Consider the following 58,429-nt stretch of genomic DNA (forward strand, 5'->3'; position numbering starts at 1 on the left):
GTTAGGAGGAGAGAGAGTTTGTAAGCATTGTGGCTCTTTAGTAAAAAAATTAAATGATGCAATATCACCATGCAATATGGTTTCATAATTTATTCAACACAAAGAAACATATTCACACTTTTTCATCATTCCAGCATGGCTAAAATCTAGAATTATGAACTATGGCCTGCTGTAACACATTCACACATTCAAGTCTTTTGTCACTCATTCGATACTGTCAGTGGATACATGCTGACTAGATTACTTCCCAGTCAGTATGTTTTTGAATTGCACATGTAAGTACAATCTGCATGATTATATGGAACTTCAGTTACATTAATAAGTTTGCAGTGTGATTGAATTCTTCAACTCAAGCTGTGCAGAGTTGGTACTGAATCTAATAAGCTTGTTAGTGCTGTAGCACATTTTTCTCTCTAAACTAACTCTTACCTTCCCAGCAGGAGAGAAACAGTAAAATAACTTAAGACAGCGTGTTAGAGCTCTGTGTAGAAGATTTAGGCTCTGTGACCCCATTTACCCATAACAGAAACATTCATTGTGCTTGTTAATTGTTCATTCCTGCATTGTCGTTGGTCATTTAGACAAAGCCAACCATTGGGTTAAATTAACTTATATGTTTAGCTATATGTTTTATATTTGATGCAACCTTTGGTTAAAACAACCCACATTTTGGACTAAAACAACCCAAGAGTTGGGTTCATCGCTTTTTGACCCAGCTGGGTTAAAATTAACCTAGCATTTGTAGTATTTCTATTCAAAGACAAATAACAGCAGGTTGTGTTTTACAGTACATAAAGTTCTTTACTTTACATAGAAATAAAGTCAGTCATTAGAATAAGATTAAATCATCAAAAACTGCTTGGTTTCATACAAAAGTAATGTGCATTCTGGCAGTATGAGCATCTCAATGACAATGGCAAAGTCTTATAAAAATAATTATAGATAGTTAGTTTTTGAGGTCAGTATTGACTTAATGGGAATGATGTGTATAGGATGAGTTTATGTAGAAAACCATAAATCACAAAAAGGACTTTAGCACAGTTTCCCATATACTGTACACAGTATAAATGGGCAACCAAAGGACACAGATCTACTAGAGAGCAAAAGTTCCTGTTCAGAGTCAGATCGTTGTCTAGCGTCACAGAGACCAAACGCTCTAACTTTACATCCAGATACAAGTCTGTAAATGACAAAGAGAGGAAACCCCAGAAGCTAACCTGTATTTAATGGGGGCCTCTGAACGTATGACCTTTCAAAGCCTTAGGGGAATTTCTCTAAGAGGACCTTAAGAGAAACTGTTACCCAGTAAATCTGGTGACAAGAAAGATCCAAAGGAACCACTAGGCTCCTAATATCGCTTTACAAACACTCACATTTATAAACATTTTTCTTGAACACTTAACAGATCACACATGCTCCAGTCTGACACAATGAATCGGTGGTTCAGATTTGTAGCTATTCACTGTATGTTTCCTTTAACTTTAAAAGAATGAAGGTAGGAGTCTGTGAGAGATGAAAGATTTGGTGGTTAGCAGTATCAAACGAGACCCTTACAAAGTGATGAACGATACAGGGACCAGACCTACTGCGGCAAGGAGTTCAGTTTCAATCAACAGGGCTCTCTTTCTCTCTCTCTCTCTCTCTCTCTCTCTCACACACACACACACACAGACACACACACACACACACACAAACACACAGCAGAATGCATAAATCTGTATATTTGTTGTAGATTCTGCAATATGTTAATACGATTTTATCAGATTCTTAAGCAGATGTTTTATAAAATAATGTAGGAGTTATATAAAATTTGTTATAAAAATGCTCTTTTATTTATCACCTCTAAATAAGTTGTTCCACACAACATAATCGTACATATACTATAAAAGACAATATATGAATTCATAGAAAAGGGCAGTAGATAGAATTTTAACATTTCATTATACATTTAAAAGTTTTTGCATAGTTTTATTTCTGTAGTAGCATAATACATGAAAATAGTTTAACATTTTGTATAAGCGTTTTGTACACCACACATCACAAGAATACTTTCATGCATCCAGCTGTCAAATGAACTGCAAGTCATAAAGCATAACGTGAATTATGTTGTCATATTAACAATTGTTCTAAAACTGTCATTACTTATCCTAATCAAGTAACATTAGGGATAAAAATCCTTAAGCAATGTTTGGTTTTTAAATCAAAATGTACAATAAACACAACATAAATGTTGCGTAGAGCATGTTTTCTTTATATTTTTGAAAAAATGACGAGTAATACAAAAATCACGAGTAATACAATCAACTTTTTAATGCCTTTTTTTGTGACGACGTGTGGACAAAAACGCTCTCTTGTGGGTGGCTACTAAGTTTTGAACACAGCCTATGCAGGAAACAGGGCAAATTCTAGCAGTGGACATCAGATCGCTCCCTTTCGCTCCGCCCAGGCTAGTGAGAACAGGTTTTGGCACAGAATAGAGTCCAGTTATCCATAACTGAGAGAATAACGCTGAGTGTTAAGCTGGCATTATTGGAAGTAACTTCTCCCTCTTTTGCCTCTGCTCAAGTGATATAAAGATGCGGGCATATCTGGCACTTCTGGTAGCTCTTACATTACCTGAATATCTGGATGCGTTTCACGGAATATACGCCTTCGGTCAGTCCGAGCTCTTCCAGAAAAAGAGTAACTGCAAACCAATTCCCGCAAACCTTCTCTTGTGCCACGATATCGAGTACACGGACATGCGTCTCCCCAACCTCCTCGGACACGAAACCATGAACGAAGTTGTGCAACAGGCTTCCTCATGGATTCCGTTGGTGCAGAAGCAGTGTCATTCGGACACCAGAAAGTTTCTCTGTTCGCTCTTCGCTCCGGTGTGTCTGGATGATCTAGATGAGCCGATTCAGCCGTGCAGGTCCCTGTGCGAAAGCGTGATGAACGGCTGCGCTCCGGTGATGGCTGCGTTTGGGTTTCCTTGGCCGGAGATGCTGAATTGCGAGCGCTTTCCTATGGATAATGACCTGTGCATACCACCTGGTGGTGGTGATGCTTTAGTGCCCGCCACCAATGAAGGTAGGAAGGCTTTGGTTTTATTTGTTTTTAAAAAAACGTTCACCCTTAACTTCTGTGTTGATCTTTCTTTGCATAGTGCCGAAGGTATGTGATGCATGCAAAGAAAAACCTGAGAATGACAATGGAATTGTGGACAGCTTTTGCAAGAATGACTTTGGTAAGTCCTTATTTTATGGTTCTTTTACACACATTGTTTAAACTTTGATATTTATGCATTTGGCATACGCTATTCTTATGGGAAGGTTCTTCTCTTGTACTAACTTGTACGTGTGACAAAATAAGGTGCTTTTAAAAACTATTTAATTAAAACCAAGAAAAATAATTGTGCACTAGAACATTACGTATACTAAAAAATAAAATTTTCAAAGAACCACAATAAAAAAGAAATGGAAAAGAGCAACATCTCCAACCTTAAACTCTGCTCATACATGTTAACCAGAAGTTATTTAAGGTGGTGCATTCCTAAATTTGGTTCACGCAGTTATTTTTCTCCTTTGTCCAAATTCTCACCCTAACACTATCTTCTATCTTGACGAAATACTAGCTTTAAAGATCAAGGTTAAGGAGATCTCCTACATGAATGGTGACACCAAGATCATTCCGGAAACCAAGAGCAAGACTGTCTACAAGCTGAACGGTGGCGTCACCGAGCGTGACCTCAGAAAAACCGTGCTTTGGCTGAAAGATGGCCTTCAGTGTGTGTGTGATGAAATGAATGACATCAATGCTGCCTATCTGGTGATGGGCCAGAAAATGGATGGGAATTTGGTTATAAAATCTTTGAAGCGCTGGCAGAAGGGTCAGCGTGAGTTTAAGAGAATTTCTCGTAGTATTCGCAAGCTTCAGTGCTAGGACTGAGCATTGATGGTCTGAGCGATCAAATAATATTTTGAAAGTAATAGCCTTTATTATTAATTAGTTACAGTATATACCTATTAAAAATGTCAATGCCATCTAGAGAGAACAGTTCAGTCAGGGGGACATTACAGTAACTGTAAGAAAGCATCTACCCTTTAAAATGTCATTAATCTCGGACAGATGCTGTACTGTCTGCTATCATAATTATGGAACAAAGCCGCGTGTCTGTTTTTTAATGCAGAGTTTTTGTAACTGGAGTGATGACAGCAGGTGAAGGTCCAAGATTCATGCTGTGCACACATTGAGATGAATGTTAATGAAGTATTAGATGAGATGTTGGCAGAAAAATGAAATTACTGCAAAATCTTTCCCTGATGTCCATTTTGATTTATTAATAACAGGCCACAAACAAATGTAGATTTTGTACAGAGCCGAATCATGACACAGATGCATAGCTTTCTTTTTGATGTAGTTCCTGGTGGTTAAAGTAAAGAAATTTGTTTTTCAGCAATGCAATGACTCATTCTACCAACAGTAGTGTGTTTGTGGGGGTGTTTTAACTATTGGGAGTTCTTTTTTTTTTCAGCACAATGAGATAGCTGGATCTATTCTCAATGTTTAATAAAATGTCCCATGTGAGACCAGCCTCTAAAATATGATAAAGTTATTGTGAATGATAAAACTTCTGATCAGACTAGATAAAGACAGTGTGGAACACAGACAAATGCATGATTTTTATAACCCGATTATTTTGTCTACTTTCTATTCACATGTAGCCTAAACATTGCACTTTTCCTATGTTAAACCGTTTGTTTGACTTTCAATTAGCAAAAATATATAGTGTAGGAGCAACCAGTATTTGTTTATTTCCTTTCATGTCAGTTATTATAATAATTTTCTCCGTTTCTTGTTATGGTCTCAAAGTCGATTGTATATTATTGTGTCAAAGTTGGTTAGTTGAAAAGGCACATGGCAATTTCAAGACATTTTGATCCTATGTAAATATCCAGATATTCAGATTTTTATTCTTGTACATATCAAAATTTGTAGTAGTTCATGTTTTAATCTCAGTAGTAGTATGTCATTATTTTGCAAGTGTTAAGAGTATTTGTGCATTTATTGATGTAATTTAATTTGATTATTGATGAGTTATACTGAATCACTAGTCTCCATTGATTCCACTATACAAAGAGCAAATACATTTGTAATGAAAATCACAATTGGTGTGTTCTTTTCTTTATAATAAATAAATAAAAGCTTATATTTGGTGGATGTTTTTGACAGTATGTACACAAAGTCCACTACAGGATATACTAAAATAAGACATATAATACTTAAAATTGCATTTGTAAACACATTATAAAGGAATAAAATCAAATGTATCATTTAATACATGTTAGAAGCTTTTTAGTTAAAATTCTGCCAGAAACTCTTCTTAAGGACATCACAACTAAAGTATGTTGCATAATAACATGAATCATAACACACCATTTACACCTATTGTTAAGTTGTTTTCTGGTTTTCTGATTAAAATTTGACAGTGCAAAAGATAGTTGTCAATATGTATAACACCTGTTTTACAAGATACAACCAGGCCACAATACACAGAAACAGATGAAAATGTGTATAATGGTTTTACACATGTAATTGCAACATTTCTTTTAAAATGAAGAAAAAAACTTTATGCCATGTTAGATTCCTTTCATCAGATTTTAGCTTTTTTTGTTACAAACATTTTCTGCAAAATAATGTCTACATTGCTGCTTAATTAAGAAGCTTTCAGGGTTTCTTTGTTTTACAGTTTTCGAAAATTGTGACTTTTGTGGGTGAGACATGGGATACTGAAATAATGCAGATGTTTCTTTTTGAAAACTGTATAAATCTGTGTATTTAAATAAACAATACCGCAACAGGCCACCGCTGTCTGTAGAACTTGTGGCCTTTAGTTCCCCCTGGTGTATATAAAATATTGATGCTTAAATTTACTTAGTTTCCTATAACAAAGATCTCAAAACAAATTACACGGCCATCTAAAAGCCATGAATGTCATTTGATGGTACAATTGTGAAGTGAAAATGGGGAAAAAGAAAAGAAAAGAAAATAACTTATATTCTCATGAAATTTCCTGTGTCTATTATATAACTTATTATCATCCTTCTGAATTTTTTTCCTCAGTGCGGTTTCTTGATATTATGATCCCCTTATATTGTTCTGTCGGTGTTTTGTTGCCATTGTTCATTTGACCACTAGGAGACAGACGTGCTGTGGATCTAGTATATGAACTGACACACTCGTCCTCTTCCGGGTGTTTTCGAAAAGACTTTCACTGAGCAGTGGAGGGACTCAGTATGCTCGAATGATACAAACATTAACTCCAACTCAATCAAGATCATTTATATGAAAAGATCCGTGCAGCGACAAAGAGAGCGGTTGTAAACGTAGTGCAGGTGAGTGCTGTTGAACAGGACCAACTGTTGCATTGGTGCTTATGAATAATGGCAGGGATGATGGCTACATTAACGCTTATACTCGTCAGGTTTAATCCTTCGGCACGAGGAAAAGTGAGTTGAGGAGGTTCAATCTACCGGACTATAGAATTTGATCATGTCACGTCTTCGATAAGAAGATCCAAATACATTAGCTTAATGTCAACTAGTTGTATTTATAAGATTCAAAGTGGGCATGATCGAGGAAATGCAGAGCATGTTGGTGGTACAGAGTGTAAAAGCACAGGAACATAGAGTTTTGAAACATAAGTCGACCGAAGTGTTTCTAGCATAGGAAGTACTGTAACTCAATCGCAACTTTATGACGTACTGGCGCAACAATGTTGCAACGTTCAAAGATGAAATCCCAAATTAAAGAAAAAGGAAGTGTAATCAACCAGCAAAACTTGAACTTTAGAAGCGGGTGTTTTATAGTTTTATATATATATATATATATATATATATATATATATGTTTTATATAGAGATTGTTTTGCGTTTGGGTGTGTAAATAAACAATTGCTCTACATTGTAAAGTAGAAAACGTTTACGTGTCCGTGACGCCGGTGAAAGTAAACTACTATGGAAAAGGTTGGTTCATGAATAGTAAATGATCACGTGACTGGACGCTCAAACGAAAGATAAAGAGCATGACCTGATTAAAATATTTGGGTTTGCCTGTGTTATAGTGGGGTTTGTAATTTCTTGTCTAGGACCGTCGTTTCCTCATTTTGCACTTAAAGGGACAGCGGACTTGTTCCTGCAATTGTCTATGACGTACCCTCCTTTAACATTCATTTTCTTCAGTTTTGTTAACAAAATACACCTTTTTCGAACTTTCTTTATAGGATATTTATATCACAGATTTGATAAAACCGTTAATGATAATCAATGCTGGGGCACTTTTAGATTCTGGAATTCACTTCTAGAAAATTTGATATATTTAATGACATTATTAAATTAAATAAGTAAGAACTAATTTTTAGAAAACCTCTTTGAGCTGATGGACGTTTTTAAGCACACATTATACCAAACCTAAATTTATTGGTACATAAGTGTTATGGGCATGTCCATGTGTGCACAGACCATAAACACAGTTTTTTGCTAAATAGATTTTGGATTATCATGAGCTGACTATGGTTTTGTTATGTTTACTTTATAATTAACGTGTTAAAACCTTTTCTAAACCATACTTTTGGTTCTGTATAGACTTGAGTATCGCTTGAGAGCGAAACCCTCTCGTCTCTGGGAAGACTTGGTCAGCTGCTCACATGTATGTTTACTTTCAGGAATGTCAGAAGCTAGTTTTGAGTCAGAGAAGAATGCCTCACAGGATAATGAGTTGGACCCGAAAGAACAGGGCCCTCAAAATACCGCTGACTCTCAGAGCCAGTCAGAGGCTAGTGAAAACAGCCTGGATGAAACACACATGACTGAAATTGACATCAATGAAAACAAGGAAGCTGGAAACCACAGCCATATTGTGAATGATGATGATGGTGATGAAGATGATAATGAGGATCAGGCCAAGACAAAATCTAGAGAAGTCCTTAAAGACGTAAAGGAAAATGCTGATGTTAAAAGTACCAGCAGTGTGGCATCTGTGAAGACAGAAGCTGATGTTAAGGTGACAATAATGATATCTATTTAGAACTTGTAGCTTGGGTAATAGTTGATCTCCTTCATATGTTGCTGTGATTTCAGGTATGAGATTATTTAAAAGTGGAAAATATTCTTTAAATTAACGAAATTGGCCCCAAATTAAGAAGAAATGCACCTCTGCCTGAATGCTACAACATAATAAATAATGTGACAGTGAAGATTTTTTCTCTTTCAATCTTTTTGCTAGGTGTTTCTTATATCTTTACTTATTCTAGTAAATCTGGTGTGGCTGTTGCTGCTTTTAAGCATTTTGGTGATGGGAATATCTTATTTGTAAAATAAGAATCATCTAAAATCATGCATGGTTAATTTAAACAGAAAGTTATAATTTATAATTTGAAGTTTGTATTTTTGTGCAGGTTGACATTAACGTGTAAAGGAACATTTAGGTTAAACAAAACTTTTATGAAGTGTGATTAAAGGGATAAAAATGCTCGCAAAAAAATCTGACATCCTTTCTCACCCTTGAGTTCTTCCAAATCTGTATAATTTTTTTGTTCTGATGAACACTGAGAAAATAATAGGAAGAAAGCTTGTAACCAAACAGTTCTTTGCAACCATTGACTAGGAAAAATTACACTGGTACTCCAAAGGGTCCTAGAACTGTTTGCTTTCCTACATTCTTTAAAATATCATCTGTTGTGTTATAAAATAAATGTATAAAGACATTTGTCCTATTATGGTAGTCAATGGTGGCTAAGAGCTGTTTGGTTACAAGCACTCTTCCAAATATCATCAGATCAAAGAAGTTAAACAGATTTGAAACTAGTTGAATGTGAATAAATGAACAGACAGAAACTGTTCCTTCAGGTGATATAACTGGTCACCATTTCTTCTAGTTCTTTTTTGTATGAGCTTCTTTACTTCAAGAACCTCAAGTTAGGCCCTTCCTCAAGATGTCACTGGGAAACACTTAAAGGGATAGTTCAGCCAAAATCTTGTTTATTTACTCACCTTCAAGGCCACCCGAGATGTAGGTGACATTTTTTCATGAGCAGAACCATAAAGAAGATTGTTTGGTAAATCCGCAGCCCTCTCTGCTTCATATAATGGGAGTCTATGGGGTCCACCTGTCTAAGAGTTCCTAAAGCACATAATTCCAAAAAGCGGCTCCTGGCGACATTTTGACGTTTCCTGAAGCGAATCGTTTGAAATTTTCATAAAACTGAACTTCATTTTTAATAATATTAGCCATAATGTGCAGCCCCTGCACACAATCGCAATCTTTTTCTTGTAGTATTTGGTGGCGGATGGCATACCAGCGTCTGGTACGTTTAGCGCCACCTGCAGAAAGGGAGTGTTGAGGCTGTACAGTATGGCTAATCTTATTAAAAGTGACGTTCAAATTTATGAAAATATTGAGCGAGTCACTTCATGAAACGTCAACATGTCACCAGGAGCCGCTTTTTGGAATTAGTTGCTTTAGGAACTCTTTGAACGGCCGACCCAACATACTCTCATTATATGAAGCAGAGAGGACTGCGGATTAACCAAACAAACTTCTTCATGGTTCTACTCAAGAAAAATTGTCACCTACATCTCGGATGGCATGAGGGTGAGTAAAAAAACGGCAAATTGGAGTTTTTGGCTGAACTATCCCTTTAACTGTGCATCAAATAGCATTTGTTCATCTTAATTAAAGGATTTGCTGCGAATCTTTGTCTGAGATGTATAGTAGCTGAACTATGCATTTTCTTTCCTCTTTATTTAATATTCATTAGACATACTGTATTTCGCTTAGCATTTATAAAGAGATCAAGATAACACCTGTCTTCAGTATGACTGATCAGATTGCTGATGTTTCTGTTGTTCTCTTTGTTTGTACGTATCTAAGCAACTCAACTCTGGGGGACTCTTATACTGGGCTTGACCGTGAGTGCTGCGATCATCAATGCTGCTTTAGAAGCAGATCTGCTGGTAGCAAACTGCTTGGAAAGAAGGGATTTTCATTTATGTAAGGGGTAGATTTGACCGTAAAAGACAACATTGGCAGTCATGGACAAATGAACCCTCTCACTTAAAACGTAATGATGATTCTTAATCTATTTAGATTTTTTTAAGAGTAACCTGCAAGATCTGCTCCGGTCAGTTGGTTCATTTGAGAGGGATTTTCAAGCCATTGACCTCCTGGCGGGATGGCATCAAGTGGCTTTGAAATATTCATGCTCTGTTATTGGACACTGTGTGCTGTTTTCACCAGCCAGACAAATAATAGACCTGTCGAGAAGATTCAAATCACTGAGACGTGAACCTTAGTAGATCTTTTTGTAGTTCTAAACTTCAACTTTCATTTTAGTTTGAAACACACAAAAAACAGAAGAGACTGAAAGCTCATTCATCATTTACTCTCATTGCATCTATTTGTAGTACTGTAAAGTTCTGTTTGTAGTAACCCAGCACTGAAGTAGTAACAGTACTGTCTGTTCAAAAGTTCAAGTGTAATTTCTCAAGACACATTTAATTGATATCTGTAACTATTTTACAGAACACTGTATGCTTGGATTACTTATTCACTTAAATGGTCATTGTTTCTTTAAACACTTCATGTGTTTTCCGACCTTAGACTGACCTATAAAGGTTTCTTGTTTTATTCAGCTTTTTTAGTAAAAAATAAATATCAATATATGTTTTACTTTGATTCTCAAGCTTTATTAATAGGACAGTGGCAGACACTTAATCACGGGACACCAGCCTTTTATTAGATACCTCTATTACAGACCTTGTTCAGTGCTGGAAGTCAGTAGGCCTTTTCACACTTGAAATGGTGAACCCCGGGTTATTCTTAATCCCAGGTAAACAGAATCCTGGGTTATCTGTTTCACAATTCACACTGTTTATGATTTTCCAGGGGTTTAGGTAACCTGATTTTTCAGACTGTACCTCACTAAACCCTGGGTTAACATTCTTATTTGCATATTTGCCGTGTCAACACAGTCATGATCGGATAAATACAGCAGTGTCAAATCGACTGAATAAAAATAGTGCGTGGTCCCTTTAAATAACCTCTTGCATCCGGGGGAAAATGACGCCTCGCAAATCCTTTTTGGCTGTTTTAAGCTTCCAAGGACGTTACTTACTCAAATAAATAAAAAATTCAAAGGATTGGTTACACAGTTTCTGTGACTGGCACAGCTTGTGAAATGAGGTAAGCACTGTTCAGTCTTCCACCATGAAGACTTGGAAGTAAACGCCCACTGCTATGATTGGATAGCAGTTTGCGTACTAAACTTAGTTGGAGACTTCTGTGAATTTGTTTAGAGACATAATGTCAGGTTACACGTTTGCCCTATTCGCACAGGATTAGGTTTATCTGGAGACCTCGTGTGATATATAAATTACCTCCCCACATTCGCACGGGATAAATGAAGCCTGTGATTTTGCGCAAATTTACTGACTTATTTTCCAGATGTGATGGCAAGGCTTTGCGTATAGTTTGTATAGCCTATAGTTGTACGGTGTTTAATGCTATCAGTACCTGTCAGCATTTGAGACCCGTGATTGCAAATCTCAAATGTTACGGGAGTTTCCACGATAAATAAACAATAACACCATAATACCAAAATAATACCAAAACACTTCAAATCAGCCTCCATTATTTGCAAACGGTGGATAAAACCTTAAAAAATGATATATGAGCACCCCAATCACAAGATGCCGATTTGCACTGGACTAATATTATCTAGTATATTAGTTCCGTGCAACTTCAGTTACTTCACTACTGTCATGCGCAATTTATTTGTCTTGTAGTATTGTGATACTATTGGGCAGGGCTAGAGAAGTGGTTGTTAAATTTTTCTGGGGAGGCAGTGTTCAACTTATCAATGACATCCTAGATACAGTTGAAAGAAAAAGTATGTGAACCCTTTGGGCTTACTTGGATTTCTTCATAAATTGGTCATAAAATGTGTTCTGATCTTCATCTAAGTCACAACAATAGAGAAACACAGTCTGCTTAAACTAATACCGCACAAACATTATACTTTTTCATGTTTTTATTGAACACAACATGAAAACATTCATAGTGCAGGGTGGAAAAAGTATGTGAACCTTTGGGTTTAATAACTGGTTGACCCTCCTTTGGCAGCAATAACCTCAACCAAACGTTTCCTATAGTTGCAGATCAGACCTGCACAACGGTCAGGAGAAATTTTGGACCATTCCTCTTTACAAAAGTGTTTCAGTTCAGCGATATTCTTGGGATGTCTGGTGTGAATCGCTCTCTTGAGGTCATGCCACAGCATCTCAATCGGGTTGAGGTCAGGACTCTGACTGGGCCACTCCAGAAGGCGTATTTTCTTCTGTTGAAGCCATTCTGTGGTTGATTTACTTCTATGCTTTGGGTCGTTGTCCTGTTGCATCGTCCATCCTCTGTTAAGATTCAGTTGGCGGACAGATGGTCTTAAGTTTTCCTGCAAAATGTCTTGATAAACTTTGTAATTCATTTTTCCATCGATGACAGTAATCCGTCCAGGGCCTGAGGCAGCAAAGCAGCCCCAAACCATGATGCCCCCTCCACCATATTTCACAGTTGGGATGAGGTTTTGATGTTGGTGTGCTGTGCCTTTTGTTCTCCACACATAGCGTTGTGTGTTCTTTCCAAACAACTCAATTTTGGTTTCATCTGTCCACAGAATGTTTTGCCAGTAGTGCTGTGGAACATCCAGGTGCTCTTTTGCAAACTTCAAACGTGCTGCAATGTTTTTTTTGGACAGCAGTGGCTTCCTCCGTGGTGTCCTCCCATGAAGTCCATTCTTGTTTAATGTTTTCCTTATTGTAGATTTGTCAACAAAAATGTTAGCATGTGCCAGAGATTTCTGTAAGTGTTAAGCTGACACTCTAGGATTCTTCTTCACCTCATTGAGCATTCTGCGCTGTGCTCTTGCAGTCATCTTTACAGGACGACCACGCCTAGGGAGTGTAGCAACAGTGCTGAACTTTCTCCATTTGTAGACATTCTGTCTTACCGTGGACACATGAACATCAAGGCTTTTAGATATACTTTTGTAGCCCTTTCCAGCTTTATGTAAGTCAACAATTCTTGATCGTAGGTCTTCTGAGAGCTCTTTTGTGCGAGGCATGGTTCACATCAGACAACGCTTCTTCAGAACAGCAAACTCAAAACTGGTGTGTGTTTTTTATTGGACAGGCCAGCTTTAATCAACACATCCAATCTCATCACATTGATTGGACCCCAGGTTGGCTGACTCCTGTCTCCAATTAGCTCTTGGAGAAGTCATTAGCCTAGGGTTTACATGTTGTGTTCAATAAAAACATGAAAATGTATAATGTTTGTGCGGTATTAGTTTAAGCAGACTGTGTTTCTCTATTGTTGTGACTTAGATGAAGATCAGAACACATTTTATGACCAATTTATGAAGAAATCCAAGTAAGCCCAAAGGGTTCACATACTTTTTCTTTCAACTGTTGGTGCTTTTCCAGAACCTGGTGTTCGCTGAGCTCAATAACAGTTGTAATTTCAGTAACAAGGGTGTTTTCTGTTCTGACACTTACATGATGTTCGTTTGAATACAATTAACTCTAATATAACAAAAGCTCGGGTTAAAATTGAGGTCTTAATTCACTTTAATAGTGGAATACCTTGGGGTATGTTGGTCAGTTAATTTGTGAAAAAGTTATTCTTTTGGTCTTGACTGGTCAATATTAAGTTTTCTCTAGTACCTAACACAATTGTAAATTTGTGCTTTTTCTCAAAAGCAGTAATGTTAAAAAAAGATGTACGTTGAATCATTTTGTGTGTTCTCTTGTAATTGAATTCATGAGTCATGACCTTGGCATTGCTATCTTCAAACGTGTTATTTAAAGTGATAGTGCAGAACAAAAATGTCTGTAATCAATCAAAGGCAGTGCACATTCACTTCTATTGTACGAGCAAAAACCAATGCAACTCAATGGGTACCACTGTTGTTTGATTGCCAACATTCTTCAAAAAATATTTCTTGAATGTTCTGTAGAAGAAAGAAACTGATATAGGCTAAATGTTGGAAATATCTAGAGGATGAGGTAATCATGACAGGTTTTTCATTTTTAGGTGAACAATCTTTTTCCAGATATTATAGATATTAACAGAATAGAACAGATTAAGATCTCTAGATTAAGAATGGGTAAAAGTACTTGGAGGCATTGCATATATGGCTACCTAGCAGGATGACTTCCCTTAAACTAGGTTACTTGGACTTATAACTCATAATTGCTTTAGTGTGACTTTCACTGCTTTACAGCATGTAAAACCAGCAGGAATTTCAGTCTGACCATTGTCAGTTTGTAGTTTTTATAATAATCACTTAGAGTGATCACTTCTAGGTCAGAATTATGCCTAATTATGTGTCTGTCTGAAAAGATTTACCTCATATTTGTTTATCTCTATTCTGTTCATATATACTTACTATTAGTATTCTGTTTAATGTGTGTAACTCCTCTTTAAAAGGGAGATATCAGTGTATCATTGATTGAAATGATCACCAGATGGCAGCAGTGTAGTTAAACTAATATGTTTTGTACCTGGTTAGCATCCTGTCATTGTTGAATCAATGTCACAAAGCAACTGCTTATCTGTATTCTGTAATACATTTTGTTCTTAACCATTCTATTTTTTATTGGCTGTCGTGCTTATTTGCAAAGCTTTCTGGTGGTGGTATTGCTCTGCTTTGAAGCGTCTCAATCTTCCAGCTTTTGTGTTGTTTTAATGTCTTAGTTATCATGTTTATGTGTGTGTGTGTACTAAAGGAGGCTATGGCAGATGAGGCCCACAGAAGCCCAGCTGCTCAAATCTCAGTCACCAGAAACGGAGAGTCCGACAGGAGTCATGAGGATGTGTTTCAGAGGGTAAGATACTCTACCCATAATGCAGTTGCACCAGCGCACACGAAGACACTCAATCTGATCTGAACTAGGATCTTATTCACTTCCAATGTTTCTCAACGGTTCTTGTCCTGAACAGAGGCCAATGAATTAACAATACTGTCCCTAGTGTGAATGTTGCCAGTGTACTACATACTGATGAAAAACAATGAAATACATTCTGTTTTGATTGCGCGTTCCTCGCATGACTGTAATTATGTTTTTAATTATTAAGGATGTGCAAACTATTATATAATTTACACAGTAAGTCACCAAACAGTATTATATGCTTAATACACTATGGCTATTGTATATCAACAGAGTTGCTTGTGTGTTACTTATTTTATTGTTAGTTGTCATTTGTGACAAACTATGAAAAAAGTAGAAAGGAAATGACACTAGTAAAAACAGTAATTTATTGAGGTAACTTACTTATTAACTATCCTCTTTATTTTCCTCTTAAGGATGTGCCATATGGTTTCTCCTCTGGACCAATGATGTCACACTCCCACAATTCACCTGAGAACTATGCAGTGAATGAGGGAGTGGTCGAGGTGGGGCCATACACAGGTACTGTAGAATTTACATTTAGTCATTTAGCAGACACTTTTATCCAAAGCGACTTACAAAGAGTTTAGGGAGCAATAAGCGATATGTCATACAGGAGCAATAATACAATAGGTGCCAACACAAAGTTATTGGTTTCAACCACTACCTATTGAGAGAATAAGAGGTTTAGTGTTCCCCCCCCCAATTTGTCTGTCAAGTATTCACAGAAGAGATTAAATGTTTTGAGAGATGTGGTTGACCTGACCGAGTTAGGAAGAATGTTCCACCAGGAAGGAGAGTATATTGTTTCCTTAAGCACGCTTTGTATATACATATCCTGTAAAACAAATTATTTTTCTCAAAGACTATTGAAATGTAAGGTTTTCATTAGGTTTGTATAGTGGAGAATGGTATCTTTACTATACTGTGCATCATAATATGAGCCAACAGTCTGTTATTTGTTTATCCATGTTGTAAGTGTGATGTGGAGAGGCAGGATTTGAATTTGAAAAGAAAGGTGTTCCTACCTCATTATGGATTCATCTGCTATCTTTTTATCTGCTTCCCCCTTTCATTTTTTTCTCATTCTCTGTGTGAATTAATTTGTTGGTTGGAAACCTGGCAACCTGTTGGATGCTATGGCTGTCCATCCCTTTTTATTATTCAGTCGACATTTCCCTGTCACTTTTTAGGTTGGGTGGCTATGGAGCTTGTTTCCTTTTGCCTCATATGAGCTACTGATAGTGAAACTGATTTTGTTTGCTATAGAAGAATAATTTTTGTTTGAATTGTTATTTTCTTTCTCTTGATAAAGTATTTTTGATGCTATGCTTTTAAGTACTGAAGACGCTAGGTGTCACCGGGCTGCAAAAGAAGAAAACACATGCAAACCATAAAAACACCAGGAAATTCACAAAGCCTCTTCATTAGTTTGGCGACACATGCCCTGCAAACCCTCACAACACAAATACAGAAATGCGTTGAATATTCTCGCAACACAAACAAATACAGAAATGCGCTGTAAAGTGGCAGAAACAACAAAGGAAGTGTTTCCGGGGGACTGAAAAAACTGATACACCATGGCTGGGAAGCGTTTCATTTCACTGTGGCCATACTCCTCGGTGGAGTTATCAACAAAGAACTTTTGTTCATCATGTCAAATATACTTAATAATTGATAAACAACATGAAACTTTTTCGACCTTCCACGTAAGTGACACTTATAAAAGCATGTAAGGCAGTACAATATGTTTCAAGGTTTGTAATTGTTAAATTGTTCAAATCGGCTGGCTAGAATAAAAAAAATGCATAAAACTGCGTTTAAACCATGGGGCAATCTTTCGGTCTCTCTCGTGAAACCAACGCAGAAGTGACGAAGACTGCAATTCATCGACTGGCCGCTAGCGGCTGGCTCCAAAACAGAGCAGAATCTCATTGAGCCCCATGTTAAAATGACCAACTTTACAGCACAAAAAAACATGTTTACAGCTGGCACAAAAAATTATTTTGTTCAATATAGGTAATTTTTCCCTTCATGACAACTTTGAGGGGGTGAATTTTTTTATAACTCATCCATTTAGATTATATTAAGCCTTAAGATTCTGCATAATAAAGGGTGTGGCCATAATGACAGCCAGTGGTATATGGTTTTCTTTAGTATTTTGTTTACATGTTCTTCATGAGAAACAAGCATTAATGCCTATTTTACTCTTTAAATTCTGTTCCTTAGCCTGTAATAGTAAAGCCAACAGCGGAGAAGACTAAATTTTTCAAATCGCCTGGCTAGAATAAATCAATATAATAAAAACAAATTATGCTTGTACTTATTTGACTGCTGCGTCTTTGCCTATTAGTATATGTGAAGCTCTACTGTAACTCTCTAGCAATATGAAAATGCATTTTAATTTGGTCAACCATGTGAAGATGTGCAGTGTGTAGGATTCAACTCGTGCGCTTTTTTAGATATGTCATGGTGCATCAGTTTTTTGAGTCCCCCGGAAACACTCCCTTTGTCCTGTGTGGCACTTGAATCGGGTTTCTGTATTTGTGTTGCTAGAATTTGAAGTGGTTTCTTTATTTGTTTTTGTTACGAGAATTTGCAGTGCCAAACAGGGCATGTTTTGCCAATCTAATTAAGATGCGCTTGTGAATTTTCTATGTGCATGTGTTTTCTTCCGTTACAGCACGGTGACACCTAGCAGATTCCGTATTTAAGACCTCCATATAACTGCAATTACTACTTTTTTAAAATGCATTTAAATGTATGTATTTATGTACTTTTTAAAACTTAAATGTTAAACATTTGTTATGATTACCAAACATTCACATCAAACATACAGGCAGTATCATTCAACAGGCTAAGCTGTGGTTATGTTCATACATGGCTGTATTTTACAAGAAGTCTTTCAGGCTTAGCGTATATAACATGAAATTCACCGTTGACCATTTTTAGGGGCGGCTGGCCAAGCCACCACAACTTCAGTTGTTCCCAGTAATGCGGCAGCCAGCCGGCTGGCTCGCAGCAACACCGATAGTCAGGTGGAGACACAGAAAGGTACCACAAAACAGAAGATACCTTCCTTATCTCCTTACTAACTGCACTGTCAGTTTTCTTTCAGTCTGTACCATCATAAAGACATTGTTTCTCTGTACCAGCTATTAGTGATGTGTGTTAAAGCGGAAGAAACACACACAGTTTCTGCCAATCTCATATTAATCATATTAATCTTGAGTACCTATAAATTAGTATTGCATACTTTGTATCTTCGAAGAGTCTTTAGTTTGATCACATTTATAAATGATAGACACAGCTGTATGATTATTTCAAGAAACAGTCGACCTCCTGAAGGCGTGCAGTGTGCATAACTAAAACATGCATACACAATACATCATTGCATTATTATTTAAAGGTGACATCATACGAAAACCCCACTTTTTCTGTGTGTAAGTGCTGTAAACGGGTCCCTGGTGCATCTAGCAACCCAGAAAACGTGAAAAATATAAACCCATAAGTTTGTTTTGGTGTGCCTTTTCCTGCAAGCATGTGAGAAATCGAGCCGTTCAGATTTCGTTCCGGTTGTGATGTCCAAGCGGATTTTATTATAATGTTATCGCCCCTTATTCTACACAGTTCCACCCACTGTGCTCCACCATTATTGTTTTCACAAGCGACAGCAGTGTACGTGACGCCATGGGTAAAGTTTGTGGACAACATGCAATGTAGGAAGAGTCCAAACCTAGGAGAAGACACTATTTTATTTTTAGTGGAAATGCCTCAGAAACCATAAGAAAAAACCTGCTTGTTTGCAAAAATCACTTCAAGCCCCAGTGCTTTTTCAACCTGGGACAGTACAAGCATGATTAGCTTCAAAGTTGTTCCTCAAGAGGGATCAAGACCGACTGAACGAGACAAAACTGCCGATGTGAGTAATATTTATCAACAGTCTAAATTGACGTAAGTTGACCATATATATAACATTAGGAGGATAATGTAGCATATCATAGCGAAGGGAGCTAAGTCAGTCACAGGCTAAATAGAACATTCAAAGCCAGTGTTAAACTTACTAAGTGCAGATGAATACTTGGGAGTTTAACTGTGTGAATGTTAATACATTATGTGCGTTAATATGTTTAGCTGCGGCAAGCTGTTTGTTTTGCTAATGAACAGGGGCGAACACTGCATGTTAGTTTCGTTTTAAACGTCTAAATCATTTGTGCTTAGGCTGAAAAGTAATTCACAGCTTTCTAGTTATGCTTTCACATTGTGTGAATAATGTTATAAGCCCTTAAATCCATGTTATTTCGCTTAAACGCTTAAAAGCTTAAACGGGTTGCTGTGAGCAGAGCTGTTTTTGATGAGCCAAGAAGGGTTTTGTTAACATAGCTGTTGATTGTTTTTAAGCAAAATATGTTCCAGACATTTTATGAAGACCCTATAAATCATACCAACTTGCTCGTGTGAGAAAACCTTTAATATCTTTTGATTCACTATAACTTTGTGTTGTTTACCTTAAGCACGTTTGCGCCGACTGGCAACAAAACACAGACATATGACTCTGGTTCACTTACCGCATGCAGTTCGTGCGCTGGGACAGCTCCATCTTTCAGTTTCAAACGATCTGCAAATTCAGCGTTATATTCTCAATTTATGTAACATTCGTCACCAAAATGCAGTGAACAAACATACATAGCTGCCCTTTAGTACAACATTGTATGTCCGTGCACTTTCTCTCTCCGGTTGACGTGTGGGCGTGCTATTTCTCTCGCTCACGCTGGTTGACGCGTGGACATGCTTATCCGGGAGAATTGTCAAATAAGGGACCAAGAAAAGTGGTTAACGGAATATCATGTTAAAAAAAAACTTCCTGAAACATATACTAACCTTTGGGGAGTGTATTGAGAACTTGTCAAGTTGACTATGTTAAGCATGAAAAGCCAGCATGTTTAAGCTTGTAAAGAAGTCAGAATGCATGAAACACTGTTGAACCCCCCAAACCCCTTCAAAAACAAGGTTTATCTTCAAAAGACATAAACTAGAAGATTATTAAAACTGAACTTTATAGCTTATATACATATGTGATTCTGTCAGGTCTGGTTAATTTATATAGCACTTTTCATAATGTGCATTGTTCCAAAGCCGCTTTACAGGAGAAAATAAGAAAAACACAGAAAAGGTTAAACACAGCACAGTGCATGGTGTTTATAGAACAAGCAAGCTCATTCTTGTAAATAATATCTAATAAATGCAGTCTCCCGGTGGTTTATTTAGCATATTATGCATTAAGTGAAAGCTTGGCTGAAAAGATGTGTCTTTAATCTAGATTTAAATTTGGAGAGTGTGTCTGACCCTCGAATAATATCGGGAAGGGTATTCCAGAGTTTAGGTGCTAAGTATGAGAAAGCTCGACCCCCTTTGGTGGATTTAGTTATTCTAGGTGTTATCAAAAGTTTTTGATCTTTTGAAGAGTTTTGAGATCTTAAAAGAGCGTGATGGGTTGTTATGTGAAAGAAGATCTGCTAAGTAGGTAGGGGCTAAACCGTTTAGAGCTTTATAAGTAATTAAAATAACTTAAAAGTCAATACGATACTTAATGGTTAGCCATCGAAGGGATAATAACATTGGGGTTATCTGATTGTGTTTTCTTGACCTGGTTACAAATTTGGCAACTGCATTCTGAACTAACTGTAGTTTGTTTATTGATGATGGAGGACAATGACTAAGTAGTGCATTACAGTAGTCAAGTCTTGAGGTCACAAGCTTCTCTGCCTCAGCAACACATAGAATATTTCGTAATTCGGCAACATTTCTAAGGTGGAAGAAGGCTGTTTTTGTGACTTTTGAGATGTGATTTCCAAATGACAGGTTGCTGTCTAATATAAGTCTTCAACTGTATTTGTTAGAGTAACAGTGTAGCCTTCAATTTGCAGGTTATAATCCGAAATATTCTCCTTACATGTCTTTGGGCCGATATTTAATATTTAAGTTATATTAGAATTTAAAACAAGGAAATTACTAGTCATTAAATTTTTTATATCTTCAATGCAAATTGCTACCAATTTGGATAGCTGGAAGGAATCATCTGGTCTTGATGACATATATAGCTGAGTGACATCTACTTAACAGTGGAAGCTAATTCCATGTTTTCTTATAATGTTGCCAAGGGGCAGCATGTATATGGAGAATAGCAAGGGATCTAAAACCGATCCCTGAGGTAATCCATAATTTACTTGCGTTAGATTTGATGATTCCCCATTTAAATGGACAAATGATATCTGTCTGATAAGTAAGATCTGAACCATTGCAGTGCCTTTCTCTGAATACCAGTATAATTATCTAAGCGATTTAAAAGTATGTTATGGTCTACAGTATCGAACGCAGGACTAGGACTGAGATGTCACTTTTATCTGATGATAACTTTATGATGCTTAACTTTTGCTCAACTTTTTGATGGTGTTTTTGTTTTTAAATCCTGCAGCGCTGTGATGTGATCTCTTCCCGTTTTTTTTACTTTCCTTTTTTATTAACTTTAGGTTGGCGCTCATTCTGCTTCATTCGCCCAACAACCTTATAACTTGATGATTGTCAGTCATGAATCATTTAGTCTTTTCCTGTAAGAGTTTACTAATGCAAAACAATGCACAGCTTTTCTATTTTCTGACTAAAGGGACTCATGCTTTCTTTTTTATATTTTCTGGGAAAATCATATTTTTGCTCAATACTAGAATCGGATTTGTTCCATGTTCTCGAATTGTTTATATGATTATGTAGAAGACTGTACTCTTTGTACGACATTTGATTTTGCCTAGTCACACTACATACTCATCACAAAACACTTATGCAAATTATTTTCGAAGCCTTACTCTGGGAATATGAGTAAAGTAAGATTTCATATTTTGATTTGCATGTCATTCTGTCATCAGGTGCTTTAAGAGAAGAGCAAAATGCTGGAGCTGTGGTCCTTGCTGATGACATGAAGAGTCCTGCCATTGAAAAACTGGAGCTGGTGAGGAAGTGGAGCATCAACACATACAAAGTGAGTAATCCATGTTGTGGTTATGATTGCATCCATATATATAGGTACAGTCTTAACAAGTCTATAAAATGGGGGTAAAGGATATTGTTTTGGTTAAAGTTATTGACTTTTAGCAGACATTTGGCACAATATTAAATGGATAGTTGGAGAGGTTAGACCTAAATGCTCTTTCCCCAATCTATTCACCATCATTAGATCTCCACCTTATATTATCATTGTCAAAAATTGTACAAAAAGCTTGTTTATTTATGTTCCATATGCACAGCTGCAGTAGTCTTTTGTTTTTATTTTTCTCATTTAGTTATGTTTTGTTATTCATAATACTGTATATATTATTTTCTATTTGTACTCTAAAAGACATGTATTATGTCACTCTCTACAGTGCACTAAACAGATCCTATCAGAGAAGTTAGGTCGTGGTTCCCGTACGGTAGATCTGGAGCTGGAGGCTCAGATCGAGATTCTTCGTGACAATAAACGCAAGTATGAACATGTGATCAAACTGGCCCAGACACTTGTCTCTCAGCTGGGACAGATGATGCTGACGCAGAGACAACTTGGAGACGCATTTGCTGATCTCAGTCTCAAGACACCAGAGCTACATGTAAGTATTAAAAAATATATATATAGTTTCATCTTAAGGCCATGTTATACTCACTATATATGTCCTCAAAGTATGTCTAGTATGTGGATACTTGTTATGACAGGTAAAAGGTGTTCATACCAAGTTTTTTGCCAAAGTGGATGCATTTTGCATTTCCTGTGATCGAACCCATGACCTTTGAACTGATGAACTTCCAGTTGGTCAATTCAAAATTCATAATTGGACAATGTGTGTTTGTATAATGTATAAATGTACTGATGGTAAGAACAATAAAAGCAATTTTGACGATACAGTACAACTGCCATCAGTGCAGAAATACTTAGTTTTCCACAACCACTATAAATACTTAATACTTTATGACCAGACTATAGCCAGTAAGTGACTTGATCCTTTAGGGAAAAGCATTAAATTGTTAAATGTTTAATTGTTTTATTAAATGTTTGCTGATAATTTTATTTTGTTTTTATTATTACCCAAATGCTGGCTGTCTGACTCATAAATACCCATTTAATCTTTATTTTCCTTTTGTGCTTCAGGAGGAATTTGGCTACAATGCCGACACCCAGAAACTTTTGGCAAAAAACGGAGATACTCTTTTAGGAGCTATTAACTTCTTCATCTCCAGTGTTAAAACTCTAGTGGACAAAACCATAGAGGACACCTTGATCAACATTAAGCAATATGAGACCGCAAGGTGGGATACTATTTATACTATAAAAAAATGTACTGTACTTTTGGGGGAAATATTTAGCAAACTTGCAAACAATCCCTGCTGATATAAGAGGTCTGTCCTCTTTCTGTAGGATTGAGTATGATGCGTATCGCACAGATTTAGAAGAGCTCAATCTGGGTCCACGGGACGCCAACACACTGCCCAAGATTGAGCTGTCTCAACAGCTGTTCCAGATTCACAGAGAAAAATATGAAAAGATGCGTAATGATGTCTCGGTCAAACTTAGGTTTCTAGAAGAGAACAAGGTAGGTGAATGTAGCTTTTCAAAACTGTAATACTGTAATGGGTATGTGTTGTTCTTCTATCATAACACTAGTTCATTAACATATTTTTTTTACTGAGTTGGTTTACTTGTTACACAGCATTACCTTATTACTTTTAAATAGCCACTAGTGTGACCAAATTAAATTGCATGTTTTACAAACACTCCTTTAGCCAAAGACGTATACCTTTAAATGGATAGTTCACACAAAAATGAAAAAAAATTGTACTTACTGTCAAGTTGTTCCACACCTTCATAAATATAATTCTTCTGTTGAATACAAAGAAAGATATTGCCTGAATGATTGTAAACAGAGACTTCTAGGGCACAATTGAGGGCCATAGTAGAAAAAACTACTACTAGGAAGGTAAATGGTGCCCCAGAACAGTTTGGTTTCAAACATTCTTCAAAATATCTTCTCTTGTGTTAAATAGAAAAAAGAAAGATATACAGATTTGATGGTAAGTACATTATCACAGAATTTTCATTTTTGGCTGAACTATACCTTTAAATCTAAACTGTGACCTAGCAAGACTTACTAGTTCAGAGGAACCTTTCTAAGTTCACCTTCTGTGAAGAATCCCGACAGTTCTATTTAAATTCATCTTGTGATTGTTTATGTATATTCATGTTTTTCTTCACAGATAGATTCTATGTAAAGGCTTCTGATTTAGCTAGTAGCTAGCTTAGTAAAGAGATTTTTTTGCTTCAGAGCGATAGCCATGTACAGTCATCTAAACAAACAGAGCATTGTTTTGACAGCACCATAGCCACTGTGTTTACAAAACGTGTTTCATTCCCATAAATTGAAACTCAAACATTTATTAGAACATATTTTGACTCGATACCAATTAACATTAGACTTTCCTGGTTATATTTCAAGTACATGTACTTAATGGACTGATGTGACATTGTGTGACAAAATAAAATACTGTATGAAACACTGTATCTGCTTATACAATATATATTCATACTTTTGAGTATTGCAGGTGATTTTGAATTAGTCATCGTGTTTTTATTCCCTTTTCCTCAGGTGAAGGTTTTACACAACCAGCTAATTCTCTTCCATAATGCTATCGCAGCATACTTCGCTGGCAACCAGCAGCAACTGGAACAGACCCTCAAACAGTTCAACATCAAACTAAAGTTACCAGGAGGAGATGCCCCCTCTTGGTTAGAAAGCAGCACCGACTGATCCCCCTTCCCCAAAGTAGTATCTGAGCGGATGGCAGAATGCTTGAAAGATGTACACTCCATAAGAAAACCAAAATGTTTTGCTATCATTCCTTTCCGTTTTTTACTCCGTTCAGGACACTAAACCTATCAGGAAAATGTTTAAGACAGGAAACCATTTTGATAAAGAAGAGCAATGTATTGCCCCTCTTTATGCTATGTCTGACTTGACACTTGACATTTAATTTTAAATAAATGCTTTTTGGCTTCACTGAGAGAGTTTACACTCTCTCTTGTGCAACATAAAATAATCTTGTTTCGCTATCAATTTGCCAGCACTTTATGCTATAGGAAAAACAAACAAATTAAAAGAAAGAAATGACAATTCAGAACCAAACTGGTATTTGGCTAAAAACTGCTATCAGCTCTTTTTAGTTGATAATATGAAACAATTATAGACTTAAGTCTAAAATGTTCCTATTTTCTCATTTGTAGACTTCAGTAGTGCCCACCTCTCCCTAATCTTTATTTTCTAATAAAACCACATAATTGGAAGTTTTGTAAATCTAAAAAGGAAGGTGGAACCGAATAGGGGATAAGGATAGTAATGTAGTACAGACTTGCAGCAGTTCCAGTATACTTTGTTAACTGTTGTATAAGAGGGAAAGAATGGGATAATCACAGGTTAAAAATGTCTAAGCTTTAATCTTTAATAGTTGCTGTACATTTTTAAAGTGAATTTATTTTAGAGTGCATGGGAAATTTATGAGGTTTAATTTCTGACTCAATGTGCCTTTCTCTGTAAAATCGAATTCGGTGTTGGCAGGTGTTCTGATTACTATTTTACAGACCACAGAATGGACCAAAACACACCTACTTGCAACCCTGGATAATCACACAAAGATATTTTATTTTCAATGCTTACCTATGTGCAAGATAAGCAACTTCTATTTAATCTGCACTTGAAACAATCTCTTTTATATGTTTTTAGAAGTAATCACTTTTTGCATTCCATTTCCTCAATCAGGACGCTGTTTTTTATTAAATATAAACCAAATTGACTTGACACATTGTACAGTACCTTGTCAGCTGCTTCTGTTGTTAATGTTTTTGTTTAGGATTTGTTTTTTAACCTTTCCTAAACCAAAAGAGCTCTTTAATTCACTACTCTCAGATTACTACATTGTCCAATCAAACTCATAAATCTAAAACTCTCTATTTATACTATATTAAACTAGTATCTGCACAGATATTAATTGCATGTTCACATAGTAGATTTTGGCATTCAAAGATTTCTAGCATGAACCACGGACCTGTTTTACCAACTTTTTATTTAATTTACTGTTGTTTGTAACTTAGTTCTGTTCCAGCAGCAAACACACACCAATGTACAGTAAATATGTAAGAGCTCACATGTATAGGCATAGAAACACATCTATATATTTGCAAAATATTGTATTTTACATTGGTATAAAATATTTCTTTTTTAATATTTGTTAAGTGATGAATTCAAGCGTTTGAAAGAAAAATCCTAAATGTTGTTTATGGGAGATTTTTTCCATTATTGAATCATTTATTCGATTTATTTATATTCATCCTATACTTGCATCTTGCACACCTTTAAAATTCAAACATGTTGTGGCAAATTACTATGATCATGATTTAGCATAAGCCTGAATATTTCCTACAGAGGGCACTGTTCCGTTTCATACAAGTTCGATTCACTTGATTCACATTGATCAAATGATGCTGTGAACGGGAAGTGTTTTTTAATAAAGGAAATGGTGCCTTAATGTTCTTGTCTAATTGTCTTTTCATGATGTACCTCAGATCATCTGTAACGCACCGACAAAATAACTTGTGTTCACTCTCTACGAAATTGTGTACAAAAGATAGCAAACATCCGCTATCCAGTCACAATCTTTCGTCTACTAATGTTGGTTTTAGGTTTCAATTCACAGGTTCGTTACAGACACGGAGTATAAGGTCCTGGAAAATGTCTGCCATCTGTTGTTTCCTAACAAGTCAAATTTATGCAAATAACTAGTGTTGAAATCATTGCTGGGTGTAGATTTAGCGTCAGAACTGAATTTAAAGTGCGGATTGGATTCGTAATTACGCCAAATTTGTGAATTATTTAATGCATTTCAGATAGTGGTTCTAAACTACCATCGAATATTAATAATATCGTTCCCAAATAAAGGGTTTCATCAACTCGTTGCAATGTCCTGTTTATGCTTAATAGATATTAACCGAAGTCAATCTATGCACTTCTGTCTGCACTACGATCAAATTTGGCACACATGGATCGAGGTCCCAAGAGTCGAGGGGATTGAGATTCACCTGAGAGTCGCAGCAGCACGGACTGCTCATGCGCGGGATCCCACCACATTGTGCGCATGCGGAGTTTGTCTGCTCGCTGTAATATACCGCAGCTTTGACCGTCGCTGCAGCGCTGGCCGCGCAGGATGTGTGTGATACAGACACACACCTTCCACTGAAAAAACACACCTGCCGCACTGGGAGGAAAAACACAACGCATCTCATCTTAAACGGTAAGGTGTTTTACGTTGTTTCCTTATGTATTTAGTTCTTTGGACCTGTTATGTATTATTTAGTTTCTAGTGATGCCCTTTTAACCATACCCCTTGTCTTTCCGAAAAGCATTTAAATATTTTTCCTGTGATACTCTCATGGTCGAACATTAGGCAAATGTTCCTGCTGACTCTTGGTAGTACTATATTGTAGTGCTAGATGTTAATATATAACTATATAATAGTTTTTAAAATATGATAATTAAGTGGTTATTTATAATGAGCAATTGGGTTGACAGACATTTTTATAAAATCGCCCGTCATTGATGTCTCTACAAATCGATCCCGTGATTCAGTCACATCGGTTTTATTTTGTAGCCTTTATTTCTGTCACATCATTGGACGCAAGATCACAACCTCGATGTTCCCATGAGTCAACACATCTGTAATACGAACTTGTTGTACAGACTTAAAAAAGAAAAATAAACCTCAGTGCCTGCCCAAAAGCCTTCAGTGCCTCCTTTATTTAGCTTGAGTTTGGATCATGGTCTGTAATCATTACATCATCAGAAATCCCTCACCTCTCAGTAGTTTATATATAATGCTGATTGAATGTAGACTGTTCTTTTCAGATATTTTGCATTTTCAGTGCATCTGAACGTGTTCAGCAGTGTTGTTTTGCCCTGTAGCTGTAGGGACCCAAGGGGCTTTTACTAGAAGTGCTTTTGTGCTGCTTTGTCACAGGTTGTGATGTGCTTCATTGTCATCCTCTGAAGCCAGCTTCTTTAGTATCCCTTCGCATTTCTCATGGTGAGATGAATTGAAGACAGTCCTTTCACAAGTTCTGAAACAAAGGTTTGGGAAAAGTTTTCTCTTGGGCTAAGGTCAACGGGGGAGGGTGGTTGTCTGTTGCCACATTGCCACGGTAACACACCCTAAAGTAGAGGAACTAGGTTGAAGCCCCCCCCTAACACCCAGCTAAGGTCTATATAGATACATGACTTGATTGATTACCGTGGAAACACCTGACTCACACCATGGCTGTTGATGGGGATTATACTTTGTGAAGTTGTAGATTGTGTAGGGTTCTGATTTTTGTTTAAAATTATTAATTAGGGTTTTTGTATCACTTTTGGATTTTAAAGCAATACACATGTATTCTGTTCTCTGTTCACACACATTTTATTTGTCACAAACACTGTGTCTAAACGGAAAGTCCTTATGACAATTCCAATTGTTGTTGTAATTACTCTGTAATAATAATTCTAATGGGCTCTAAAGGGACTCAATCCACCAGTAAGCTTCTAGCTCTTGTGTTTGCTCACACATAAACATCAGGTGTTTGGATTCCAGCTTCTAGCTCCACCTGCTCTCACCTTGGCAACCAAAGTGCGTCGTATTTGCCCGCTAGCTCATTCACTTCCTTTTTTTTTAAATGACACGATAAATGAAATCATATAAATCTCCTTTGTATTCCCTGTATCAGGCAAATAAATCTACAGTTGTTTAGCTGCATGATTTTCAAGTGATTGCTTTGGTATTCTGTGATGTTTGATTTGAATGAAGCACACACACGTTTATGTATTTCACTGTTTACTATGACTGTCTGCACCTGAATTTGTATTGACTGTGGGAGTAACCGTGTCTGTTTGTGGTTGAGAGAAGCCGGGCAGTGACTACTGTAATATGAGTGTATGTGTGTGCGTGTGACTGTGTGTGTGTTTTGTTAGCCCCTTAGCTATCAACACATTTCCACCATATTATTATGGTAAACAATCAAGTCATGTATCTATATAAAAGGGGCAGTCATGGCCTCATGGTTAGAGAGTCGGACTCTAACCAGAAGGTTGCCGGTTTGATTCTCAGGGCCGGCAGGTAACGACTGAGGTGCCCTTGAGCAAGGCACCTTACCCCGGGTGTACGTGTGTTCATGACTCGCTGTGTGTATGTTCGCTACTCACTGGGTTATATGCAGAGCTCACATTTTGGGTATGGGTCTCCATATCTGACAAATAGGTCAAGATGTGTGGGGTGTTTTTTGGAAGGAGAAAACTCTTAGGCAGACATTAAGTCAGCATCAATGCAACAATGATCTTATTGGCTCCTACAAGTTCATAAAGGGACACTTATGAAATACTAACAGATTTTTCCAGAGACTTAGAAGACACATTTTCAGAGTTATTCTTCTCTTTTTACTCACATATACTCTATAAAAATATGATGGTTTATTTCAAACTAACATTGGGTCAATATTGGACAAACCCAAATGTCGGATTGTAAATTAACCTACACCTGGTTCTTTAAACCCCAAAACTGGCTTATACGTTGATATAACCCACGATTATTAGATTGTACCTTGAAATCCATGCTTCTTCAAAACACTGTTGTTTTTACTCTGTTGGGTGTTAAAAATAAATTCTCATTGTGAAAGGAGATACTCTTTTATTCCTTAATGGAGAATAACATGGAACTTTGGTTTGATTGAGCTCTTACCGCTGTCTTCTGTGCGATTCCTGAAGTCCTCCCGTTACTATAGGTCGGACTATGTACTCTGTGATGGCCATTGCTAAGTTGTTAGATGTTCGTTGTTAATGGTTCATTTACCTTCTGTAATCACACTTTACAATCAATAGATATCACGAAAGCAATGAATCTGGTGCTGACTGCTCTCCACCTCACACTAGCACTGATTCAGTAATAATAAGAAGTATATTAGAAATATATCAGAAACCCTCCTCCTTCCCAAACATCACATGTTTAGATCTGCTTCAAGGTGATCATGTATGCTATATGAGGTTATTCATATATGTTTCGATTTATGCAGCAGTAGCATTCCTTACATACTCACAACAGCATGTTGTATATGTATTGGCAGTTGCAAGTCTTTGTACTTGCTCCGCCGGAGCAGCATTATAGCAGATCTATTCCGCCAATACCAAATACATTTATATGTCATGCATACTACCATGCTAAACCCAAAGAGAGTTGACATGACAAAACTGTCTTTATATACTGTAAAAGGAGCAGTCTTATTTTGTATGAATGAAAGGCAGGGTTAACTTTGCAAAGTGAAGTTGACATAGTAGTTTTTTATCAAGTCTTAGTTATAAATTATCTCTCAGAGTTCCCTTGTAGATCATAACCGTTTAGTCATAATGTGTGATTCCAATCATAACGAACCTCTTTCTATATATCTTCTCTCATCTCTTCATTATTTTTCTTCCTCTCATTCTCCATTTGGGTACCCACATTGCCTGCAGCTGTGGTTAATTTCAATTAGAAAATTCATAATAGCAATTAGTGAAAAATTGTGATTCTATTACACTACATAGAGAATCTATGTATAAATCATTCAACTTTTTTTCACCTGCACAATCAGACAAGATATTTCTAAATTAAACTTATTTATATATATAAACATATTTTCATGATAAAAGATTGTTGTAAATCTTTGTTATAGTGGTTGAGTGAAGTCAACCAAACACGGTTGAATTTTGATAGGTTTTTTCAAATTTATTTGAATATTTTCAATAGTGATAAAGAATTGTGTCTCAGCCACTGATAATAAACTGTAGTAAACTCCATGTACCTAACATATTTTTACATAGCTTACACTACATATATAGGCTACAGCTAAAAATGTACATGAGTATTTCACAGCAAACAGAGAGTAAAGTATATATATAAAATATATTAAAATAACACAAATGATTGTCCAAAAGTGTTTTCATGAAGCGTTTGCATAGCATCATTGCATGGCTCAGTATTGCTCCGTATCAAACAGAACAGTTGCTGTTTATTATTGTTCCTAAATTTTAGGCCTTTTAGTTTGTGCGTCTTTTCCTCGGATAGAAAAGCAGTTTACAGTAATTTCCTAAAAAACTGGTGTGTGTTTGGACTTTGACATATGGCTGATTTAGAGTGAAGACTGAATCCAAAGCACCATTGAGATTAACACTTGAATCTCCTGAAGTATTTCTTAATCGCTGTGTGTTTCCTCAAAGCTTCTTTGTTTTGGTGTTGTTCATCGCACCAAATGTTCTGCTGGAGGGATTATATGTCTGGTGTGTGTGTTAGTGCCGTTTGCCTCGTTTACCAGACACATTCAAGCCGAGTATGTCATACAGGTAGTATCAGTTGAATCAAGTAGCATGACAGGATTTTGCTAGAAGAGTTGTGATAGGGTTACATTTGTCTCGACCTGAGATGACCATGAAAGTATGATCCAGTTGCAGGTGAGGCTACTGTTATGTAAACTGAAAATGTCTTCTGGATGATCAATTGCTCTAAGCCTTTTAGAATAAAATGAGAATACTTCTTGGGGTGGATTTTAAGTAATTATTTAGTAAATGTCAATTACAATAAACAGTAAATAATACGCATTTCTATCTGGCATTTTTAATCACTAAGACTTTCCTCAAATGACTGTAACACTGTCTCATTCATTAAGAATGTTGTCAAAAATCCATCAAACATGCTTAACAATGTCTGTTGTACTCAGATTTGTGAATATAGTAGGCTAGGAGCATGTAGAATGCAGCTCTTATTTTGGAGTAAGATGTGCATGAATAATGTGTTTAAAGAAATTTAAATTCCAAAAGCAGAATTCAAAAAAAGGCATTCAAGATTGGTATTATGTTTTTATAGGCGTGTGTGACATACGAAGTGAGAACAACGTGAAAAACTATCAAAACTACTGAATTAAGTATTATATATTTCAATTAAATTTATTTATATTGTGCTTTTCAGAATGTGAAAATACTTCACCCAAAAATGAAAATTCTGTCATCATTTAGTCACCTTCGAGTTGTTCCAAAAATATAAATTTCTTTGTTCTGATGAACACAGAGAAAGATAATTGCAATATAGCTTATAACCAAACACATCTCAACACCCATTGACTACTATAGTAGGAAAAATTACTTTACCATTTGTATTTTGAACACAGAAGACATTTTGAAGAATGTAGGACAGCCAACAGTTCTGGGGCATTTTTGACTACCATTGTTCCTACTATCGTATTCAATGGGTGTTGATATCTGTTTGGTTATAAGCATTATACGACAGAATTTTTGGGTGAAGTATCCATTTTATCCGTTTAAAACTACAATAGGAATCTTCATCAGTATTTTCTTTTTTTGTGATTGACCAAACATTATATTTATTAAATGTTAAGCTTATAGAAGCATACCTTCAAAATGAATACTCTGTCATCATTTACACACTTTCTTGTCATGTCAAACCTGGATGACGTTCTTTCTTCTGCAGAGAACACAAAAGATGATATTTAGAAAAATGTTGGTAACAAACAGCACATTCTTCAAAATATCTTCTTTTATGCTTGCGGAAGAAAGAAAGTTATACAGGTTTGTTGTGAATCACTTAAATCTATTCTAGTGTGTGATTTCTTATTAAATGATTTAAAGGGTCACTAGCGTTGTATTATAGATTTGCAATTAATGTCTCAGTCCAAACACGACGGGGGCCACCACATTATAAAAAGATGTCTTCTGCTCCGACAGCGTGTCTTCTCATGTTGATGCAGGGAAGAGATCAAGCAGGCTTTAGAAACACTATAGTAAGAGTGATGTCTTATTTATTAAATAAAATAAAAGGTCTGTGGATTTTAAGTATAAAAAGAAGGATAAAAGTCAGGCAGGAGCTAGGACCTGCGTTAATATTATAAAGACTTTCCATCAGAGATGCGTTAGGACCCGCGGTACTAAGGCTTTTATCAGAGATACTCAGGTAAATAGCATATGCTAAGGTATTACAAACATAACGGTTCATTACTTAAGGTCTTTATACACCTTTGAAGAAATAGTTTTCTATATTATATTGCAATTCTGTCAATAGATCCTACTAAAAACCCTGTATTGTTCCTTTGAATGTAGGTGATGATAATGGACAGATTTGATACTGAGTATCTGGGTGTGTATTGTAGTATGCTATCACTGACATTGCAGCAGAGTCACCACTGAGGTGAAGGAGAATGTGTAGAGTTTGTTAACCCTTAACTCTCTTCTAGCATCAAGGAAGAAAGGAATCTTGCACTGGAAAGCTGAGACTGGAAAGATTTCATGTAGGATTGGGACTTTAGAGTTTGATAGGCTGGTCACATACCTAGATTTTGCATTTCATTGTGAAAAACTACTTGAGACATAAGTATTTGTGTCACATGACATGCATATTAGAACCACACCCGTCATTTCCTAAAGAAGATGACTCTAAATGGCAAGACATCCTTACTCTTACACATTAATTAATTATACATAGTAGGTTATGCTTAACTTAGCTCAGTTCAGCTAGCATGGAACCAGATTCTTCCTGTGACGTCAAATGTCTTTTAATAAGTAAAATACCTGGAGGATCGAATTAGACACTGTTCACAGGTTGTACTGTGGTGAGTTCTGGTTTGCAGGACTTGCTGTCTTTATTTTTTATCTTTTTTCCAGTCCCACTAATAACTGCATTAACATGCTGTTACAAACAACTCTGTCAAAAAAATAACAATATATGTTTTTTTTGCTTTTGTCCACTGGTCAGTCCCAGCATTAAGGTTACTTGGATACAAGAACATGGTTTATTGAAAGATTCAAATTTTTCATATACCACTTTCACCTAACGTGCACTGTTGCAAACCTGTAGGCCTACATGTTGTGTAAAATATGAGAAAATTGTATTGGAAATATAAAAGCACAATGCAAAAGATTATCCATTGAGCAAATGAAGAACAAATACAGTGATCATAAAGAAAGAATCGTGAGTTAGTGACCCTAGAGCATTTCCCAAAAGAGTGGTGTCAGTTTGAGATTGTCTGGTCCCGACAGACAGCAGTAGTATAGAGTACAGTAATGCAGAAACGCTTCCTCATTGTAGTACTAAACAATTTCAATGGTTGAAAAAGTGCTTATCCATTTAAACTGCTAACAAGTCTCTTGTAAATGAAACATATCTCAAATAAAAGAGAACTAAAATGATCTCTTGTTTGTTATTTTGTCGAATATAAATTCAGTAGAGCAGCAGCTTTTGATTGGTTGCTGGTCTCCCGGACAACCTCACTGTACTTTGAAGGTTCTGTGATGTTGGCTGATTTGCATATTCAAATAGCAGATGTGGTCATGACTGAATCACCAGTATGTAGACTCCTTTAATTATGGCATTCGGCCATGTGAGACTTAAATTCTCTGCTAACAAACAAATAAATAATAATATATAGGCAATGTACATCTTATGAAATATACCACCTTGATTAAATCTCAACACTTAAGGGTTGTCCTCAATCTGATGGGCATTTGGGCAGGGCATTCAAAATGATCTCTCTGATGGCTGAAGGGCTTAGGCATCAGGGATTTGGCAATTTGGAAAACCCCACATTAGTGCATATACTGTATCAATACCGCTTTGTTTGAATAGAAGTTGTAAAGTTGCCTTGATAAAACAGCACTAAATTCTTTCCTATAGTTAATGTTGTTGTGGCAATTAAAACATATATTGCCTTCTATGTCTTAAATTCATATTTATTTCAACTTCACACGTGTTATTTGGTAACATACAAGAATGTAAAAATTATTTTTCTGTTGATGTATTTTGTAAGGTGTATGAGAGCAACTGATGGTTTAACCACTAATCAGAAGTAAAGAACTGGATTGCACATTATCATAAAACACATGATCATCATATTGAAACCACTGCACAACCACCGCACCTGTTGGAAGACCCAACATTTTTAAATGAATGAGACATTTTTCAGATTTTAATAATAAAACAGTACCTTACCAGTCACTGTTCTTAGATTTAAAGTCTTTCTGTACATTCTTCCAGCACAAACTTCCTCAGTATGTAGATAGAACAGTGAGTTATAGTTATTTTTATTATTGTAGAAAACATATCAAATCAGCAGATGGAGGAGGCATCTCAACATAGGTATAACATGTGTTCATTCTGAAAACTCAATATACTTAAGATTTATGTTTTATGTACTTGTCGATATTTGATTAACTTCTGAAAGACCCATACAGGAATTCAGAGTAGCATCTTCTTCAGTTAGAGTATGTTTGTAACATACTTAAATTTATAATAAGAATTAATAATTAATATAGTTATTAGAATTATAGAATTAAACATTTTGATTCCAATTTATTTTGCTGCACGATTTCCTTTTCCTTTTAAAGGTCTTTGTTTGAGTTTTCATTAGTGAAGATTTTACTCGTCTGTCAGTATAAATTTTACACAAAGCAGGTTGGGCTCAACTGCTTAAGCTGAACAATAGCATTTGCCGTTTTCCTACTGTGAGCCTTCCTTCAATGGACAATCACATTTCTTTTGATGTCTGTTACTTTCTCATTTCCTATGTTATTGTTCCTTTGCTTGACTGCACCTCAGTAATTGTGTGTTTTTGTCTTTTGTCCTGCAGTTCCAAGGCTTTGACCTCTGACCGAAAGTCTGAAGGTAACAGCACAGTATGATGGGACTCGGTGGTTGAAGTGAACTCATCAGAGTCAAGAGTTGGCAGCATTGTGAAATATAAGTTCTATATTCTTTGTGAAATCAACAACAAACTCCTCATGCATTCTCCTTGAAATTACCTTGTAATGACATCAAGACATCACACTGTATTTTAGCAAGGAGGCTGACCTGATTTGCGAAGTATTTGTTCAGTGGCCCTCCAGGACTGTGTCAATGCTAAAGTGATGCTTATCATGGCTAATGTGACATCTGCCGTGGAAGAGTTGGCAGGTGACCATACCAGACCTGCAGTAAGTCCAATGGATTTCGCAGAACCTTCTGCAAAATCCACAAATGTCCCAAGCCATGGAGGTGACAGCTTTGTCAGTCCACCAGAGGGACCCCCACCACCACCTCCACCTCCTCTACCGCTGGGCCATCCCGGTCAAACGCACGCTTCACGGAAGAAACGGCGGGTACGGAGTTTCTTCTGGAAAACCATTCCAGAAGAGAAGGTGCGGGGAAAACCTAATATTTGGACTATGGCAGTGAGACAGCAGCAGTATCAAATTGACGTGAAGACGGTTGAGGAGCTCTTTGGCCAGCAGGAGCATGTTCGAACCAATACGGGCAGTGGACACCCTTGTGCTAGGAGATCCAGAGGCTCGTTTAAAGAGACCAAGGGTGAGGTAAGTCAACCCGAGCAGAACTGAATCATCACTAGGAATAGCTGCCATACAATAAAGTCTGGTGGATAATGTAACTTCTGTCATGACAACTCCTGGAGAGTTTAGCATGGTAGTGTTCATGACATATAAATGTATTCGGTCTTGGTGGAATAGATCTGCAAGGATGGGAAAGTACAGAGACTTGTTCCTTCCAATACATCCACAACATGCCGCTGTGTGCATGTAAGGAACGCTGCTCCTGCACATATTAAACATATGAAAAACTCCTATATAGCGTACATGATCGCCTTGTAGTAGATCTATACAGTTGGAGCTGGTGAAGGAGGAGGGATTCTTAAGCACGCTGCACTGCTACGACAATCACTAGCCAAGATTTAAACATTGAGCAACAAGCTCATTGGCTCCTGATATAGGAGGGACAAATCAGCTGCACGTGTGGTAAAGTTATTATGTTAGATGTAGACTATAGGACTAGACTTAATTCTCTGTTAGAATTAAGCCAGTCGGCGTGGTAGCCAAGTCCCACATAGTCATAGGCTATCAGTGTTAAGTTAGTTAGAGCGATGGCTAGGCCTGCATGATTAATCGTTTTTAAATCGAAATCGAAATTTTAAGGGGTGCGATGTTCAAATGGCAAAAGCTGCGATTATTTTGAATAAGGGCTTTAAATAGGATAAAATGCACCTACGTAGTATTTGACAGTTAGCTTCTGCAATTTTACGTTTAACCAATAGGGGGCATTTTAACACTGCACCTGCTATTGAATTAGCAAAGAACGTCATTTGGAAAAGATGAGCGCGATCGGGAGCAGAAGTTCAAATTCGCAACAAAGTAACGTTATGTCTGCTGAAGCGCAAAGTCCTGCAGCAGCAGACGACTTGGTACCCAAAAGAAAAAGCAACGCTTAAGTTTGGAATTATTTTGGATTTCTACCTTCTGATGTTCTTCAAAAGCAAGTGCTTTGTAAAACATGCCAAAAGTCTGTGTCGACCTCGCGAGGCAACACAACTAATCTCTATCAAAACCTGCAGAGGTATCACAGACTATTCTATGATGAATGCATGCCCAAAAAGTCCACAGAGTCGCAACAACCACCACAACCGACATCAAAGCAAACTTCAATTGCTCACGTGTTTGAAAGTAGCACACCCTACGACAAATCTTCATGAAGGTATGACGAAATAACAGACCCCATAAGGAACCTTACTAAAGATATGGTGCTGATTAATGCGGTCACAAAAGATGGTTTTAGGAATCTCATCCTAACGCTCGATAAAAGATATCCCATTCCCTCCCGTATGTTTTTTACTCAAGCTATCGAAAAAAATGTACAATACGTGCAAGGAAGAAGGTTGAAGCTGAGGTAAAAGAAGTGGAATATTACGCGACTACAACCGACATGTGGTCCAGCAGGACGACTGAACTCTATCAAAGTCTCACTGTCCTTTTCATATGTGAGGATTTTGAATTAAAGAGGCGTTGTTTACAAACGTCGTACTTTCCCATTGACCATACGGGAGAAAACATAGCTTCAGCGTTGATTTAACTATTTAAGGTCCTGTTGTTATTCTCTTAATTTGTCATGACATGTTTGCATGACAACTTTATTTAAAAAAAATGGCCACAGTGTTTGTGTGTTTTTAAATAAACAGTGGCATAATGTTACAATAGTTTGTGATTATGCTTGGTCTTTCTTTAAAAAATTCTGTTAAAACCATTACAACAAACCTAGCTCTTTTTTTAAATAGTCAATCGCATTTTAAATCGCAAATCGCAATTTTGGTCCAAAAAAATCGCAATTCAATTTTTTCTTCAAATTGTGCAGCCCTAGCGGTGGCCAATGCACACATAGTCATAGGCCTCTAGTGATTTTCTGGTGGGCATGGTAGCCGATGCACACATAGCCCATAGGTCGTTAGCATTAGCTGATCGGCATGGTAGCCCAAGCACACATAGATTGTAATACATGTGGTTCACATGCCCATAGTTCACAACAGCAACTGTACAAATGTCTTGCCGATCAACCTGTTGGGGGGGTGTTCCTGCTTTCAGAAATGCCAAAGAAAGTTCTGGCACGAATCTCTAGATGGTGATAATTTGGACGGACATAGTCTAAACCAAACGGACATAATAACTTTATTACATGACGCAGCCAACTGGTTTCTTTCGGATCAGAAGCCAATGAGATAGCTGCTCTACGTTTAAATCTTGGCTAGTGATTGTTGTAACAGTGCAACGCATTTCAGAAACCCTCCTCCTTCCCCAGCTCCACTTTTATAGATCTGCTACAAGGTGATCATGTAAGCTATAATTCATCTATGTTATATGTGCAGCAGCAGCATGCCTTATTTGCACACAGCAGCATGTTGTGGATGTATTAGCAGTATAAAGTCTTATGTTTTATGTCATGTACACTACCATGCTAAACCCTCGGAGAGTTGTCATGACAGAAATGGAAATAGGCATGTTGTAGCTGGGCAATAACATGTAATTAATTAAAAAACTCTTGCGGTAAATTACTGCTATTACAATGCTAAACACTCTCCGATGGTAACCACAATATCAATACATATACTAGATAACATACACATGCACATATTTAGTTACATCAAGATATGAAAGGTATTATACAGAGCATAAACATGTTCAGAGATGAACATGAGATGAGCATTTAGCAAATTGTCTTCCTGTGTGCAACCCAATCAGTCCGTGTGAACAACAACTTAGGTGCTAGTACAGGCTTGTACATCAGTAAAATACATACGATCGAGAGCGCTTATTCATTTAACCTGTTCTCATATCAGTAACTTTCGGCATATCTGAGCAATAACATCCTCCGGCCTGCATGTTGCTCTAGCTGTACAAACTCAGAGGCGTAAATGCCACTGCCAATAAGCTTTATATTTATATCAAGCTTACAATGCAAGACTGCTAACATACAAATTATTTTAGACTTGTTAAATGGTTGCTCATTTTTTTTATGAATTAGGCAGACCACACATTATGCACAATGGTAAAAGATCATTCACTGATCTTAGATCCAGATGCTTTCTGAAGCATGCTGTACTGCTACGAAAATCACTAGCCAAGATTTAAACAATGACCAGCAAGATAATTGACTAATGCTTCAGAAGGAACCAATCAGCTGACCCGTGTGTTAAAGTTATTATGGCAGATTTGTTTAGAACATAGGACTGTGCCATCTAGAGTTTCATTGCCAGATCTTGTCATTAGTCTCAACAGTGAACCTGCCCTCTATAGTGGTACGGGTTTTGCTGATGCTCAGCATATTTCCGCTCCTACAGTAACAGTCTTTGGACTTCATTCAGTATTTGATTTGAATTGATTTTTAAATGTGCTGGACTGAGTAGCATGTTTTAACACAACACTGAATTCTAGTACCCGACCAGGTTTGCGATTCTCCTTAATCACAGTCTTCACAAAAAGTGCTTCATTAGCTGTCGTTTTGTCATCATCTGCCTTTAGAGGTCGATGTAGATTGATTCAGTTAATCCGTAGAATGTTTATTTTTTTTGAGGGGTGCAATTCACATGATTTCATTATCTTTATATATAATTATACAAAAAAGTATTTGGCTGATAAATGTAATATACACGGTGGATATAATGCTGGATTTGGAGATTGATTGAAACTGATATATGGAGCTGCCCCAGCATTTAAACATGCCGGACATAAACCGCATGCGGTGAGTGAAACTGATGTCTGTGTTTTGTTGCCAATGGGTGCGCACGTGCTTTAGTTCTGCCTACCCCTACCCGCACGCCCCGTATGTTTTCGGAAACAATCGTAAAGCTGTATCTATCTTTAATAAATGTGATTAAACTAAATACTCTTCGAAGATACGAAGTATGCAATACTACTCTATAGGTAGTCAAGATGAATGTGAGATTGGCAGAAACCATGTGCGTTTACGCCCGCTTTTAATAAATAAATCCCACAATCCACTTCTAAAGAGACTATTATATATAACAAAAACATGTTAAACAAGTAATATTTAAATAAGTATTTTATTATCAGTTAGATACAGCTACAAAAGTAAGTTAACAATAACTTCCCTGAACTATTTGCATTGGTTATAGTTTAGATAAGATTTTATTCATATCTGTTAGGTCTGATATGCAGTCAGATTGTTCTGTGATTTTATCAAATCTCTATACATTTCTTATCACGTACTGTAGAAACCATAGTTTGTTTCCCACCTCTGCATAAAACAAACATGTCGCTATTACTCAAAACATATGGTCCCTTGTAATTTTGTGTCTAAGCGACCAGCTGTGTTTTTTTGCTGTTTTGTGTGGTCGATGCAGGTCTGTTAGCTTTGTAATTATCCACGAAGGCACCCAGTGTACCTGTGCAGATCTAATGTAGCTTAGCTATTGTTTGTTTGAGGTGGCGTGTGTCACGCGTGTGGTCTTATGTGTAATTTCAGACTCCGCCCTGTCCGTCCTTTGAGCTCCTGTTCTTTGAGCAGCACAAATTGCATGTATCACACACAAGCCATGTAAATGTGTTTGCTAGAAAGAGAGAGAGAGGCATCTTGTATGTCTGTTTAGTTGCCAATAAAACGCTGTGTCATGTTGGATAATGATCTCACCGTATGAGTCATCACACTTTCCTGGTCCCAATATTATGTTAATTAGTTAAACAATATTGTGTTTCTTTGCCTTTTCTTCTAAGTGAATATTTTTTAAAGCAGAGGTACAATAATACCGGGAGTTGTATTGTACTACTGTGTTTTTATTGTAATACTTTGTTTTAATTATAATACTCCCTGTTAATAAGAGGCAATAATGCCTATTACAATAATAAATACTTATGTAACTTTTTAAATTTAAATCATTTTATAGCCCAGAAATCCGAGAGGCCCATGCTTTGTTTGAATGCCCATTGTTTGTGATCAAAACAGACATACTCTGTCCTTCTGTGCATCCTTTCATTCAAATGAATTATCTTTCCATCCCTCTGTTCTTCCAGATCAGCATCCTGGATTCCAAGAGAGGAATGAACATTGGAATTTTCCTCAAACAGTTCAAAAAGTAAGTTTCTCAGAGAAGTCCTTTTATTTATGTGTTACAGCACATAAATTAGATCTGGTGGTCAATGGAAACCCAATGCTTTTATTTAATGGTCGATAGCTTTTCACTCGGTTTGACGCCTGAGTATTTCAGACAAGGATGTCACGTACATTCATTGTGAGATATACAATTCAGACAAAGCAGAAAATAAGATAAGCGTTTGTAAATTCTATTATGAGGGGAAGTGGGCAGGTGGAGATGCATGTTTCTTGTGTAAACAGAGCAATTGTATGATTTGTTGAACTGGTATTTCCATATCTTAAAGACAGCATGATTATAACTGGTTATACAAAATGACCAACAACGGTTTGCTGTGGTCACATTGTGATTTACATGTTTGTATATGAATGTTTTTTTGTGTCTATGTGTTTATTATGTGTGTATATTAGTTCTGTACTTTGTATGTATGCATGTGTGTGGACACTGTATCAGCCGTCACATAGGGCTGATCATAGTAGATGCTGAGCCATATTTACACTCTTGAATCACTAGGCCTCATTACGTAACCATTTAAAAACTGTCAATCCCATAGCATGTTTGTCTTAAAATAGAGAAGTCATAATGCCTGAGCAAGTTTTTATTAATCATACAACATATACATTTATGAACAATATAACAAACACATATAAACAATGTTAAATGTGGAAAAAAACCTGTATTGCCAATGAGAGTCAGAAAAGTAATGGACACAGACAAGAGGAGTAGTTCACCTTCAAAATTAAAATTCTGTCATCACTTTCTTTTTTCTGCTTAACGCGAAGATATTTTGAAAAATGTTAGTAACAGAACAGCACAGCCCCCATTCATTTCTATTGTAACCAATGCAAGTGAATGGGGAGCTGTTAACAACATTTTTCAAAAAGAAAGAAACTCATACATGTTTGAAATGACAAGAGGGTGTGTAAATGATTTAAGTTTTCATTTTGAAGGTGAACTACTCCCTTAAGTTTTTAGATAGAAAAATCGAAAGTAATCTGTTAACCCGGTATCCATTTGAAAGGCACTGGTACATGTGTGTTTAAACAGTCTTTACAAAATGATACAGAGGATGAGAATATCAGTCATGGACTGATGAGCAGTTGTGGCCTAGTGGTTAGAGAGTCGGACTCGTAACCACTAGGTCACCGGTTTGATTCTCAACAGGTAGCGACTGACATGCCATTGAGAAAGCACCTTACCCCCGTTTGCTCCCCAGGCACCACATTGATAGCAGTATTCACTGAGTGGGTTAAACGCAGAGGTCACATTTCGGTTATGGGTCACCATATCTGAAATATAGGTCACTTTCACAGACACTTATCTATTCCACAATTTCTTAATTTTTATTATACATAAATATTTAGCCAATGTTTTTTATATTTTCATTTGAGAAGATCAAGTAGAATAACCAGTTATTTTTTTCAAATTATTTAATCTGTTTAAATTACAGACAAATCAGGGCCGTTATGATAATTTCAACAGAAAAAGCAATACAATTTATTTAATGTTAAAATTATGATTTGTGCAAGGTAGAGAACAGAATTATCTTTACTATGACCATTTTTGGGGGGGGGCACGGTGGCTTAGTGGTTAGCATGTTCGCCTCACACCTCCAGGGTTGGGGGTTCGACTCCCGCTTCCGACCTGTGTGTGTGGAGTTTGCATGTTCTCCCCGTGCCTCGGGGGTTTCCTCCGGGTACTCCGGTTTCCTCCCCTGGTCCAAAGACATGCATGGTAGGTTGATTGGCATCTCTGGAAAAATTGTCCGTAGGGTGTGAGTGCGTGAGTGAATGAGTGAGTGTGTGTGCCCTGCGATGGGTTGGCACTCCATCCAGGGTGTATCCTGCCTTGATGCCCGATGACTCCTGAGATAGGCGCAGGCTCCCCGTGACCCGAGGTAGTTCGGATAAGCGGTAGAAAATGGATGGATGGATGACCATTTTTGGTGTAACCGTATTATGTTTTATAATAATAATCTTAACTGCCATGATCTTTCAGTAGTTTTGTGAGAATAACCCTATTATGTGTGTATTTCTTTGTAGCATACTTTTTAAAATCCCGTTCATGTCCCCCTCACTTTCAAATTGGTTTGTAATGATTTTTAACCACACGTCATCATCGCCACGGAGAAGTATTAGGACCGAGGCGGACACAGAGAGTCTCACACGTGTCGTGTGCACACACTCTTAAAATAGAAAGATTGTTTTCAATCAAGTGGTTTTGATTTGAGTTTAATAGAAAATTGTTATAACGTGCTCGTTGTTTTGGTAGGCTATGTTTCCTTGTAATGGACTTCTTTGTGGAAGAAAAGCGTAACTTATTTATAATTGATTTATTATTAAAGATATTTAAAAAAGATATTTAACAGTTAGTGTTTATAACAAGGCTTGACATAAAAGTGAACTTCCCTGGTCGTTGTTTTAGGAACGTTAAACCTTGTTAAGCATGTTAGAAAGTCATCCGGCTAGTCTCCTTTCGCAGATTCAGGTTTACAAGCCATGTTTTCCTCCATTTCTCAATCAATACACGTATTTGCCTCTTCATGAACATCAACTTTTGCTACACAATAAAAACATATTTTGATTTCATGGTTTAATCAATGTATTAAAACAATCAAAAAACACGCAAAAACTATTGAATTTGTCAAAAACATTTTCCCCCATTTTCTGCCCCCCTCACTTCTCAAACCAAATTTACAACCTTGCATTGATGTCTCATTTAGATTCTCAGTGGCCTTGTTGCCTGAGCAAATACATGATCATCTGTTTTGTACTTGCTTTGCTCCCTCAGGTCCAATCATGCAATAGTAGAAGATATCCGTCTGGGCAACAGTAAACAGTATGGGGCTGAACCACTGAAAGAACTACTCAAACTACTACCTGAGTCAGAGGAGGTGAGAAGACCTTTAAACCTCACCTGTACATCATATTCATAGAGGATACATACAGTACATAGTGTATGAAAAGCTTTGGTGTATTTCATGTATGACTACAAATTTGAATCATAACACAATATTTATGGCTAGATCAAGAGATTGAGAGAATTCAAAGGAGATCCCAATAATCTGACACTGGTCGATTCCTTCATGTTCCTGTTGATTCAAGTACCAAGGTAAGAAAACTCGCTTATCAATGAGACACAAACTTAAATGCTCATTTAACCCCTTGGAAAACAGGCAATTCTACTATTCTTATGTGTCCACTTTTAAAGCTTCGAGGTGAATATTGAGGCTATGGTACTCCAGGAAGAGTTCCATCCATCTTGTGCGTCCATGTGTCGTGAGATTAACATTGTGCGTCAGGCTACCGAAGGTAAGAACATAACGCATTTTGTTACTGTTCTGACTCTTTTCTGTATTCGTAGTTTTGTAAATATTGTGTTAATGTAGATTAGATTAGATTAGATTAGATTCAACTTTATTGTCATTACACATATACAAGTACAGTGTAACGAAATGTAGTTAAGGTCTAACCAGAAGTGCAATTAGCAAGTGCAGGATATACAGTGTGAATAAATACAGAATACAATATTAGGAAAATACTATACAAATGTTCTATAATAATATGACAGTCGGTATGTACTATGAACAATATAAACAGAAGGCTATATACTGTGAACATTAATGTACAGGTGGTTATGAACAGATAACAATATAGACTATACAATAGTGCAAGTGACTTGAGTGTGCATTAGTTACAGACATTAACTATTAAAGTTACAGTGCAGTAGATGAGTTGATGCGGTTATTAAAGGTACAGTGCAGTACATGAGTTAATGCAGTTATTGAAGTTATAGTGCAATATATGAGTAGATGGAGTTATACATTTACAGTGCAGTAGATGAGTTAGTGCAGTTATTGAAGTAACAGTGCAGTAGATGCGTTAATGCGGTTATTAAGGTCACAGTGCAGTAGATGAGTTGTAGAGTAATGTAGAAAACATTCTGCCAAATTGGGCAGAATATTTTGAGGGGAAATTATTAAACTAACATCTGTCTAATTTTAACCTCTGAACTAAAGATTTACATGCATGAAACATGCAAACTTGATACCACGTGCTAAAAATGTCAATGCTGATCTGATTATGTGTTATACAGGGGACTGTGTTATCTGCTTTCGCAGGTTTTTCTAAATGAACATGTTATCTGAGGCGTGCAGAAACGTGTTCCCTGGAAAACTAAACCTTCAACTTTTGCGCAGTTAATGCAATGCTCTGAATTTGAGCAAGAGGCACCTTTATTCTTTGTTGCAATAATATAAGTGTGTTCAGCCTGTTTTTATACGTGACATTTGCTTATTGTAATTTGCAATTTGATAATTTCCCTAAACAACCAATTTATTAACCTTAAGTGTGGACAGCCGAGTGAATTTTCATCAGGGCTCAGTTGTAGAAATTGAAGGTGCATTATGCTGAGTCACTTTCTATCTGTCAGCAATGTCTTTAGCAGCCTTTTCCGGAATCAATTGCGTATGCTTTTCTACAACTCGGCTGTACTTCAGTTTACAATAATAGCATAAGGTTTAGCACTCCGTTAATAATAATTTAACTAATGATAAAAATAATCACTAATGTACTAATCATTACCAAATAGTCTAACATAAACTAGGTAACATGGACAAGTGCATTTCTTAAACTATAGAGAGTACGACACAAAAAAATAAGTGTATGAATGTTATGAATTGTATGTATGAATGTATGAATTTCTGCTATAACAAAATTTGTATTGATTATTCCACAGAACTAATGACTTGTGAAGAGCTCCATGCCATTCTACATTTGGTTCTCCAAGCTGGAAACATCATGAATGCTGTAAGAATTGTCTCTGTCCATAGCTTTCTCCTCAGTTTTGCAACATTGACCAGAGGATATTTTCAAAATTGTAACTATACATTTTTTCAATTAGAGGTCTTTTGTGAACAGGACCTTTTGTCAAATACCAACATGGTTATGATTCTCTGACATCTGTTGAGTTTGAGCTAATCACATTTAGGGCCCTGTTTAAACGATCTAAGCGCATGGTCTAATTTACGGCGCAAACTTTGCTGTAGTTTTTGCAGCAGGTTTGCCCGTAACTTACTGTAGATTTAATTACTACTCAATATACTTTCCAATTAGTACTGTTTTCAATTACTTTAATCAAAATTAAAACACTTTGACTTTTGAGATTCAAAATGGCCAAGAAGAGACTTGCATTAGCACAGAAACACTGCAAAAAAACAACATTCTTCCTAGGCCTTTCCTCTTATTTTATGTAAAAATATTTAAAACTTCTTAAGTTACGATACATTTACATAACAAGAAGAGTGGCCCAAGATATTTAGTATTGTTTTATGAAAGAAAAATATATAAACTAGGTAAGTTATAATAAGGTAAGATAAGATAGGTAAGATAGGTAAGATAATAAATCTACAGTAAGTTACTGGCAAACCTGCTGCGAAATTTGAGCAAAGCTTTACAGTGTAACATTCCCTGCGCTCCCGCCATGGCATATTTTCTATTTAGGAAGCAGAATTTGCAATAGCAAAGACTGAAGGCTTTTCTTGCGAGGAAACAGCACACTTTATTATTGTGTAGATAAAGATAGAAATCGGTCTTGTAGTCATGATATACATACATGTAGATGGCCAATACTAGAATTACCAGGCAGTCATTTTGACCGTTTTTAAAATTTGTAATGCAACAACTTTTTTAATTAAAACCCATATAACTACAGTACCCTGACTTTTCTCAAATATATGTATATTTTATTCTAACATTGTTGCTTTATTAAAATTACAAAACACAGAAGAGTTCTGAGTATTTCTACCTCGGACTACCATGGCGGTCAAATTGACCGTAGTACTGACACTGTATAATTTCAGCGCTTTTTCTCGCCATTGAAGATTTTTGCCACTGTTGCATAGCAACTTATTATCTGGTGTTTTTTATGTTATTGCTAAGCCTAAAAATGCTTAACTTAAAAATGTCATCAAAAAAGAAATATAGCTTACTAAATCAGTTTATTATCCAACATGTTAATGAATATTCTTTGTAACCGTTTTTGATCTTGCCAGTTTTGTCATATGTCCAAACACGTCTACGAAGGTATTTACTATGCAATTGCATACAAATGTTTAATTTTAGACTTCCCAAGGTTTAGACTTTCACCACAGTGAAAATGTTCTTTTTGAAAGAACTTCCCTCTTCCGCCTGCCGGTGGATATGTCAACTGACATTCCAAGCTTCATTCTAAAATCTCAATAGAAGGAAATTAATGGAAATATTGCATAGAAAAAGGTTGTTCAGTACATTCTATTATGAGCGGTCAAAATGACGGTTTCGAATTCTTGTAGTGATAGATTTCAGGGAATTCTAGTGTTAACCTCGTGCACAAGCAGACCATTTAACCTCATGAGCAGTCCAACTACAGGACAAGTCTGGTTTTTATCTTAATGTACACAATAATAATCTTTTACATCATGGCATGTTTGTGTGCTGCAGCACGTCCCTCTGTGTGTTATAAGAGTGTGTGCTTATAAATAACGCACTCTTTAAATAACCAAGAAAATATTGCTCCATTAGCGTCAGACTAGGTTTCAGTTGGTCAGTGGTGCAGATAATTTCAGTTGCCGCAAAATAGCAATGCGCCTGAACACACCTCGTTTTTAGGCCAGCACATCCATTAGCGAATAAATGGATGTAAATGCATTTTCCTTTTTAAACAACGTAGGGCAACGTGAAAATGAGAACTGCAGCAGGCTGAAACTAGAAAAAGATACTTGCCTGGCGCAGCATTGGCCAGTGTACGATAGGGCCCTTAATGTTAAAGAGTTTGAGTTAATGACTAGTTTGAGTTACTAAGCAACTGATACAATTACTCCACATCAGTAAGTGGTAAGCCTCTATATTATTAATGCTATAGAAAATAAATGATATTTACTGAAATGGTTAGGTCAACATAAATTAAAAAAATTATGGAATAAAAAGCTTTAGCTCTTGTGAATAGCCTAGTAGATGCAGGATTTTAGTTGGCTTGATGTTTTTTGTTTATAGGGTGGCTATGCAGGCAATGCTGTGGGCTTCAAACTGTCTTCCCTGCTTTCTCTGGCAGACAACAAGGCAAACAGACCTGGCATGAACCTGCTCCATTTTGTGGCACTGGTAACTAGAACCAAATGCAAATGTGGTGTACTGCAGTGTTTTTGCTGTTTTTATTTTACATTGACTTGCGACTTTTACTTTCAGGAAGCACAAAAAAAAGACGAGGCCCTTTTAAAGTTTCCAGAGAAACTAACATGTGTCCAGAGTGCAGCTAGGTATATTTCACTTTGTTTCTTAGATATGTCTGAGATGTTTTACCTTTATTTCCTCCATTTTATCCTTAACTTCTCATTACATCTCTGCTGCCTGTTCTCAATCTTGCACTGCCTTATTTTTTCATTGTTGCAGAATATCAGTAGAAAACATTGAGGCAGAGTTTTCTTCTCTTTATGTGAAAACACGTTCTTTGGAGCAGAAAATCCAGGAGAACAATGAGCTGCAAAAGCAGCTAGATCCATTTTTGCAGGTAAATGAAATTTCTTCCAATTAGAGTTTTATATTTCCATTTTTATTTGTTGAAGCTGCAATCCATTATGTTTTGGGCGTAAAAATAAACTAAATTACTTGAGAAAGTACATACTGGACATGTCAGTTTGTTATCATTTGACTTCAGTTTATATAAAGATATGTAATGTAATCTGCAATTTTATAATTCAAACAGAATGGCAACATAGAGGCAAACGTCATCATTTGCAGATTTAAGCAATTTTATTGGTTGTTTTTGTTACTGTCATTATTTTTTATTTTGTAGGTATTGGTCATACACAACTGTGTTAACTCCAATATCTTATGTCACAATGGTACTATTAGTAAATATTGGATTTTATGAAAAGGATTTCCCTTGTCCTTCCCACTAATGTACATTTTTGTGGATTTGTCATTTGCTTTTTTATTTATTAGAGCGCTACACAAGCCCTGCAGGACCTTAAACGCACCAGACTAGACTTGCGCAAGGAAGGCAATGCTCTCATTGACTTTTTCTGTGAAGACAAAGACACCTTTATATTGGATGAGTGCTTTAGAATCTTCCAAGACTTTTGTCTAAAGTTCAAAAAAGCAGTCAAGGTATGACATACCTTTTCATGAAAAAAATGAACAAGAAATAATAGAAATCAATAGTTTATCTGTTTTTTAAATTACAACATGGATGCAATCATGTTCTGTGTAGTCATTCCCTCTTATTGCAGTCTCTTGTCTACTCTCCTGCAGGACAATCTGGACAGAGAATTAAAAGATGAAACCAGACGGCGACGTTTACGGGAACTGGAGGAGAGACGGTCTGCCTGGGCTGGAAATGAGAAAGGTGATAATGAAGGTTTTGGTCGGAGTAGTAGTGAAAATGATGTTGACATCCTAACAAAACAAGGTCTTTTGGACTTCTTGGTACATTCAAGACCTCAAAGCCCCCACAGTCCTTTAGGGCGCTCGGCTAGTGCTCGTCGCTATCATCACACGGTTGGTGACCGTGGCTATGTGGAGCTTGTCTCTGTGCCTTCAGCTACTGAGTACAACAAATTTAGCAGCCTTCCACGTTCAAGCAGGAACCATAAAAGAAAGACAATGCCCTGGCTTTTTTTACAGGATAATAATAGGGAGCTGAACCCACAAAGTCAAGCTTATCAAGAGATGGACACAACTTCAACAAAGGCTGAAACAGAACCGATCAGTCCTTTAGCTAGATACTCAACTTCTGGCCACAACATGAACAATGATCCCTACAATAATAATTATTACGCTTCTCTCTCAGAAGGTGGAGTTACCCCTCAATTAAGTAACTCAAAGAATGTTTTTCAGAAGACATCTGGACAAGGTGTTGGACACATGAGTGTTTGCGTAGAGAAACACACACTAGTTCCTGGCCTACAGCCCTTTGAAATAGCAGGCCAGATCAATAACAACAGTCATTTTACTTTAGACAACCCGTGTGAAGTTGTAGTGACAGATCTGGAAAGAGATGAAAACTATTCCAAACTATTTGTTCTTGATACCCCTCCATATAGTAGAAGTTCTGAGGAGGCACCCAAGCCTGAAAAACTATGTAACAATATGTCCCAGGAGGAGGAAGTGGATACAAGCACCTTTTCCTCAACAACGTGTGAAACACCATTGCCCCTCGATCCATCTGCTTCCAATAAGAAACCTGTGTTAAATGTCATGGACTGCACTGAAACTGACTGTTCTGTTGTGTTGGACTGTTCTGAGATTGAGAGTTTTCCCATTATTAACGAAGTATCTGGACCTAAATCAAAGCCACAGGATGGCAACTTTTCAAGAATCCCTCAGGATGCAAATTCTCTTTCCTCCAATTTGGAGTCCATCAATGGTCACTCTGTCTCCGCATTAAGTGATGAATATCTTGCAGAAAACGTTGACAAAGAGGGTCCAGAACCAGTCAGTACATCTGTAACTACTGAAGAACCAGAGACGGACAGCTGTGACATAGCTGAGGGGCGGAAAGATGAGAAGGCAGTCCTAACCTGTAAACCCAAAGGGACCAGTCATGTCAAAACAAAGACTTTGTCCAAACCAGGGTCTACTCATGCCAGCCATCCCACAAGAACCCTCACAGCAACTGAGACGCAAAACATGCGTAAAGTGGTGCCCATTACGAGGCAGAATCGATCTGGTAGTAACTTGAGGAGGGTGGAAAAACGCCCTGGACATGAAAGTGCTGAACCCAGGCGTCCAATTCGTGACCAAAGCATGCCAGCTAGGAGAGGTGAGAGACAAAGCAGACCAGTTCGACATTCCAGTCTCCCTCCAGAGAATCCCAGGGCGCAAAGAGGAACACTGGCAAGCAACACCAACCCTCGCTGGACAAAAGAGTCAACTCAACGCACACCCTCCCACAAGAAATCAAATCCCAAACCTATTCGTAACATCTCAAAACCAGCACCAGAAGAAAAGATGTGTCGTTCAACAATGCGAGCCTTGGCTCTAGCTCAGGCCCAAGAAACTGTGGAAGAGGTTAAAAGTGAAACTTCAAACAACACCCCCAAAGGTCCTTTGCCCAGTTTTGCTCGCAACACAGTAGCATCCTCTTCCAGATTTAAAAAAGACTCCCCCGCACCACCTGCTGCAGGAACACCATCAAAGAGCTCCACCTCATCAAGAACTAGCTCTCAGAGATTGGCTTCTGTTGCTAGAACGGATTCGGTCAGTAGCGGACCTTTGCCAAGGGGTGAGGACAAACTAGGGGGATCTATAAGGAGGGTTCAGAGCGTCAGGGCTTCCAGTCGAAGCACTCAAGGAAGTGAAACAACACCTCTACAGTCCGGACGAGATCATTCCTTTAAAAGTAGCAGTTTTTCAGAGAGATCCACACAGAATAGAGACTCTGTTTCTGTATGCAGGACCAATAAACCAACATGGAAGTAGAGTGGACATATAACATACTAGGTATAAAAACAATGTTGAACATTGCAAAAGAAATGTTATTTCTGCAAGTGCACCAGAGTTACTAAAGAGGCACTTGTTGTCTCATATTGTCCTGAATGTATCTACAGCCTTTAGAATGTAGCTGAAATAGATGCTCTGCAAACGTTTTAAAAGTTATGTAAGCTACTGTCACCATTTGACAGCATATGTTAGAAGCACTTTCACATCCATACACGGATGGTTCTGATGGCCTTCGTGTACTTTACACATCATCAACTGTCGTGAAATCACAAATAGAACACGTCTATCACAAATTATACTTAGATTATATTTTTAGTAGTTAAACTTGTGAGCTGTTCTGTTTATCTTATTATTATATTTAGTAAAAGCAATGCAAGTAGTACTGTTTACTAAGATAATATTTTCCTTAAAACAAATGAAGGAAACAGATGTTCCACTTGAAGATTTACCACCAAATTGTTTTCTGTGCATGACAAATCAAGCTGAAGTGCTAAATGTCTATGAATGTTTTCCAAATACATTTTAGCATAGCTGATGCAATAGAAGTTGAGAACAACACCTTACAGTTTAAAGCCTCTTCAGAAAATATCTTGGTTCCAAAATATATTATGTGTCTCTAAAACCAGTGCATCTACAGTATATAAGAGAAATCATTTGGTACGTGTTATGGGGGCACACTGTAATTTTTTTTACAGAATTTAGTTTTTTACAGATTTTCCTCATATAATGACAAAAACCTGTCATTTTACGTAATTTTTAACGAGATTACATGTATCAAAGTTTGATTTCAAGCCCTATGATTTTATTGTCTGACATGGCATTACTCAGATTTATGTGGAGAACTGTCAATCTCAAAAAATACCTTAATTGGGTTTTTTACATGCAAGGTCACATATGTACACAATAGGTACATTGAACATAAGTAAAGCCACCTAATATAAAGTGGCTGCAGAGTCGCTTTCGGATTTCATTTTACCATAAACTGCTGTACAATCTTGCTGGTTTTGGCACTGTATATGTGACGGTTTTGCAAATATACTGCTATTTATTTGTAAAGCCATGCTGTTAACCAGGAGTGGCAAAATATTGTGCTAGAGGGGAGACTATAGAATATTGTGAACATTGTCTTTGTGTTGTCTAAACATTTGAGAAAGCACATACACTGTATGCAATGTTCTCACAGTATGTGTCTGAGGAAGTAAAGGATGTTTACATACAATAGTAGCTGTGTTCTTAAAAACTAAGAAATCAGTGTTAGAATAAGTCTTATTAGGAAAGAGTGGAAAATGCTGTGTGCACTATACTGTCAATGTGCAGGGTACTGTATGTGACTACTGCTGTTATGCCCTTGACCAAGGGCATAGCTTCACAACCATCAGCTTGCCACACAGCAAAGCTATCTATTTTTCTTAGCTTTCTACTTCTTTGTGTCTATAATGAAGCGATTGTGTAAAACAGCTATATTTAATTGTAATAATAAGTCAACACTCATAGAATGCTGTCAGCATGTTTTTTTATTTTGTTGCCATGTATAATGCGCTAATTAAATGTAGTTCTATTTAATTAGTTCACACTAATACAACACAAAAGGCCTAAAATCATCCTACCTCTAGAATCATATTTGCCACCGCTGGTTCTGATATTCTGATGGTTCACTCTATATCATTTATCAAGTGAATCAATGGCTTTTCTGCAGGTGTACCTCAGTTACATTGTACAATGCCTTTTTCTTGGTTGAGAAGTTGATGTACTTTATTGACATTTGTATTTAGTACTGATTGGTTAACATGCTTTAGAATGCATCCATGGCAATATGGGGAAATCTTGCACAATGGAATCCTTACTCCAGCTGTAGATAGCAGTTTAACCATATAAACAAGAAAAACACTACAATAGTCAAGGTTGTTGATTTAAATAACTTTGAGTGACTTTAAAAATGAAAATGAAGTTGCATTTGTCCAGTCAGATCATTTTGAATATACAGTATGTCGATGTGTTAGTGCTGGAATGTTACTTTGGAGACTTTTTCTCTGTGATTGTATTATCACAATCAATATAAGCTTATCAATAAAATCTATGTGAAAAATATTTTATCTATTAAGATTTCATGCACGTTTTTTTTTAATCGGCCAAATGACTAAAATACAAAAAAAATTCTGTTGGTTGCATAATAGAATTTAAACCATTACATCTATGAGATACCTTTACTATTAGGCCACAGCTTCAAAGTTCTGTGTGTGTTGTCCTGGTAAACCAAAAGATTGGAATTTATTTATGTCATGTTTGATGGTTAGGTTTAAAAAGTATTATTACAATCAATGGAAGTCAAGGGAATGTCCTGACTAGAACAGTAGCCTGTGTAGTTAAACAAACAAGTGTGTGTGGTTGTGTGTCTGTGCTTGTGTGATGCAAATTAAGTTTAGTCAGACAAACACAAAGAGAGAATCTATAAATCATATAACCCACACAAATGCTAATAGTAGAAAACATGTGATCAATGCTATTGCCTTCTTTTCATTTGGTACATTTAGTTCAATATGACATGAAGTGGTCAACTTACCACCTTAACTGAGGGCGAACAGATATCTTTTCACACTGATCTTGGAACAGCACACTGATCAAAGTTACTGCCCAAACTTTGTTTTTATTTCCTCTACTACAATGCCACCTGCTGTTCATTCTTTAGAGTAACATGAGGTTTGTCGATGTGAGGGCCTATCCCACTGACTGACTTTTATGGTGGTCTGTTAGCTGTTAGGTTGTCATAGCAATGCTTTTCAAGAAGAGAACAATTTCACTCAGAGCTCTTATTTTGTCACATTTTGATCTGTTTTTCTATAAATGAATAAAATATAAAAAATAGCATATATCTTATAAAGCTACATATTGCATAAACATACATATTTGTTTTACTTTAAAATAAAAATATAACTTATTTTAAATGACATTTTAGTTTTATATTATATATATTTTTGATGTTAATCTAATTCTACTCATTCACATATAGCCTATGTATGAAATCTTCTCCTTTTGTTGAAATTGCCAACAGTCTTTGTGAAAGTTTGTAAACTGGGGGAAGAATGTTTCTCTGCTGTGTGTAGTTTGGACATGAGATTAAAAAGTACAGCTCTGTTTCCACTTTATTCTGTGTGCAGTGTGGACACAGTCGGTCTTCTCTTGGTGTCCATGTCTGTCTGTGCCTGCACGTTTCTACAGTAAGCTAGTGATCACCGAGTCTGTACATGTGCAAGACTTTCTTTAGTTTAGGGTCTGATGTATTATATGGCATTCTGCCAGTTTATATTCTCTGTTTAATGACAGATAGCATTCCAATTTACTTTGCTGAGCTGTTGCTTCTGTCCAGTGTTTGAAATATTTCTCTTTTTGTGTTTTTATCATTTAGTTTAGTCTGGCTGGGTTTGGGGTTCGGTTAGGCATGTTTTTGGTTGTAGAGTTAGTTCTGATTGGATGAAGGGGCTTCTCCCTGGGTTCAGCTCTAGATGGCTTAAAGGCCACGTTCCCCGCGATCGCATTTTTCAACCTTAAGTTAGTGTGTAATGTTGCTGTTAGAGCATAAATAATACCTGCAAAATGATAAAGCTCAAAGTTCAGTGCCAAGCGAGATATTGTCGTGTCTATTATCTATTGTCTAACAGAATTCGCTTTTCAAGGACTTAAGAGAACGGCTGGAATCGGACTACAGCCCTCTACTTCCTGTGTACATGATGTCACCATTCCGAGTGCTTTTAAAAACCTTTGCCCAAGGGAATACGCAAAAAAATGGAGAAGTGGAAGAACCGCTTGAGTATAGTGTTCGGTTATCAGATATTGTAAACATTTAACAGTGCTGCGCGCTTTCACTTTCATCACAGTCCCACAGCTGGTAATAAGAATTCAGCTACACACATTCTAAGATAACCAACGATCAAATAACAGCTTCCATGACTTTAACATCAGCTGTGAAAGCTGTTCTTCAATGGATTTTCATGTTTTTAACAGATAAAGTGAAGTTGACGCCATTGTTACTGTTTATTGCTAAAAGCCAAAGTTTATGAAAACACGTGTACTGAGAGGGAAACCGACCAATCACAACAGCCTGAGAAGCGGAACCTTGCTGATATGGTATGGGTGGGACATCTTAACACACACACTCTTAACGGGAAACCAATCACGACAGACCGGGTCAGCTCTACCAATCAGAGCGTTTCGAAAGGAAGGAACTTTATATAGACCAGAAAAAATCTAGTTGTTTTGTTAGAAGAGGGACAGCGGTGCACAATAGACTTCAAATATGTGAAACATACTTTTTTTATTAGAAACATGAACATCTATTGTTAAACACCCAAAAAACATAATCAAAGGTTCAAAAACATCAAAGACTGGCTCCTTTAAGGCTTTGTGATGGAGTATCTTTGTATCGCTGTTCTTAAGGTATGTTCTTAAATTTTATTGCTCTTTTTTTCATTTAAATTTTTAGAGGAATTTGTCCTAATTCTGCTCTGCAGGCATCGTTTGGAGTTTTTCGCTCTACCCGTAGGATGTTTTTACACATTTCTGTTTGCAGAGTCTCTATTTGTCCCATTTGGTAAATTCTTGGTTGGTGAGAGGGCCCCAATCCTCACATTCATACAGCGCGATCAGTTCTATAATTGATTGGATTATTTTCAGCCAGATTTCAGTTGGGATGTCAATTTTGATAATTTTTTTGTTGCCGTAAAAGGCTCTTCATGCCTTCTTTCTCAGGTCATTCACAGCCTTGTTTAGTTTCCAGTGTTGCTGATGTTCAAGATATGTGTCGTTTTGGGTGTGTTCTAAGGACATGTTTTCTAGTTGTTTGATGTTGGTTTTGGCTACTGATCCTTTTTTGGAATATCATGATTTTATTCTTTTTAAGGTTAACTGATAGGGCCCATGTTTGACAGAAAGTCTGCAGGGTGTCTAGATGTTGCTGTAGTCCCTCTTTTGAGGGTGACAGCAGTTCCAGATCATCTGCAAACAGGAGGCTTTCACTGACACAAAAAATTGCCACCACCTACTGGCCGTTTTAGCCACATTTTAAGTAAACCTATCATTTTCCTTTATAAAAATTCACTAAAATGTATCCAATTACTACAGTTAATACTACAAATATTGAAGTGTGAAGTATAATACAGTTTACTTAATACATGTTTCGTTTAGATTTGTGTATTAAGGAATTTTGGTTTGTTTTGTAGATTTTAATTATGAACATGAAACAGCATCGTAATACAACTTGATATCTTGATATTTCATAAGGTATTATATTGTAAGATATGTTTTTGGTACAGTGACAACCCTACTTGAAAGTAGTTCATATGGTATATAAAGGTGCAGTTGTTTGTATAGACTGAGAAGAGCATTGGTCCCCAAGGGGTGCCAGTGCTGTTTTTGTGATTTGTATTTTTACTACGGTGATGAACCACAAACATAGGACTTACTATCTATATATAAACCGGGTCTTATGATATCATTATAAGTTGTTAAAAGTGGTGAACCAAGCTGAACATACATTGTTCTGCCTCGGTTTACTGTATTCTAAATTGAATCAAAAGTAATTTTAACATATTTTCTTTATATGCCAGTAGCAATTAAATATGCATTCTAAATAAATGTTTATCATCAGGTAAAAACTCCCGGCATCTTCTATGGGATCTCCCATAAGGGATCGACATCAGAACTGAGAACTATTACACACGCGCCAGCAGGGGCGGCGCCAGGGCGATTTTCTTGGGGGTGCTAAGGGGGTGATTAACAGTTTAGAGGATTGGCTAATAAAATGATTAAATGAATATATTCCTTAGCTAGACAACATGCAATTTTGCTGTTTAAATACAGAACAACATTAGCCTACACACTGAAGAAAATATTCTTGAGGATTAGTAAATATTACCCATGCAAATCAGTAAAATTTTACTCACATATATTAGGTAGCAAAGTAAACTACATGCAAACTTACTGAATCTACTTAATAAATTTGAAAAAGAATTTGCACGGAATAACTAGATTTTATTATATGTTTTTATGTAAAGAGTACCTAAATTTATAAGGTATAAGTCATGACACACTAACATATATTAGATAAATTCTACCTAATATTTCTCAATATTAATTACTTCTAAAAATGTAGTTATATTAGTTTATATAACCAACAACAGTTCATCTACTTATTATGGATGATAAATATTGAAAAATTAAACAATAAATATGACTTATTCTGCCAAGCTTTAATTGACCTACAAATGTTCAGAAACAGGAGATCACATCTATTGCTATTATTGACCAAATAACAAACATCTACAAAACCCCTTTTTGACAATGAACACAAGATTAATTTGATAATTTGACATTATTGTGATCGGTGTTCACTTTAGTTGAGCTCTTGACTCTTACGTTTTACAT

At 36.7% G+C, this 58,429-nt stretch overlaps 3 protein-coding genes across 5 annotated transcripts; all 3 read left to right on the forward strand.

Moving 5' to 3' along the window:
• The first annotated feature begins 2,431 nt into the window (after window positions 1-2,431).
• On the forward strand, window positions 2,432-5,147 carry sfrp2 (secreted frizzled-related protein 2). Its single transcript, XM_056732334.1, has 3 exons — window positions 2,432-3,072; window positions 3,149-3,229; window positions 3,617-5,147. Exons 1-3 carry the CDS (start codon window positions 2,577-2,579, stop codon window positions 3,922-3,924), a joined length of 885 nt encoding a protein of 294 aa, XP_056588312.1. The 5' UTR covers window positions 2,432-2,576; the 3' UTR covers window positions 3,925-5,147.
• Window positions 5,148-6,219: 1,072 nt separating this feature from the next.
• On the forward strand, window positions 6,220-26,581 carry arfip1 (ADP-ribosylation factor interacting protein 1 (arfaptin 1)). 2 transcript variants are annotated; one of them, XM_056772924.1, is made up of 9 exons: window positions 6,221-6,377; window positions 7,705-8,042; window positions 14,822-14,920; window positions 15,400-15,505; window positions 21,904-22,016; window positions 22,399-22,620; window positions 23,157-23,314; window positions 23,424-23,598; window positions 24,649-26,581. In XM_056772924.1, exons 2-9 carry the CDS (start codon window positions 7,707-7,709, stop codon window positions 24,808-24,810), a joined length of 1,371 nt encoding a protein of 456 aa, XP_056628902.1. In that variant the 5' UTR covers window positions 6,221-6,377; window positions 7,705-7,706; the 3' UTR covers window positions 24,811-26,581. The 2 variants fall into 2 exon arrangements, with proteins under 2 accessions (XP_056628910.1, XP_056628902.1); XM_056772932.1 differs by lacking the exon at window positions 7,705-8,042 and having other exon boundaries at window positions 6,220-6,377.
• A 656-nt stretch (window positions 26,582-27,237) lies between these two features.
• fhdc1 (FH2 domain containing 1) lies at window positions 27,238-54,820 on the forward strand. 2 transcript variants are annotated; one of them, XM_056738995.1, is made up of 12 exons: window positions 27,238-27,343; window positions 35,739-36,459; window positions 41,455-41,516; window positions 44,325-44,427; window positions 44,560-44,645; window positions 44,745-44,845; window positions 46,272-46,342; window positions 48,566-48,673; window positions 48,758-48,828; window positions 48,962-49,079; window positions 49,514-49,678; window positions 49,823-54,820. In XM_056738995.1, the coding sequence occupies exons 2-12, from the start codon at window positions 36,016-36,018 to the stop codon at window positions 51,989-51,991; spliced, it is 3,498 nt and encodes a 1,165-aa protein (XP_056594973.1). In that variant the 5' UTR covers window positions 27,238-27,343; window positions 35,739-36,015; the 3' UTR covers window positions 51,992-54,820. The 2 variants fall into 2 exon arrangements, with proteins under 2 accessions (XP_056594973.1, XP_056594982.1); XM_056739004.1 differs by lacking the exon at window positions 27,238-27,343 and having other exon boundaries at window positions 36,249-36,454.
• Window positions 54,821-58,429: the final 3,609 nt, after the last annotated feature.

This window comes from Triplophysa dalaica, chromosome 2, assembly GCF_015846415.1.
Source record: "Triplophysa dalaica isolate WHDGS20190420 chromosome 2, ASM1584641v1, whole genome shotgun sequence".
In the NCBI taxonomy this organism is placed as follows: domain Eukaryota; kingdom Metazoa; phylum Chordata; class Actinopteri; order Cypriniformes; family Nemacheilidae; genus Triplophysa; species Triplophysa dalaica.

What these genes read in the sequence shown, in the direction of transcription:
- fhdc1 (XM_056738995.1), top strand. Translation starts at nt 36,016, where the DNA reads ATGCTTATCATGGCTAATGTGACATCTGCCGTGGAAGAGTTGGCAGGT. An exon ending in TACTACCTGAGTCAGAGGAG is followed by an intron (nt 44,428 to 44,559) that starts GTGAGAAGACCT and finishes ATTTATGGCTAG; the next exon opens with ATCAAGAGATTGAGAGAATT. An exon ending in TGTGTCCAGAGTGCAGCTAG is followed by an intron (nt 48,829 to 48,961) that starts GTATATTTCACT and finishes TCATTGTTGCAG; the next exon opens with AATATCAGTAGAAAACATTG.
- sfrp2 (XM_056732334.1), top strand. Translation starts at nt 2,577, where the DNA reads ATGCGGGCATATCTGGCACTTCTGGTAGCTCTTACATTACCTGAATAT. An exon ending in AGTGCCCGCCACCAATGAAG is followed by an intron (nt 3,073 to 3,148) that starts GTAGGAAGGCTT and finishes TTCTTTGCATAG; the next exon opens with TGCCGAAGGTATGTGATGCA. An exon ending in CTTTTGCAAGAATGACTTTG is followed by an intron (nt 3,230 to 3,616) that starts GTAAGTCCTTAT and finishes ACGAAATACTAG; the next exon opens with CTTTAAAGATCAAGGTTAAG.
- arfip1 (XM_056772924.1), top strand. Translation starts at nt 7,707, where the DNA reads ATGTCAGAAGCTAGTTTTGAGTCAGAGAAGAATGCCTCACAGGATAAT. An exon ending in AGACAGAAGCTGATGTTAAG is followed by an intron (nt 8,043 to 14,821) that starts GTGACAATAATG and finishes TGTGTACTAAAG; the next exon opens with GAGGCTATGGCAGATGAGGC. An exon ending in ATGAGGATGTGTTTCAGAGG is followed by an intron (nt 14,921 to 15,399) that starts GTAAGATACTCT and finishes TTTCCTCTTAAG; the next exon opens with GATGTGCCATATGGTTTCTC.